The sequence below is a fragment of the Rhinatrema bivittatum genome, chromosome 3 (genome assembly GCF_901001135.1).
Source record: "Rhinatrema bivittatum chromosome 3, aRhiBiv1.1, whole genome shotgun sequence".
In the NCBI taxonomy this organism is placed as follows: domain Eukaryota; kingdom Metazoa; phylum Chordata; class Amphibia; order Gymnophiona; family Rhinatrematidae; genus Rhinatrema; species Rhinatrema bivittatum.
In genome coordinates, this window is record NC_042617.1 from 532,684,716 (window position 1) to 532,735,413 (window position 50,698).

Below are 50,698 nucleotides of genomic sequence, written 5' to 3' on the forward strand. Positions count from 1 at the left end.
TTGTTCACCCTGCCAACACATGCCACCTCCATACACCACCAGCTCCTGCAAACCTATCTCACCCACACCCTGCCATGCCTTCCCGACTGAGCTCCACTAACTTCCCATTTCTCCACCCCAACAGAGCAAGTACAACACACCCTCTCTATTATGCACACACGCAAATATAAATCATAGTTTTCGCTCTATTTTCCTTTTAAGAATTCAGTACCCATTTTCATGGCTAATTTGAATCCCTTTGCCAGGCTCACTTTCAGCAGTTAACACAAGGGCCAGCATTAGGTTTATTTTCTGGTTTCTTTATTGTAAATGTTGCACACCAGAACTTACTGTTAATATCTTTCCCCTCAGGGAAAGACACAGAATATACCAATGGATCATCTCCTCACTTGAAGACCAACAGGGCAAAATAAGGAAGCAATATATTATTTTAAGACTTTATAGCATTTTCTTCTGTATTTTCCACTTCATAGATAAAGGGACAAGGCTAAAAGCTGAAACATTCCAATAAAATTTCCTGTTTTCATTCCCCTCTGAAATGTCCAGAAAGAATCCTTGGGAATAAAGAGGCAGCTGCATCAGAATTTCAAATATCAGATATCCCAGATACTATCAGAGGGATGAGACATTGGAAAACTGAGGGAATATTAAAATTTTAAAAATTCTGCTTTTCTATAACTTTTGGGCTTTTCCAAAATGCTCTTGCTTTGCTGCTGCAATTTCAATTCTTTGCCAGGTTCATAGTATGTGTTTATTCAACTCCAGGGTAGACATGAAGACAGACCACCAACAGTAAGCAGGCAGGACAAGGATTAAGAGAACACCCGTGAAGGGGAGGTAACGTGCTTTAGGAAAGATGATACAGAAAACAAGAAATTGAAAAAAAAAAACAGGGAGAAAAAGAAGGATGTGCTATCATAGGCCGAACAATAACATGTAATCTAGCACCCCTCAGCAATGATTAGGTTTGTTTTCATTTATCCCTCACCTCCAGGTGATTTCTTAAAGCAGCAATTTCAACATCACTGACTCTAAACTGAAATGTACTTTTGTGGCCATGCATTCAGTGACTCGAGCAAAAATAAGCATAGGCCTCTTCTGAGGCAGCAGGTAACAAGGTTCAGTCCTGAGAGAACCAGAAGAATACCAAAGATAAGGCAACAAGTGTTATAGTGGAAAATACTAGAGAGCAGGCCCAGGTGCAAAAAAATAAAAAATAAAAAGCATAGCTCTCCTGCTTTCACCAGAAAAGGCAAGGCAAGAGTTAGAGAGTTGAACATTGAAGAACAGCAGCAGCAGATGTACACAGTATTAAAATAATTGATGTTTATCAAGATACCAAAAAGTCTTCTTTTGGCAACTTTTGCCAGAGTTTCACAAGAACAGTATAAATGGTACAATGTTTAAGATTTTGTCAATTTCTAGCTTCCCAGATGATTGAGTCATATCAAATAAGTAAACTAAGGAAGCTGTTGATATCATCTCCATGTGGGACCTATGTACAATATCTTCCAGTTGACTGAAGGAAGCATTCCCACAGGGATAGATCCAGTGTGCTATCTAGAGCCCAGGACAGATAGTACAGCAGGTCTTGAACAATGGAAATGAACTTGACGTACCCCACAGGAACTACTTTTTCATGAAATCACAAAACAGACTCCATTTTCCACGCTCCTCCAGCACAGCTGGACTAAAATTTCAGACAAAACTGAAAACGTAAAAACCACCCCACCCATAAGCTTCACAAATTCAGGCTCTGTTGAAATCCTCTTCTCATTTTCAAGTTGCAGTACTGCAGGATATACAAGGATTTCTCATGAAACTAGACAGGAATGTGAAACAGAGAAAACAGATGACGACGGGGAGAGACTGCATGGACCTAGAGTTCTGGTCTTGCCCCATAACTTCATTCTACCATTGTATCTTGTTGCAGTGACTGCCCAGTTCCTCTGGCTTTCTGTAGCCATTTGGATATCAGGGGTCAAAAGTGATGCTGCAAGCAAGAATCACGATGGGATTGTCCAGATTACCCCACTGCCTCCTGTGTGTCCTATAAGAATCCTGGGAAGCTGTACTGCAACAGCAGAATGACAGCGATGATCATCACGGCACACAGTAGTAAGAGCAGCCAAAATGGGAACATATCTAGGAACAAGAGAGAAAGATTCCCATTGGTTCTGTGAGACAACCTTGCACCATAAAAGCTGTATTTTTATCAAGCATTGAAGTCATTATATAAATTCCTATATTTTATTAGGTTACATTACTACCAAAGAATTCAAGAATTAGACCACCTACTGTATAACACATTTATGTAAAACAACCTGTTAAAGCTGTTTCAAGAACTTTTATCCTAATAGAAAGAAGGGAAAATTTCCAGTAGTGCAAATTAATAAGCACTGTGTCCTAAGCTTTATTCCCATAGACAGAAAACTAGCAAAACCATTTAGAATATCTGGTCCTAAAAAGCCTTAATTAACATTTTATGATGTCCTTGATTATAAACAAACAAGTGGGTGAAACATGGTGTTTGACAGGCATTACCAATATTTTAATCAGTATTGTGAGTCTTTACTTGGTTTATTTGGGTAGTCACTAAAAATAGTGTCCTCCATTTCCATTGCAAGCATACACACTAAATATAAAATCTATGCACCAAGATCACTTGTCTTATGACCAAAAATGTATGTTCCAATGACAATTATTCATTGCCAAAATTCACAATCATCGTAGACTTTGGAAGAAAATATGACAGCACTGGATCTTTAGGATTATCCTCAACTGCCAAAATTTCACCATAAAATTAAACTCCATTCTCTACATTCTTTGAAACAATATGCAGTGGCACCCATTCCTATCAGAAGGAAGCACCAATGCTGCTGATCTATACCATATTACATACCAAACTAATCAAAAAAAAAAAAGAATGCTATAGATAATGCACAGCTCTGAACCAGCTCTGTGCACCCCATGCCTTGCAAAGAACTTGAACTCAGTAAGCACATTCATATATTCTAAAGCAAATCTGTAAAATAATCTTGATACCCTAGCTAGAATTTGTGACCGAGCTTAGATTGACTACTTCAATGGAACATACATCGGTTGGGTATAAGATGCAGTTTGCAGCAACTGTCCACAGCCACACTGAGCAACGCAACCTCATTATCTCCCATGAGCTCTCTTCCACGGCGTGTTTCTGGCAGAAAAGCTACGTCTGTCACCACGATTCCATGGGCTTCCTTTACATAGTACATCTTCTGTGGAATGCAAGAAAAGAAAGCAATACTTTAGCTGAAACCACAGAGTACCCTTTCCCATCTACAATCCTTAAAATTCAGCTTTGGCTGAAGAAGTGTTTGTGAAACAGGAAAAGAAACAACACAAAAGGGGCAATCATGGGCACGAAAATGTCTCAAGTAAATTGATCCTAGTGTTATTCGCCACACTGATTTGAATTCAGCAAAGCAATAACACAAGAACTGTGAGAAACTCCAGCCAAAGGACTTTTACAGGCAAGGAAGATTCAGAAGGAAACCCTATACCTGGAGTGAAAAGGAGATGTAAATAGCAACTGATCCCGTCACTGTACCCAAACCAAGAAATGTTCCAGAGTCACTAAAAAGAATAAAGATACATATGTTGAAACAGCATGCCTTTCTTGCCACCATCACCAGTGAAAAGCAGTCATCATTCTCATCCAATATGCCATAGGGCAACTGCAGAGACAGGAATCCCTTCACAGAACAATTCAGTAGGATATCACTAACTCAGGTAGGGATAAATCAATTGCACATGCACATCATTATAGTAGTCCACCTTCAGGTGACCCCTCTCCTGCTACCATTAATGTCAAAATGAACTAAGATGACACTCATATTAATGACAAAATATTCCCAATCTAATCAATTCCTCAGGAGAAAAATTCCATTAATAGTGTCACATCTGAAGAAAGGTCCTATGTGCTCTTGAAGGTTCATGCACTACAAAATGTTTGGACTTATGTTGATCCAATCAAAAAAGGTATCACAACCTACAATGAATCCAGTTTTCTGCAGGATCAATGCAGCTGCTAGAACATTACTAGATTAGATTAACAAGAGTAACACGGATTGATTAGGTCAAGCATGACAGGATTCAAGCTTTCAGATACATGGATGCCCATCAACATATTTAAAAACCTTAAACTATGAAAGCCCTACCTCAAGGCTTTCCAAACCTGTCCTGTGGACCCTGCAGCCTGCCAGGGTTTTCAGGATATCCACAATGAATAGGCAGGAGATAAATTTACGTATCATGGAGTCTTGGTATACGTAAATTTATCTTCTGCATATTCATTGTGGACATCCTGAAAACCTGACTGGCTGCGGGGTCCCCAGGACAGGTTTGACAAGCCCCAACTTACCTAATTGGGATTGGAAGATCCTCACTGTACACACAGGTCACAAGAAGTGCTGGGATTCCAGCACATAAGCTCTGGCTTTCCCTCACAGGGCATCCAGTAATGCTGAGTCTTCCTGTGGCGTTTTCATGATTTAATGTCAAAGCCCCAAACTTAATCTTAAAATTCACTATATCAGGAAATTGGGCAGACTAAATGGATCTTATGATCCTTATCTGCTATCAAGTCTATGTTTCTACATATTGTTGGGCCGATTCAGTAAAGTCCGCGGGAGAGCAGGCGAACGCCCACTCGCCTGTGCACGCGATACAGTATTTAAATGAGGCCCGGCGGTAGAAACGGGCAAAAGGAGGCGCTAGGGACACTAGCGCGTCCCTAGCGCCTCCTTTTGGCCCGGAGCGACGGCTGTCAGCGGGGTTGACAGCTGACGCTCAATTTTGCCGGCGTGGGTTCTCGAGCCCGCTGACAGCCATGGGCTCAGAAACCGGACGCCAGCAAAATTGAGTGTCTGGTTTTCGACCCGACAGCCACCAGCCGACTTCAAATTTTTTTTTCTTACTTTTTTTTTTACTGTTCGGGACCTCCGACTTAATATCGCCATGATATTAAGTCGGAGGGTGCACAGAAAAGCAGTTTTTACTGCTTTTCTGTGCACTTTCCCGGTGTCGGCAGAAATAGGCGCAAATTTCTGAAAGTAAAATGTGCAGCTTGGCTACACATTTTACTTACTGAATCACGCGGGAATACCTAATAGGGCCATCAACATGCATTTGCATGTTGAGGGCGCTATTAGGTTCAGCGGGTGTTTTCCGCCCCTTACTGAATAAGGGGTAAGGGAAAACGCGCGTCCAATGGCAAGTTAACAGTGCGCTCCGCTGGAGTGCACTGTACTGTATCGGCCTCTGTGTTAGCTAACTGATGAGCGACAGATGAAGAAATTAAGCAGTAAGCTACTATGGCAGCCATCTTGCTTCAGGACTGTATACAGACAGTAGTCTTGTATAGTAAGGCTGAGATGAGCACTAAGAGAAAAAGAAAGTGGTGCGCTCTTAATTGTGATGTTTTTCCACTAGGTCCCAATTTCACACACATGACGTGCCATTTCTTCAGGAAAACTATCAAGCCTTATTCCACAAAGGCAGCAAGCAAACATATTTTGAGTTTATTGTAGTCCAAAAGATAAATGTTCAAAAAATACAAGTTACATCCCTTCTTCCCCTATTCCCCACCCAAAAAAAAAAGAAAAGTTACTGCCCTCCTGAGTAGTAGAAAGGAAATGAAAAAATGTTTATGATAAGCAAGTTTCACAACTTCACAGGAGGTTCCTTTTCTTTGCAATAAATTTTATTAGTGTGTTGATCTGGTGCTGATAGTATGGGCGTGGGGGGGGGGGGGGTGATCATTGTGGTTACCTTATATAGTAAGTGCTGATAGTATGGAGCCTTTCTGCACTAAATGGATATGAGGCCACAGAAATTCCAGTCCTCCCTTCCAAGTCTAGAAATTGAAAGCACCAGCACTAAAGGAATATTTACCCCTAATTGCCATCTTTTATGGTTCAAAACCAAGACCTAGTGGCACCCTCGTATAAGAGTGCAAAAAGCAGTAGCACAGCTAAGGGTCATTAAAATTCCACTAGAGGCAATTGTGTAAGCTGTAGGAAAAGAATTCTCCCCCACAGATCAGTAATACTACTGCTTTTAGTTGACAGATCAGGGATATAAGGAGCCATGACTGCAATCTGAGACTAAACCTGGCTGCAACAAAACATTACAACCAGAGCTTTCCAATCCTCCTAAAGGAGAAAGCAAAATAAGAGTAAAGTTATATTTTTTTCTTCCTTCTTCTGGAATCTCCCTCTCTTGTATTTCTCTTTGGACTTAAATGAGCTCAAAATTATTTTTTACAGAGTATCCCCATGGTATGAAATCACTCAACAATTGTTGGCTAAGATAAAGTCAGCCATTTAACATGCCCTCTGTGACACATCCCCTGCCACCATGTGGAAGTTAACAGATATATTATCCATAGGACTTCATTCACTAAGCTTTTCCTCCCATAGATATAGACCGGGAGAAAAGCCTCAGCGAATCAGGCCCTTAGTCTAGCTTTAAATACCTGACTGACAGACAGGAAATGACTTCACTGCCGCATGGCTGCGTGAGCAATGCCAAATAATTCTTGCCATCCCACTTGGTGATGTAGCAGGGAAGAGGCTTGCGTTCCCTTTGTAGGGAATTTGGACTGTATAGAGCCGAAGAGCATTCTTATTATCCTCCACCTTACCAAACCTACAGAAAACAAGCAAAAGCAAATCTCAGTTATCTTCTCTTTATATAATGCTAAGAGATCAACAGAAACGAAGGATAAAGATGCATAAAGAGATAATACTCTGTATCCCTATTATGTAATGAGGGTGGTAGTGGTTTAAGTTGCTTTATCTACTGATTTCAAAGTGAAAAGGAAATATGATCAGTCACAATAAGCCTAAAGAATACCACTCAAAAAGCTTGCAATATGCAAGTGTAGCTGCATCCACCACCCATGTGCCTCCAACTCCCTCTACCTTACCTGATTCACCATAGCAAAAGTGTGCAGGGCATTACTCCCAGGAAATGAACCAGTTGAAACCTTTCACTGAGTGCTGGAATAAAAGCAGGCACATGCATAGTCCTCGAAGAAGCCCCATTTCATCTAACATGTGCTTCCTTTTCAAACACAAAACCATAGGAGGAAGAAGAAATGGAGCTGCCACGGCAACTACGAGCGTTTGCTGTTTCCAGTACAGGTTTTATTTCTAAGAGAACATTTGCCAGTACTTCTTTTGGGTAACTGAGGCTTGATTTTTCATTTTAGTTTAGGTAGCACAAACTTATAAGACCCATAACTTCTACTTAATGCAGTGATGGAAGACATTTTCCATACAGGTGGCAACACACACCTATCTAGACTTGATGGGCTACTGAATGCCAGCTACACTGGAACTTCATCTTCAGTTCTGGACCACATCTTTTAAGCCCTGTGGAACTGCCATGTGTCACTTTAGCCACTCATACCATAGACTCACCGTCAGTGATATAATGGCTCTCAGGACCCACATACCTCCTACTTCTAGTGTCATAAGCTAGAAAAGTACAGATTCTTCTACTTGCTGTCCTAAAGGACTCAGGGTAACAACTTTTATTTCCCTTCCCATGAAATTAGGAATCAAGCATACTTCTTCTGTCTAATGTTCTACAAGGTCTGAGTTGAAGGCAGTGTATTTGAAAACCGTAAAAACATGTAATGCCTGTACTACTTGTGCAGATCAGTAGCCCTACAGCTACTGACCTGCATATAAACTCTCAGAGGTTTCTGAAACTAAGACTATTACCTGCAAGCTTGGTATCTGTATGCTTTGTCTGTGATTGCTGGAAGGTTCTCGTTCCATCGCAGGCCCATCACCAACTGATCTTTTTTCCATATACAGCACTGAAAATCATGTCCCGCTGTCACTATCTAGGAAGACAAAGGATCGATACAGGTGACAGGTTTATTGGATCCTGACCACATATGGCAAAGGACAAGAACTTGACCAAGCTTTCCTATACCTACAATCATTTTCCAATTACACATGATGGTACTATAAAGATGAAATGTTCTATAGTTTAAAAAAAAAAAAAAAAAGTCAAATACCTTTCTTCCAATCACTGGTGAAAATGAAACAGAATTTAGCTATTTTTCATATTTATAACTTGGCCCTCCCCAACAGCCCAAGGTAGGAGAACACAACATAAAATGTAATACACAATCCCCTTATACTTCTCTCTTAGGCCTTAAACCTACCCATGTGTCAGGTAGACGATGTTAGTTTGAAACCACAAGGTAATGTGCCATTTGGTGTGCAATAGATAGGACATTTCCAGGTTAATGCTAGGGAGAAGTCATAGTAAGGATTGCTGTTCTTAGTATAGTTCTATGCTAAGTACCAGACCTGCTAAATTCTGCATACCCATGCTCATTCTGTCCTGCAATCAAGGTCATGCAGTAGTAGAAAGCAGCAAGTAAGATATTATCCTGAAACACATTTTTAGGAAGTATAATCTCAACAGAAAGCAAACATTGCTTCAATTCTAAGTGGTCCCTTCAGCACAACAAATGAGGGGAAAGCAGAGTTGCTTACCTGTAACATGTGTTCTCTGAGGACAGGAGGATGTTAGTCCACACACAAGGGTGACATCATCAGATGGAGCCCCAATGCAGAAACTTATGTAAAGTTTCTAGAAACTATGACTAGGCACAATGAGCATGCCCAGCATGCTTTAAACCATGCATCAACGTGGGGTACCTCTTCAGTCTTGAATGGAGAAATTACTTACCTGATAAATTTTCCTTAGTGTAGACAGATGGACTCAGAACCAATGGTTATATACTCCACTGCTAGCAGATGGAGACAGAGTCAGGTTTCAAAGCTGACCTCACCTTAGATAGACCCCTGAAGTGACCTCAGTATCTCTCTCCGGCTCCTAGCAAATGTGGACGTGCTTTCCCTACACCAGCATTGGTGGTATAGTGGGATTGCAGTACTCGTTAGAAGAGGAAAATTTACCCGAATGGTCAAGAGCATGGATCTGGTGGCCCCTGCCTGAGACATGCTCTTGACCAGCCAATCGTCCAAATACAGGAAAACATGTACTCCCAGTCTGTGGAGATGCGCCACCACCACAGCTAGGCATTTCATGAAGACCCATGAGGTGGACACGAGTCCGAATGGCAGCACCCAGTACTGGAAGTGCTGTTTTCCCACCATGAATGAATGAGATATTTCCTGTGACCTGGGAAGAACTTGATATGGGTGTATGCATCCTTTAGGTCGAGGGAGCATAGCCAGTCCCCTTTTTGCAAAAGTGGGGATCAAGGTACCCAGGAAACCATCTTGGACTTTTCTTTTTTTAGAAATTTGTTTAAGGCCCTCAGGTCTAGGATGGGACGGAATCCTCCTGTTCTCTTTGGAATCAAGAAGTACCGGAGTAGGATCCCCGTTGGCTTTGTACTGATGGTAGGGGCTCGACCACTCTGGCCATTAAGAGAGAAGAGACTACATTCGTAGTACCTCCTGATGCACTATCAGCCCCCAAAACAGGTACGGAAGTCAATTTGGCAGGACACCCAATAAATTTAATTGGTAGTCCTGGCGGATGATGGATAAAACCCACTGGTCTGAGGTTATACTGGGCCACTGGTTCACAAAGAACTGCAGCATGCCCCTAACCGGAAGGACCATCATCCCAGGTACAGGCAACTGGCTATGGCCCAGTCAAAACCCCGTCCCCAAAGTTGACTGAGGAGCTGGCTAGGGCTTGGAAACTGCTGCCTCAGACAGCCACGGAACTCTAAAGGTTGGACGGGATCAAGGAGGTGGAGGAGGATAGCATTTCCTTTAACGAAAGAAAGACTTTCTGGCCCTGGCCTCCTGGAGGAGGAGGAGGACTAGTCCAGAGTACTGTCAGAGAGTTGGGACACAGCATCCCTCACCCTATGTCCAAAGAGATTCTCTCCAGTACACAGCACGTCTGTGAGTCTTTTCTGTACCTCTGCTCAGAGATCTGATGCCCGCAGCCATGCCATTCTGTGGATGCCGTTTCCTGCTGCAGAGACCCACGATGCCATCTTGAAAACATCATAGGTCGCATGGACCTCATGTTTCCCCACACTCCAGACCCTTGTGCACCTGCGACTTGAGGGTGTCTTGCTGCTGAGGCAGCTGCTCAGCACTTCCTGCACCTGCTTCCAGATGTCCTGCGAGTATTGGCTAATATAGAGCTGGTAGGCAGCGATAAGGACAATAAGCATGGTATCTTGGAACACCTTCCTCAAGAGCGTCCATCAATCTGTGGTCCTTCCTGGGAGCTCCGAGGAATGGGTCCGAAAGCATTTGGCCCTCGAGGGCAAATTCGATCACCACTGACTAGTAAGGCAGATGACGATTATCGAATCTGGCAGCCGTCTGGACTAGGTAAACCCCGTTCGCCTTCTTATTAATGGGAGACACTGTGAGGTGATGTTCCCAAATCCTCAGTAGCACCTCCTTAAGGATCACGTGTACTGGGACTGCCACGATCTCCTTAGGAGGCTCCACAAACTGAAGGATTCAGTTAAAAGCTGGAATGGGATGGCCTCCACCATCACCTCACAAAACCTGCAAAGGTTAGGTCCTAGTGCGGAGACCTCCTTCGCTCATCTGGAAGGGTCTGATGGGAGACCATCCAAGTCATTGGAGTAGGATTCCATTTGATCATCTCCCAAAGAGTCATAGGGACCCTCATCCTTACTGTATGCCAGTGAGGGGATAAGGTCCTAGGTGTTTTGCCTACATCCAGAGGTACAGACACAGATGGAATTGAATGGGGGACTATAGGTCTCTGCATCTCCACCAGCCTTGGTGGAGCTTCCTCTTCAGAGGAACCGGCGAAGACCACTGTATCAGTAGGGGGAGGCCTTGGTGCCCTGCCATGCACCGATGCCATCCCAGGAACAGACACCAGCTTGGTCAGTAATGCACTGATAACCATATTGAGCTTCTCCAGAAGCAGTACGAGGACAGGCGGTACCAGCTCCAGTGCCACCAGTCTGAAGCCCTGCAGCGCCTGCTCCACTGCTGCCTGGACTTGAAACTCCAGCTCCTCCTTGAACATTGCCGATGCCAACACCAACTGGGAGGAAGGAGGGGTGGACAGATCTTTCTTGGACCCGTGAGGGAGATAGTCAACTGGCACCAGAACTGATGAAGACCACCACAGATCCTGGGTATCAATGGATGATGGGCACTCCTCACCACAGGGTCGCCGCAGCAAAAGCCAGTACATCCCCGTGCATCGATGGGGACCGGGGCCAATGCTTCTTAGACTTCAATGCTCAACCTAGTCCTTACCAGATGCCAAACCCGGCATCCTCGGACCAGAAGAGATAGACAGCAGTCAGAATCCAGTGACCCTATCCAGCAGCGACCTCGACGGAACAGACTATCCCACTGATGTCAATGGCAAGATGTCCACTGGTTTGGCTCCAAAGTCCTTTGATGCCAATGCCAGTGGCTTGGACTTCTTTGACCTGAAGAACTCATTCATCCTGTTGAGTCGAAGATGACATCCCTTTGGGGTCATTTAGGCGCCTAAGTGGCAACCTGGATGTCATATGATGCCCCCAGGCAGAGGATGCAAACATCACGAGGATCAATGATCGCCATGGTACTCTGGCACTAGCGAAAACCAGATGTGGCCATGATGGGGCAAAATAAATGGAAAGAAGACCAAACGATTGTGGTGGGTGTCTATGGCTGGTGGGCACCAAGGCACCGCCACCACAGGGGGAACCGAGAACGAAAAGAAAACTTACCCGAAATGCAGAAATCCCTGGCTGGGGACACTATGGGGAGGCACCGAGAGGGACCCAGCGACAGATCTGAAGCAAATGAACGCAAAAAACCATGAAAAACAAAATTTTCCAAAAGGCAAGAGTCACGTTTTTTAGAGCTTAATCAAACTGCAAGGCTCACAATTTCGCAGAAAAAAGAGAGACTGAAAAGGGACCGCACGTGGACTGTGGTATAAGACATGCTGGGCATGCTCAGTGTGCTTAGTCAAAGTTGCTAGAAATTTTGACAAAAGTTTTCCACGTTGGGCTCCATCTGTGTGAGGACTACATTCCTGCTGTTCTGAGAAAATGTTAAAGTGTTGCAAACAAGGAGTATATTACAAGCAAAAAAAAAAAAAAAAAATCAACAAAGCAGAGGATTTATCGATGGTTTACAATATGTTCCATAAGACTGAGAGAATCTGGTATGGGCTACCCCCTCAATGTGTTCTTTTTAGTACTTTCACAAATTAATCTCTCTCTTTAACGGAGGTCAAAAAGCTTTCACAGGACACTGCTAACCTTCCAAGGCCTCCATTTCTTATCATCTACTACAGTGTGGGAATGATAATCTGTCAAACGGAATAAAGCCATGACCTCTTGCAATAAGGAACACAAGTAAGGGGTTGAGGGTAGAACGGAGAGATTCTCAGTGAAGGTATGCAGAAAAGTAAGAACAGTGGGAACATCACCATACAGAGGTTTGGGAGAAAAAATCAAGATAGATTATATTTTACAGATAACATATTTACACAACTCAAAGGACATTTATGAGAAAGGTTTACAACAAACAAAACATTTGAGTGATGTTACTCCCAAAATCAAGAGCCTGATTTACCAAGGTTATTATGCTATTCTGTCTCTATAGGGAAAAAAGCTTTATAAAATCAGCCCCTTGTGCAAGGTTAACAGTGCTGTACCTTGTTATCTGGGTCTACAGCGATATCTTCAATTTCTCCATCATGGGCTTTAAAATCCAAAGTCTTTTTCATATTGGGAAACTGAAACCAAGATTATCAGGTCAGAGAATTCATATAGAGATTACAGCATTGTATTCTCTTGTCAATGAGATGTCCTTTTAATTAAATATATTTTTGTAAAAATGTTGGCTTTTGTTTTAATTACCACATACGATTTGGCAATTTCTTTTTGCCTGTTATCATCCTTTGAATCCCAGGCATGCATCCCTATCAGAATTAGTATCAGTACCACATTGACAGGGGCATGTGGAGTTGTCATTAAGGGTCTGCGTTTGTAGCTTGCAAAGCACATTTTTCCCTTCTGTCATACTGTCTCCCCCAGCTACAATTTGTTTATTTATTTTATTTACCGTCATTCCATGTGAGAAATTACTAGCTCACAATGATGTTCTACTGTCTAATACTTTATGCCAGTTAGGGCATATTACTACTTAGAAACTACCACCTATACAGGCTATAAGAAAATTGGTTCTTACCTGATAATTTTTGCTCCTGTAGTACCACGGATCAGTCCAAACCATGGGTTATGCCTCCCTTCCAGCAGGTGGAGACAGAGAAAAACTTGAAAGTCACCCCTCACTTAACCTGGTGTGCCTCCTGCATCCCTTCAGTATATAGAGTATCAAAGCAGAAAAATACTAGCAATGAATCAAGCAAGAACAGAACTGTAATAACTAATGTATAAACATAACTTTCTTTCTTACTATGCTGCAATAACAGAACCAGAACACTCGCGTGCAGACTTTACAGATCCCCCTGCTACCCACCCGTAGTCGTTGGGCGGGTGTCGGGACTGATCCGTGGTACTACAGGAACGAAAATTATCAGGTAAGAACCAATTTTCTTTTCCCTGTAGGTACCCGGATCAGTCCAGACCATGTGACGTACCAAAGCTTCCCTAAATCAGGTGGGACCTCGCGAGTCCCGCGCGCAGCACACCACCGCCAAAATCACCAGGCGCCTGAACGTGCAAGCGGTAGTGACGAGCAAAGTGTGGAACGTCTTCCACGTAGCCGCTCTACAAATCTCTTGCGGCAATAGCAGCTGGCATTCAGCCCAAGAAGCTGCTTGAGAACGGATAGAATGGGCCTTCAGGCCCTCAGGAACCGGTCGTCCTTTACAAATGTATGCAGAAGACATTGCTTCTCTCAACCAGTGAGCAATCGTCTTTTAGAAACCTTGTGATCTTTCCTGGGACCACTCCAAAGGACAAAAATGATCTGAGAGTCGGAAAGAATTTGTGACTTCCAAATAGCGTAACAACGAGCGTCGCACATCTAGTCGACGAAGCTCCCGTGCTGTGGAACATCGTTCGATAAATTAGGAAAAGCCGGTAGCTCAACTGACTGACAAATGGAAAGACGTGACCACCTTCGGCAAAAAAGACTGAACAGTTCAAAGAGAAACTCCCGACTCTGAAATCTGCAAAAATGGTTCCCTACAAGAGAGCCTGTAACTCTGACACTCTAAGAGCTGAGCATATAGCCACTAAAAAGACTGTTTTTAGCGCAAGATTTTTCAACATCGTCGCCTTCATGAGCTCAAATGGTGGATCACATAATACGTGAAGTACCAAATTAAGACTCCACGAAGGACATACTGAACAGACAGGGGGCTTCAAATGCCTTACGCCTCTGAGGAAACGCACCACATCTGGATGGGACGCCACCGAGCCGCCAACCAGAGTCCCTAGAGCTGCTACCTGTACTCTGAGAGAGTTAAAAAGACAAGCACTTGGCTAAACCATTTTGCAAAAAGCTTAACATCTGAGCAATAGTAGCATGTCGGGGAAGAATTTCTCGCTCCCGACACCATGTCTCAAAAACTCTCCACACCCTAATATATGACAGAGCGGTAGACGTTTTTCTATAGCTTGCAGCAGTGTAGTGATAACTTCCTCAGGAGTACCCTTTCTTCCTCAATCTCCTCCTTTCAAAAGCCACACCGCTAGACAAAAGCTATCGGCCTGGTTGAAATATATAGGACCTTGGAGAAGAAGATGTGGAAGATGACAGTCGTAAAGGGCCGTCTACAGCTAGATTGATTAAATCTGTGAACCACGGATGTATGGGCCACTCGGGAGCTACTAGGATTACGGTCCCTGGGTGGACCTCTATCCTGTGAAGAACCTTGCCCACCAGAGGCCTCGGAGGAAACATGTAAAGGAGAATAGATGTTGGCCAGGGAAGTACTAGCGAATCGACTCCCTCTGCGCTGTGATCCCTTCTGTGACTGAAGAAATGAGGAGCCTCCCTTAATTGTCTCGCATCGCCATCAGGTCCATGTGGGGAGTCCCCCACCTGCGAGAAATGAGATCCATTGCACGGACCGAAAGCTCCCACTCTCCTGGATCTATGTGCCGGCGACTTAGATAGTCTGCTTGTATGTTGTCCTTCTCGGCGATGTGAGATGCAGCTAGCATAGCCAGATTTTCCTCCGCCCAAGTCATGAGTAGCTCCGCCTCATTGGCTACAGCTTGACTTCTGGTACCTCCTTGATGGTTGATGTAAGCCACCGTTGTCGCATTGTCAGATAGAATGCGAACTGCCTGATGGTGCAACCGGGGGAGAAAATATTGCAGGGCCAAGCGACCCGCCCTGGTCTCCAGGCGATTGATCGATCATCTGGACTCCTCCGGGGACCAGCTGCCCTGTACTGACAGATGCTGGTAAACAGCTCCCCAGCCGGCGAGACTGGCATCTGTAGTCACCACTATCCAGATCAGGACTTCCAAGTCCACCCCTCGAGACAGGTTGTATGGGCAAAGCCACCACCCAAGACTGGACCTGGCATGATCAGATAGTGAGAGAGGAAATTGGAAATTCTCCGACTTGGGATCCCACCGGGAAAGTAATGCTCGTTGTAATGGTTTCATATGCGCAAAAGCACAGGGAACCACCTCCCGAGTAGATGCCATCGAGCTGAGAACTTGAAAATAGTCCCAGGTCTTGGGCAGTGGAAGGGCCAACAAACGCCGAACTTGTCCCATCAGTTTGTGCATTCGGTCCATCGAGAGGAAAACTTTCCCGACCGTAGTGTTGAACTGAGCTCCCAGAAATTCCAACATCTGAGAAGGGACAAGGTTGCTCTTGGCCTGATTGAGTACCCAGCCGAGGGATTCCAAGAGAGCAGTCACCGTGTGGATCGCTTCCACACAACAATCTCTCGACTTCGCCCTGATGAGCCAATCGTCCAAGTAGGGATGCATGAGAAGGCCTCGTCTCCGTAGTGACGCTGCCACAACCACCATGACCTTGATGAACGTACAGGGGGCGGTCGTGAGACCAACCGGCAGAGCGCAAAATTGATAATGCATTCCCAGGACCATAAAGCGAAGGAACCTTTGGTCATCCTTGCGAATGGGAATGTGCAAATATGCCTCCATCTGATCCAGAGAGGCCAGGAATTCTCCCTTGCGTACTGCCGCGATGACAGAGCACAGAATCTCCATGCGAAAGTGCGGCACCTTGTTTACCTTTTTGAGATCCAAAGTTGGTCGAAAAGAACCCTCCTCCTTTGGGACCACAAAGTAAATGGAGTACCTCCCTGTCCTCCAGTGTTCTGGAGGAACTGGTCTTACCTCACCGAGAGCCAGGAGACGTTCGAGAGTCTGACGAATGATCTGCCGCTTGACCTGAGGACTGTATAGGGAAATTAAGTAGAAATCTCGGAGAGGTCGAGCAAATTCGAAAGCGTAGCCTCATTCTATTATGCTTAGCACCCACTGATCGGAAGTAATCCTGGCCCATGCCTCGTAAAACCGGGAGAGGCGACCCCCAACCCGAGGGATGGGCCGGCTCCATCTCATTCTGTAGTCTTGGAGGCGAGAGAGGAGGAAGAACCATCCTCCCAGGGGGTTCTGTGGCCTCGAAAGAACAAGGTCTAGGACTGGTTTCTGGCTAATGGCTGTTGCTGCCCGGCCGCAGGCGGCCTGTTCTGCCGGAACCTACATTGTCCTCAAAAACGAGAGCGGGAAGATGGAAATCCTCTGGAGGGTTTTGGCCTGTCCTCTGGTAACTTGTGAATTTTGTTCTCCCCCAGGGACTTTATAAACTGCTCCAAATCATCCCCGAATAAGAAACCACCTTTAAACGGAATAGCCTTAAGCTGAGCCTTGGAGGAGACATCTGCTGACCAGTTACGGAGCCACAAAAGTCACCTTGCCGACACTACCGAAGACATGGTGTAAGATGAAGTGCGGAGCAGGTCAGACAGCGCGTCTGCTCCATTTGCTACTGCCGCTTCTAATCATTCCGCCTGCTCTGACTCTCCTGGAGGAAGATCTCTAGACGTCAGCAATTGCTGGACCCAGCGCAGGCTCACCCACAGCATATAACTGCTACATACCACCGCCCGGATACCCAGGGCCGATACGTCAAAGATGCGCTTAAGCAGGACTTCCAGCTTGCGGTCCCGAAGATCCTTGAGAGCCGCCGACCCTGCGACCGGAATAGTGGTCTGCTTGACAACAGCCGAAACTGAAGCGTCCACCTTAGAGGACCACAGAAGCTCCAGAAATTCATCCAATAACGGATAAATCTTATCCATGGCCCTTCCAACCCGTAAACCAGCATCCCGAGCATCCCACTCCCTGGTCATCAGCTGCTGAAGCATGAGATGGAACTGAAAGGCCCGGGTCGGCATATGTAATCCCGCCAGGACTGGGTCCACAGAGTCCTGCAGCGGGGCGCTCCACTCTGAGCTCAGAACTGCAGGAATGAGGGGATTCTAATTCCTCTCGCTGGAGCAGACGGACCACCTTAGGGTCATCTCCATCCAGGTGGGGGTCTATTTCACCCCCCCACCCGCAGCCTTCCCCTCCAGGAAGGCAGCAGGAGCAAATACCAGCCCGGGAAAGCCACGTGGACGATTCTCCACATGCCACACACAAAGATGGCCGCGGCATCGTGGAGGGGGAAAAACAGCCCAAAACGCGGCGAAATTAGTCAAAAACTCAGCGATTCGGACGGGGAGGGTTTCTGGACTCGAATTTCATTTTCCCTCCAAACGCTGAGAATCACATGGGGTAAGAGAGGGACCGGACCACCTGTAATCTCTTCCCCAGCTCCTTACCTGGCTGGAGCCCTGCGGGGTTACCAACCCCAGCTCCAATAACCTGCCACCAGAGGGGATGACCCCACAGGATCTAGCAACCTCCTGGGAGGATTGGGAAACACTCCCTTCTGCAGAATAACTTTTTTTTTTTTTTAAACTTGCTTGATTCAAAACTTTATAGCTAGTGCACTCAATTATTTCAAGGGATAGCCTACACCCCAGAAACAGGGCAAGACTGTAGGGTTTGCACCACCTCCATCTGCTGGAGACAGAGAAATACTGAAGGGATGCAGGAGGCACACCAGGTTAAGTGAGGGTGCCTTTCAAGTTTTTCTCTGTCTCCACCTGCTGGAAGGGAGGCATAACCCATGGTTTGGACTGATCCGGGTACGTACAGGGAAGACTGGTATCCTCTGTAGTGTTACCAGTCCTAGCTACCTCAGGTATTGGATCCAAGAATGAACTAGCACTTTATGCTAAGAATGGGAAATACCTACCTCCCAAACTCTCACAAAACCATCTGCTCCACCTGTGATGAGAAGTGAATGATCCTTGTTGAAACAAACTGATTTCTGTAACAACTCTGAGCTGAAGTCTGTCTGCACCACTTGCAATTTCTCCACAGAAATCTCAGCTGTATCATTCTTGGTATCCCCACCTCCATCTTTCACAGCATTATTAGAAGATTTCCTCTTCCTAACGCCTCTTTCATTTCCTCCTACAAACATGAAAGAATTTTGATTCACTTATTTATACATTTCCAACTAGGAAGTTAAGAAGCCTGATAACTTCCTCACAATTAATGTACCCATGTCATTCCCTTTAGTAACTATGGCTGGTATAGACACTTCAGAGAGCATTACTACTTATGAATGTCAACTGAGAATTGCCTCATACTCTGTTTCCCCTGCAGCAGGTGCCCCCTACACCAAACTCCCAGCAACCCCTGCAGATGATCTTACTCTGCTCAGTATCATATTTCTTGCAAAATCAGGCTGCCAGCTCCTTCAAATCTAGCAGCTTTAGTAAGTCATCGATCCTAATCTTCCTAATACCATTCTGCTACAAAAGTGGTAAGTAAACGCCTAAGAGAGAAACAGAAATTTGCTACCCAATAATTCTTCTAGTATAGCTGTAAAGTATAAAAACTAGTATAATGATGGGGGCAAAACAGCAGATATGTATGTAGATCCGTGCCCCCCCCCCCCCCGAACACCCCACACACACACTTTCGCTGGACAATGTGCATATTTCTCACAGGGGGATACAAGCCTGCAGGGATGCTGGAAAACGTTCAGAAGCACAGTTTGCATGCATACACAAGTGTGCACCTGTGGAAAATGCATCGGAAATAAATATTGTATTTCTTCTTTAATTATGATTCCTAAGGGACAATTTTGAGTGGTATTAACACAAATACCCACTAGTGAAAAATCAATCACCTTGCTGGTGACTGGAAAGAATCAGTAAGTACTGCTTGGAGAAATTTTTAAAACTTAAAAGTATTGGGGAGAAGTAAACTATTGGGGTATATTATATAGTGTATTTTGTTTGAAATAGGTAGTCAGAAAGTCAGGCAACAAACAGAAGTTTGTGTTTGTATTTCCCAACCCTCCCACCCTTCACTCACCCAGCCCTAGCTCATCCTTTAATTTATAGGCAGGTATCACCTTCACACTTAATAAAAAAGTTAAAAATCGGCCTTTTAACTTCAACTCAGAAATGTCCCCTACCTTATCAAGAGAGTTTGATCATTAAATGTCACTACCAGATATATAATGAAATCACTAATACATTTATTTAAAGGACCCTAATCGTATGCAATCCTTCACCCATAGCAACCTAAAACATAACATGACCTGAACAAATTTAAGATGAAGGCAGCAGTCCAGCAGCAAGAGGGGGGCCTCCCAGTCTTTTGCATCGAGTGTCACATGTATGACTTTTTACCCGCCAGTGAGAAGTTGAACGTGTGCATGCGATGTAAAGAGCTGTTGTCTCTCAGAGAGACAACCTCTGGAGGCTAGAGGGGCAGACCTGGAGGAGCTGAGGCAGACAGAGAGGTATATAGATGAGACCTTCAGGGACATAGTAGCTGAGTTCCAACTCCAGTCTAGCATCCCTGGTGCTGCCTTGGAGGAGGAAGGTCTCATGATTGGAGAGCATCAACCTAGTGCAGCAAGAAGTGATCCTGTAACAAGGACCTGCTGTTGCACCCGGTCTCAGACAGCTGCGCCCTCTGTTGCTCACCTCTTTTTTCCCAGCTCCAGCAATTCTTGCCAAAATGGCCACCTCCGCCTCTGAACACCGACCTCCCTGGCGTCCCCGGGACGGTGTGGGTGATTGCGTTCGCCGTTTTGATCCTGGAGTTACCTAGGGCACGCACGCGCCAACCTCTCCTTTAAGCACATCATGGTGGGAAACTCGGGGGTGTGTTCCCTCCGCATGACGTCACCGCTTATGTGTATTTAAACCTAACAGTCTTTCCTTCCTACGAGTTAGCAAGGACTTCCTTCCTGCTGAATCCCTTCACTTGGCAGACGCCTATTTGTTCCAGTGTTCCTGCTCGAACGCCTTAGGTACCCGCTCCTTGGGGGCCTTGCCGCGTTCCAGTCACCTGCTCCTCGGAGGACCCTCTCTGTTCCAGCTTACTTCGCCTGTGTGAGTACTGCAGCTACCCTGCCTGACTCTCCTGCCTTGCTTGTCACTTACAGTGTGGATTCTCTGCGTACCCCGCTCTGCGGACCACTACCAGACCCACACTTCAACAAGCACTTGGAAAAGGCAGGGGCACCCCTCGCTACCAGATACCAGCTCTGGGTAACTCTACTCTGGACAATGCCATACTGCCCATCCCAAGAGCAATCTACCTTTGCAGTATAATAACGACTCTTTCTCTCTCTGTCCATTACTGCTGAGAGCTAGCTTATCGTGGCAAGCCCCCACACTGCTTCTCCCTGTGGGTGGAGTCAACTCTTGCCACGATCCACAGTTCACTATCAGACCGAATTATAACACCTGCTTTCCAGGTGGTGCATCATCCTTTCGTACCTAGGATGTCTCTCCCAAGGCTTCTGCCATGGAGAGAAGGGTTAGATCAGCCATCATAGTTGGTGATTCGATTATTAGGAATTAAGATAGCTGGGTGGCTGGTGGGCGTGAGGATCGCCTGGTAACATGCCTACCTGGTGCGAAGATGGCAGACCTCACGAGTCACCTACATAGGATTTTAGACAGTGCTGGGGAGGAGCTGGCTGTTGTAGTATATATGGGCACCAAGACATAGGAAAATGTGGGAGGGAGGTTCTAGAAGCCAAATTTAGGCTCTTAGATAGAAAGCTGAAATACAGAACCTCCAGGGTAGCATTCTCTGAAATACTCCCTGTTCTATACGCAGGTCCCCAGAGGCAGGCAGAGCTCTGGACTCTCAATGCATGGATGAGACGATGGTGCAGGGAAGAGGGATTCAGTTTTGTAAGGAACTGGGGAACCTTTTGGGCAAAGGAAAGTCTTTTCTGAAGAGATGGGCTCTACCTTAACCAGGGTGGAACCAGGCTGCTCATGCTAACCTTTAATAAGGAGATTGTTCTAGTTTAAAAGCTGCTCTAAGGGAAAGCTGACAGTCGATCAGCAGCACATGGTTCGGAGGGAGGTATCTTCAAAAGGATACTAATCAAGCACTAGAGTTAGGGCATCCCAACAGAGAGGTTCCAATAATAAGAAAAGTAGTCCAAGTGCCTACAATTAAAAACTCACCTGAGCTAAAAGATTCCAATTTATCCCTGTCAAATGAAAAGCAGAATGTAAATACAAACAAAAATCTCACTTTGAAATGTCTGTATGCTATGCCAAAAGTATAAGAAGTAAGGTGGAAGAAATTAGAGTGCATAGCAGTGAATGATGACAGGCTTAATTGACACCTCAGAGACATGGTGGAAAGAGGATAACCAATGGGATAATGTTTTACCGGGATCCAAATTATATCCCAATGACAAGAGAGGAGCATCTTGGTGGTGGGGTGACCCTTTATGTCCGGGATGGCATAGAGACCAACAGGATAAAGATCCTGCATGAGACTAATTATACAATCAAATCTTTACGGGTAGAAATCCCATGTGTGTTGGGGAAGAGAATAGTGATAGAAATATACTACCGTCCACCTGGCCAAAATGGTGAGGCAGACAAAATGCTAAGAGAAATAAGGGAAGCTAACCAAACTGGTAGTGCAGTAATAATGGGAGATTTCAATTAGCCCAATATTGACTGGGTAAGTGAAACATCATGGCATGCTAGACAGATAAAGTTCCTGGATGGAATAAAATGACAGTTTTATGGAGCAATTGGTTCAGGAACCGATGAGCGGGGAGCAATTTTAGATCTGATTCTCAGTGGAGCGCAGGATTTGGTGAGAGAGGCAACGGTGGTGGGGCCACTGGGCAAAAGTGATCATAATATGATCAAATTTGAATTAATGACTGGAAGGGGGACAGTATGTACATCCACAGCTCTAGCGCTAAACTTTCAAAAGGGAAATTGATAAAATGAGAAAAATAGTTAGAAAAAAATGAAAGGGGCAGCTACAAAGGAAAAAGTATGCAACAGGTATGGACATTGTTAAAAAATACCATCCTAGAAGCACAGACCAGATGGATTCCACATATTAAGAAAGGTGGAAGGAAGGCAAACAATTACAGGCATGGTTAAAAGGTGAGGTAAAAGAAACTATTCTAAAATCTTCATCAAAAACTGGAAGAAGTATCCATCAGAAGAAAACAGGATAAAGCATAAGCACTGGCAAGTTAAATGTAAGACACTGATAAGACAGGCCAAGAGAAAATTTGAAAAGAAGTTGACCACAGAGGCAAAAACTCACAATAAAAACATTTTTAAATATGTCCGAAGCAGAAAGCCTGCAAAGGAGTCAGTTGGACCACTGGATGATCAAGGGGTTAAAGGGGCACTTACAGAAGATAAAGCCATCACAGAAGGATTAAACAAGTTCTTTGCTGCAGTGTTTACTGAAGAGAATATTGGAGATACACCCGTTCTGGAGAAGGTTTTCATGGGTGATGATTCAGATCAACTGAACCAGATCACTGTGAACCTGGAAGATGTGGTAAAGCCTGATTGACAAACTGAAGAGTTGTAAATCATCTGGACTGGATGCTATACACCCCAGGGTTCTGAAAGAACTAAAAAAATGAAATTTCAGACCTATTTCAATTAATTGGTAATATATCATTAAAATCATCCAATGTACCTGAAACATAGGAAGATGGCCAATGTAACCCCGATATTTAGAAAGGGCTCCAGGGGTGATCTGGGAAACTATAAACCAGTGAGAGCCTGACTTCAGTGCTGGGAAAAATCATGGAAACTGTTATAAAGAATAAAATCACAAAACGACATAGGAAAATGTGGGAGGGAGGTTCTGGAAGCCAAATTTAGGCTCTTAGGTAGAAAGCTTAAATCCAGAACCTCCAGGGTAGCATTCTCTGAAATGCTCCCTGTTCCACACGCAGGTCCCCAGAGGCAGGCAGAGCTCCAGAGTCTCAATGCGTGGATGAGACGATGGTGCAAGGAAGAGGGATTCAGTTTTGTTAGGAACTGGGGAACCTTCTGGGGAAGGGGGAGTCTCTTTCGAAGGGATGAGCTCCACCTTAACCAAGGTGGAACCAGACTGCTGGCACTAACCTTTAAAAAAGGAGATAGAGCAGCTTTTAAACTAGAACAAAGGGGAAAGCCGACAGTCGCTCAGCAACGCATGGTTCAGAGAGAGAGAGAGAGAGATATCTTCAAAGGATACTAATGATGCATTAGAATTAAGGCATTCCGACAGTGAGGTTCCAATAATAAGAAAAGTAGTCCAAGTGCCTGTAACTAAAAACTTACCTGAGCTAAAAAATTCTAAACTTATCCCTATCAATTAAGAAACAGAATGAAAATACAAACAAAAAACAAACTTTGAAATGTTTGTAGGCTAATGCCAGAAGTCTAAGAAGTAAGATGGAAGAATTAGAATGTATAGCAGTGAATGAGGACATAGACTTAATTGGCATCTCAGAGACATGGTGGAAGGAGGATAACCAATGGGACAGTGCTATACCGGGGTACAAATTATATCGCAACAACAGAGAGGAGCACCCGGGAGGCGGTGTAGCGCTTTATGTCCGGGATGACATAGAGTCCAACAGGATAAACATCCTGCACGAGACTAAATGCACAATTGAATCTTTATGGGTAGAAATCCCTTGTGTGTTGAGGAAGACTATAGGAAAATTATGTCTTACCTTCGATAATTTCCGTTCCTGTAGTACCAAGCATCAGTCCAGACTGCTGGGTTATGCCTCCCCTCCAGCAGATGGAGTCAGAGATAAAACTGAAAAGCACCACCCATATAACCTGGGGCGCCACCTGCGATCCCTCAGTATTATTGATAACAAAGCAGAATGAAAAACCATTATCCTTCCAAAAAGGACTTGAGAAAGATAAAAAACTTAGAAACACTCTGCAACTAGTGACCAGATCAAGTTAAATCTAAACTAAACCTGCCCCAATGAAGGAGCAACTTGTTCCGTAACACGTAAAACATATGCTCTTCAAGATCAGCATTGATCTGCAAAAAATAACGACACACCGATTGGACTCTCCGGTACATGGGCGGGCGTCTGGACTGATCCTTGGTACTACAGGAACGGAAATTATCGAAGGTAAGACATAATTTTCCTTTCCCTGTATGTACCAGGATCAGTCCAGACTGCTGGGATGTACCCAAGCTGCCCTAAATGGGGTGGGACCTGGAGAGACCCGCGCAAAGCACCCTATCACCGAAGGAATCCACTCTGGGATCCCTCACATCCAATCGGTAATGCTTAGCAAATGTGTGTAAGGACTTCCATGTGGCTGCCCGACAAATCTCCTGCGGTGACACACACTGGCTTTCCGCCCAAGACGCCGCCTGAGACCTAAGAGAATGCGCCTTAAGACCCTCAGGTACCGGGCGCCCACCGCTTATGTAAGCAGAGGCAATAGCGGTCTTCAACCACCGGGCGATAGTAGTCTTAGAAGCCTGTGCCCCTTTCTTCGGACCACTCCACAGAACAAAAAGGTGATCCGACACTCGAAACGGATTGGTAACCTCCAAATATCGCAAAAGAACCCGACGGACGTCCAACCTCCGGAGGTCCTTGTCTGCCCCCGAGAAGGCTGGCAATTCGACGGATTGATTCACATGAAAGGCCGAAACAACCTTTGGCAAAAAGGAAGGTACTGTGTGAAGAGAAATACCCGAATCCGCAATACGCAGGAACGGTTCGCGACATGATAGAGCCTGAAGCTCGGAAACGTGCCTAGCTGAGCAAATGGCCACAAGAAACACCGCTTTAAGTGTCAAGTCTTTAAGCATTGCTCGCTTCAATGGTTCAAAAGGTGCGCCACACAGAGAACGGAGAACCAGGTTCAAACTCCAAGATGGACAAACCGCACGAACCGGCGGTTTCAAATGATTAGCCCCCTTCAAGAAACGCATCAAATCCGGATGAGCCGCTATGGAACGACCACCAATCTTGCCACAAAGATTGCCCAGGGCCGATACTTGCACCCGGAGCGAGCTGAAGGAGAGGCCCTTCTGTAACCCGGCCTATAAAAAAAGACAGGATGTCACCAATAGTAGCCCGGCGAGGTGACAAACTGAACTGCTGACACCAGGAGTCAAAGACTTTCCAGACTCTGACGTAATTAAGAGACATAGAGGTTTTCCAAGCTCGGAGCAGCGTAGAAATCACAGCCTCCGAGTATCCCTTTTTTCTTAAATGCCTCCTCTCATAAGCCAGGCCGCTAGACAGAATCGATGTGCCTGCTCTAAATATACTGGACCCTGACGCAACAGGCCGGGAAGGCGACCGAACCGTAACGGCCCGTCCACCGCTAGGTTGACCAGATCGGCAAACCATGGCCTCCGAGCCTACTCGGGAGAGACCAGGATCACCGGCCCCTGGTATGACTCTATGCGGCGCAACACCTTTCCTACGAGGGGCCATGGAGGAAACACGTACAGAAGAACGTGGGTTGGCCAGGGGAGAACCAGGGCATCCACCCCTTCGGACCCGTGGTCTCGTCTGCAACTGAAGAAGCGAGCTGCCTTTGCGTTTTGACGAGTCGCCATGAGGTCCAGGTGTGGGATTCCCCATTTCCGAATTATCATTCTCATGGCTTCCTCAGACAGCTCCCACTCTCCGGGATCCAACCGTTGCCGGCTGAGAAAGTCTGCTTGAACATTGTCGACCCCGGCTATGTGAGATGCCGCAATCCGATCGAGGTGACGCTCCGCCCATTTCATCAACAAATCGGCCTCGGACACGGCTCGGCTTCTGGTACCTCCCTGCCTGTTGATATAGGACACCATGGTCGCATTGTCGGAGAGAATCCGTACCGCCTTGCTGCATATCAGTGGTAAGAAATGCTGTAGGGCCAGCCGAACCGCTCTGGTCTCCAACTTGTTGATGGACCATTGCGCCTGCCAGGGGGACCAACGGCCCTGAGATGACTGCGACTGGCACACTGCCCCCCCAACTGGAGAGGCTGGCATCCGTTGTCACCACTATCCAATGGGGACTCTCGAGAAAGACTCCCCTCAGCAGGTGATCTGGATTGAGCCACCAGGACAGGCTGGACCGGGATGGTTCGACCAGAGGCAGGGGGACCTGATACTCCTCCGACTTTGGGTCCCAACGCGAGAGCAGCGCTCTCTGTAATGGTCGTAAATGAGCAAAAGCCCAAGGAACTAACTCCAGGGTAGATGCCATATATCCAAGAACCTGCAAATAGTCCCATACCACCGGAGAAGCAAGTGAAAGAAGACGCCGAACCTGGAACATCAACCGCTCCATGCGCTCGAGAGGTAGGGAAACCCTGCCCGCCGATGTATCGAAGCGCGCTCCTAGGAACTCTATCACCTGAGAGGGTGTCAACTGACTCTTGGCATAGTTGACAACCCAACCCAGAGACTGCAAGCAACTCACCACCGAATGGACCGCCACGAGACAGAGCTTTTCCGACTTCGCCCGAATGAGCCAATCGTCCAGGTATGGATGAACCAGAATTCCTTCCCGACGCAAGCTTGCCGCTACCACCACCAACACCTTGGTAAAAACGCGAGGAGCAGACGCCAGACCAAAAGGCAGAGCCCGAAACTGATAGTGCTGCCCTAGGACCATGAACCTGAGAAATCGCTGATGGTGCTCCTGAATTCCAATGTGAAGATACGCCTCCGTCAGATCCAAAGAAGCCAAAAATTCTCCCTTGTGCACTGCTGCAATCACCGACCGCAATGTTTCCATGCGAAAGCGAGGCACTCTTAACACTTTGTTGACCTGCTTTAGGTCCAAAATTGGGCGGAAGGACCCATCCTTCTTTGGGACCACAAAATAGAAATTTAAAAAGTTGCCTTATTTTTTTAAATCTCAGCCCGCAGGGACCGGCACGGGGGAAGGGAGCCCAGAGGAATGAAACGTCTCTGAGAGGGGGGGAGAGTGACTGGCCCACCGGTAAATCCTCCCCCTCTGCTCACCAGGCCAAGGAAACTCCGGGAAAACAATCAGGCAGGACACAGCCCTGCCGAGCCTGCCCACAGATGGCTGCAAAAACAAACAACTTGTTTTATTATTATTATTTTTTTTTTTAAATGATCCAGTCACAAGAGCAAAACTCTTCAAATTTATTGAGGGATATTCCCCTCTTTCTCTCTTTTTTTTTTCAAACCTGGAGGGGGCAAGGCCCCAAGTATACCCAGATCAGGACCGCAGGTTATGTCTCTCATCTGCTGGAGTCAGAGAAAATACTGAGGGGATCGCAGGTGGCCCCGGGTTATATGGGTGGTGCTTTTCAGTTTTTTCTCTGACTCCATCTGCTGGAGGGGAGGCATAACCCAGCAGTCTGGACTGATCCTGGTACGTACAGGGAAAGTGATAGGAGTATACTATAGTGATAGGAGCATACTACCATCCACCTGGTCAAGATGGTGAGATGGACAGTGAAATGCTAAGAGAAATTAGGGAAGCTAACCAAATTGGTAGTGCGGTAATAATGGGAGATTTCAATTAGCCCAGTATTGACTGGATAAATATATCATCGGGACATGCTAGAGAGATAAAGTTCCTGGATGGAATAAATGACAGTTTTATGAAGCAATTGGTTCAGGAACTGACACGAGAAGGAGCAACTTTAGATCAACTTCTTAGTGGCGCATAGGATTTGGTGAGAGAGGTAACGGTGGTGGGGCCGCTTGGCAACAGTGATCATAATATGATCAAATTTGAATTAATGACTGGAAGGGGGACAGTAAGCAAATCCACAGCTCTCGTGCTAAACTTTCAAAAGGGAAACTTTGATAAAATGAGAAAAATAGTTAGAAAAAAACTGAAAGGAGCAGCTACAAAGGTAAAAAGTATGCAAGAGGCATGGTCACTGTTAAAACATACCATCCTAGAAGCACAGTCCAGATGTATTCCACACATTAAGAAAGGTGGAAAGAAGGCAAAATGATTACCAGAAAGGTTAAAAGGGGAGGTGAAAGAAACTATTTTAGCCAAAAGATCTTCATTCCAAAATTGGAAGAAGGATCCAACACAAGAAAATAGGATAATGCATAAGTGTTGGCAAGTTAAATGTAAGACATTGATAAAACAGGCTAAGAGAGAATTTGAAAAGAAGTTGGCCGTAGAGGCAAAAACTCACAGTAAAACCTTTTTAAAATATATCTGAAGCAGAAAGCCTGTGAGGGAGTCAGTTAGACTGTTAGATGATCGTGGGGTTAAAGGGGCACTTAGAGAAGATAAGGCCATCGCGGAAAGATTAAATGATTTCTTTGCTTTGGTGTTTACTGAAGAGGATGTTGGGGAGGTACACATACTGGAGAAGGTTTTCATGGGTAATGATTCAGATGGACTGAATCAAATCACGGTGAACCTAGAAGATGTGGTAGGCCTGATTGACAAACTGAAGAGTAGTAAATCACCTGGACCGGATGGTATACACCCCAGGGTTCTGAAAGAACTAAAAACTGAAATGTCAGACCTATTGTAAAAATTTCAAACCTATCATTAAAATCAACCATTGTACCTGAAGACTGGAGGGTAGCTAATATAACCCCAATATTTAAAAAGGGCTCCAGGGATGATCTGGGAAACTACAGACCGGTTAGCCTGAATTCAGTGCCAAGAAAAATAGTGGAAAGTGTTCTAAACATCAAAATCACAGAACATATATAAGAAAGACATGGTTTAATGGAACAAAGTCAGCATGGCTTTACCCAAGGCAAGTCTTGCCTCACAAATCTGCTTCACTTTTTTGAAGGAATTAATAAACATGTGGATAAAGGTGAACTGGCAGATGTAGTGTACTTGGATTTTCAGAAGGCATTTGACAAAGTTCCTCATGAGAGGCTTCTAGGAAAGTAAAAGTCATGGAATAGGTAGCAATGTCCTTTCGTGGATTACAAACTGGCTAAAAGACAGGAAACAGAGTAGGATTAAATGGACAATTTTCTCAATGGGAGTGGGCAGTGGAGTACCTCATGGATCTGTATTGGGACCCTTACTTTTCAATATATTTATAAATGATATGGAAAGAAATAAGACGAGTGAGGTAATCAGATTTGCAGATGATACAAAACTGTTCAGAGTAGTTAAAACACAAGCAGATTGTGATAAATTGCAGGAAGACCTTGTGAGACTGGAAAATTGGGCATCAAATGGCAGATGAAAGTTAATGTGGATAAGTGCAAGGTGATGCATACAGGGAAAAATAACCCATGCTATAGTTACAAAACGTTAGGTTCCACATTAGGTGCTACCACCCAAGAAAGATCTAGGCGTCATAGTGGATAACACATTGAAATAGTCGGTTCAGTGTGCTGCGGCAGTCAAAAAGCAAACAGAATGTTGGGAATTATTAGAAAGGGAATGGTGAATAAAACGGAAATAGTCATAATGCCTCAGTATCGCTCCATGGTGAGACTGCACCTTGAATACTGTGTACAATTCTGGTCGCCGCATCTCAAAAAAGAAATAGTTGTGATGGAGAAGGTACACAGAAGGGTGACCAAAATGATAAGGGGAATGGAACAGCTCCCCTATGAGGAAAGACTAAAGAGGTTAGGACTTTTCAGCTTGGAATAGAGACGGTTGAGGGGGGATATGATAGAGGTGTTTAAAATCATGAGATGTCTAGAACAAGTAGATGTGGATCGGTTATTTACTCTTTCAGATAATAGAAAGACTAGGGGGCACTCCATGAAGTTAGCATTGGGCACATTTAAAACTAAATCGGAGAAAGTTCTTTTTCACTCAACGCACAATTAAACTCTGAAATTTGTTGCCAGAGGAAGTGGTTAGTGCAGTTAGTGTAGCTGTGATTAAAATAGGATTGGATAAGTTCTTTGAGGAGAAGTCCATTACTTGCTATTAATTAAGATGACTTAGAAAATAGCTACTGCTATTACTGGCATCAGTAGCATGGGATAGACTTGGTTACTTGCCAGGTTCTTGTGGCCTGGTTTGGCCTCTGTTGGAAACAGGATGCTGGGCTTGATGGAACCTTGGTCTGACCCCAGTATGGCATGTTCTTATGTTTCTTATGATATGGTTTGATGGGACACAGCCAGCATAAATTTACCCAAGGGAAGTCTTGCCTCACAAATCTCCTACATTTTTTTTTAACTCTTTATTTATAAACAGTTTTCCCAAATGATACAATATATGGCATCAAAAAAAGATAACTAACATGTCACAGGTAACACTGTGGTCATTACAGAAAAGAAAAGTAGCCACAGCGTGCAATATCCAAGTATTCCCCTGAGCAGCTCAATTACACCCCCTCCCTCCATTTCCAATATATCCCGCATACAGCTTGATATTTCTCTCGCTGGTTTTGCAAAGAGAGAGTTAATTTTTTCATAAGTGCAATGTCTAGTAACTTAGATTCCCAACAGGAGCTAGTGGGAGAACTCTTCCATTGATGGGCCACTGTTAGGCATGCAGCATATGTCCCACCAGCTTCCTGCAGCCCCTCATTTCCCATCGCATGGGCCATCGTCCCAACAAAAGGACAGCAGGGTCCATCCGCAATGTCTGACCACAAATAAGTGAAATAAGTTCTGCCACCCAACTCCAAAACCTTTGCACAACAGGGCACTCCCACCACAGATGGTAAAAAGTACCCGGGAAGCCACAGTCCCGCCAACAAGTATCATTAACATCACTGAACTTAGCATAGAAAACTGGGGGTACGATAGTGAACCTGTAGATGTGGTGTATTTGGATTTTCAGAAGGTGTCTGACAAAGTCCCGCATGAGAGGCTTCTAAGAAAACGAAAAAGTAATGGGATAGGAAGTGATGTCCTTTTGTGGATTGCAAGTTGGTTAAAAGACAGGAAATGGAGAGTAGGATTAAATGGTCAGTTTTCACAATGCAAGGAGGTAAACAGTGGAGTGCCTCAGGGATCTGTACTTGGACTGGTGCTTTTTAATATATTTATAAATGATCTGGAAAGCGTACCACGAATGAGATAATCAAATTTGCGGATGACACAAAATTATTCAGAGTATTAAATCTCAAGCAGATTGTGATGAATTGCAGGATGACCTTGCGAGATGGAAAGATTGGGCTTCCAAATGGCAGAAGAAATTTAATTTGGACAAGTGCAAAGTGATGCAATATAGAGAAAAATAACCCTTGCGAGAGTTACGCAATGTTAGGTTCCATCTTAGGAGTTACCACCCACGAAAGAGATCTATGCATCATAATGGATAATTCATTGAAATCTTCAGCCCAGTGATTCATTGAAATCTTCGGCCCAGTGTGCTGTGCGGATCAAAAAAGCAAAACAGAATGTTAGGAATTATTAAGAAGGAAATGGAAAATAAAATGGAAGATGTCATAATGCCTCTGTATCGCTCCATGGTGAGACCGCACCTTGAATACTGTGTGCAGTTCTGGTCACCACATCTCCAAAAGGATATAGCTACACTGGAGAAAGTGCAGAGAAGGGTGACCAAAATGATAAGGGGCATGAAACGGCTGTCCTATGAGGAAAGGCTAAAAAGTTAGGGCTGTTCAGTTTGGAGAAAAGACGACTGAGGGGGGATGTGATAGAAGTCTACAAATCATGAAAGGACTTGAACAAGTTAATGTAAATTGGTTATTTACTCTCTCAGATAATAGAAGGACCAGCGAGCACTCCATGAAGTTAGCAAGTAGCTCATTTAAGACAAATCGAAAATTATTTTTCACTCCGCGCATAGTTAAGCTCTGGAATTCATTGCCAGAGGATGTGGTTAGAGCAGTTAGTGTAACTGGGTTTAAAAAAAGGATTTGATAAGTTCCTAGAGGAAAAATCCATAAACTGCTATGACGGTAATTAATAAGCAATAGAAGCTTGTGATCTATCTAATGTTTGTTTACTTGCCAGATACTTGTGACTTGAATTGGCCACTATTGGAAACAGGATACTGGGCTTGATAGACCCTTGGTCTGACCCAGTATGGCATATCTTATATTCTTATGGACCAAGAAGGCAGGGCAAATATGTTTTTAAACATTACTGAGAGTGATCTAGCAAGTGTTACATGTACATACATATATAGCATGACTATTACATTAAATACACAAACGTTTCCAACAGTTAACACTGCTGAAATTCACAGATCAGCAGAAGACATTCTTACCTTGCTTTCCTTGGCTATTACCAGCTTTTTTCTCCCCCTGTTTTCCCAAATGGAACTTGAGAATGTGGCAATATGCATCTTGTCCTGTTGCAATCACATTGCCAGCCAGAGCTATGTTCATTGGGGCACGAGTTTCTGTGTCATGCGAGTGAAGCAGAGAGGCACTGAGCTGTTTGCTAATCCGTTCTAAACGCAAGAAGTGCTGTGGAGAAAAAAACAGCAATATCTCTTACAAGAAAGAGCAGCAAAAGTCAGAAATACTTGCAAGCAAGATGCCACACTAACAACTAGAAAATGAACTTCATTTACGCAGAGATAATACAAAACTAAAAGTCACAGAGCAAGCTTCCCTTCCACTGCTGTACTGTACTGTACCGCAACTCTGTCTTAGACAAAATCTGTTAGTGAATGGGATCAGTCTGAACTGCTGTACAACATCTGCTGAGATTACCAGGTAAAATGTCAAGGCTAAATTCAAACAAAGATGTACAGTTTAGTCCATCCCCTACTGAAAGATCCTACACAGATTCAGGAAAACATTCTGCCTCATCTCTATGATGGATAAAAAAGTGTCATGTACACCAATGCTTACATCCTACTAGTAGAGAGAGCAGTTTTCAGAAGCCATTACCACGTGGCAATTGGGTCTCTGAAAACTGCCTACCCTTTACCTGTAGTGAGGGGAGGTGTTTCCCGGGGACGGGTTGGGGGGGGGGGGGGGGAAGTTTGCACTCATATTTAGATGTTTACATTTCCAAATGTGTGTGTGTAAATTTACCTCGAAAAAGGACCCAAACAAATGGCAGGTGCAAAGTTGTGGAAGTACTTTTTCTTAAACTTTTTTTTCAAAATGGAAAGTTTTGCCTTTGAATATTGGTGTAAAGTCCACAGGTAAAAATACCTGTGGACTTTGCACTTATGCACCCAGTCTGAAAATTGCTCCAGTTATCACTTGTCATGTGGTTTTAGTGACATGGGTAGCAGCAAAGCACACTACTTGAAAGGCACACCTCAAACATGGAGATGCAGGGCTAATTCCCATCAATCTCTAGTAAACTGATTTATAAAATGTGTTAATCGCCTTCCAATTTTTACCATAAAAATTTCCAAAGCGATGTACATAGATGCATAGTAAATGATTCTATAGCGTGCTATTCACTAGGTTTTGCCATTTATGATTACTGTGCATATAGAAAGAACATCAATTCAACAGTCTGCATGACACAAGCAGCAAGCTGTCCCAACAAATGTACAACACCTTCTATCTTTCTCCTGCTGGAGTTAGAGATTAGCTTCTGTTAAATCTTAAAATCTTTTGCTATGTCCAGCCATCCAGTGATCGCATTCAACTCCAGCATGTCCACTCTATCACTTGTACTGAAGCACTTTTCCAAAGCACATGCACAGGATTATGGAAGGCAGGTAACAGCAGTGCTTTGTTAAAAAGTGATAGAGGAGACCTGTAGGAATCAGAGCAGAGGTAATATTGCAGAATTTGAGAAAAGATAATGCAAAGCTAAAGGATGAAGAGCACAGTAAAGTAGAAGCAGCTATGTTTCCTACAAAAACAATCCTACTGTATATACCCTGAGAAATTATATACCAGCATAATTTTGAGTATAGTTCATCAGGATATGATGACATTTAAACTTACCCATTAATTTCCTTTCCTTGAGTTCTGACAGACCAGTACAGATAAATGGGTTACACTTGCTATAGCAAGTGGAGGCTGAGAACTTCCATTCTGACATGGTCTGAGCATATATACTCTGGGATAGCAGGATAATTTGCCATTAGCCTCTTGGCCTAGCTTGCCCCTAAACAGCAAATTTTACTTTATCCCTTTCTATACAAGAACAAATAGGAGAGAGAGAAAAATCTATTTATGTACTCATCCTGTCTACAACAGGTTCTCCTGTTCCTCTCCAGGGCTCTCCAACTTATAGTTCAGAAAAGGACTAATTAACTGCATGTATTCTTCTCCTGTTTTGTTTTGTTTTTTGGATTAGCGAAGGAGAGCTGCCTATTTACAAGCTACTCATTCAAGGCCTTTTCTATTGCAGAGCCAATTGCTTGGAATGCTCTGCCTTCTGATATGGAAATGTCTATGCTCAATTTTGTAAAGAGCTGAAAACGTTATTGAGACTTTTGACTAAGTTATATTTTATTTATGTTTGTGAGTTAAAGTGCATTTGTCATGAGTTTTATGCTATTTGATTTATTACATATGTTTTTACATGAAATCCACTTAGCACATATTTATGTATATATGGAATATAAATATTATAAATAAATAAAATGTTCTTTCCTTTCTATGTATCTTTTAAATAAGTAACTCAGCTTTTCTTTCCTGGGAGGGTTCTGGACTGATCTGTCAGGTCTCAAGGAAAGGAAATTAATGGGTAAGTTTAAATTTCATCTTTCTCTTCGTCTCGTTAGACAATTCCAGACAAGTGGGAAATGCCCAAGCAGTAAACTACCCCGATTGGTATGAGGCTTTGATAGTGCCTAGGGCTCTCCTACAGAATTTTGACCAGTGTCTTGCATGTAGATCCAATATATAATGCTTTACAAATGAGTGGGGAAACCATCTTATACTCTGCCCAAGACGAGGCCTGGGCTCTAGTTGAATAAGTGTGCAGCTTGGGTGGCACTTTTCTGCCTGCTACAATGTTAGGCTGCCCCGTTTGTTTCCTTGCTCCATCTTGCTATAGACCAGGGGTGGCCAACTCCGGTCCTCAAGAGCCACAAACAAGTCTGATTTTCAGGATATCCACAATGAATATGCATAAGGTAGATTTGCTTCCATAAACTCCCTCCACTGTATGCAAATATATCTCAAGCATATTTATTATGGATATCCTGAAAACTGGACCCATTTGTTGGTCTTGAGAACTGGAGTTGGCCACCCCTGCCACAGATGCTTTGGACACTGCCCAACCCATCCTCTAGACCAGTGGTTCTCAATCTTTTTCCCATCGTGACACACCTGACAGGCCATGCTCACGTGTGACACACTGCTCATTACAATTCACGGCGGAAATAAAACGTAAAGGTCCGGTAATTATTTTTATTATTTAAAATGACACAAGGAAAAGAAACATATTCTGTCTGAACAGAAATTGCATAAATAGTAAACATCCCACACCAAAACAGCACCAATTTCCGGCACTTAAACAGTAATCACCTTACCTAAGAAAAGGCAACACTGAAATATTACACAGGCCTTAAGACACCAATACATCTCCTATTAGGAAAACGGACCAAGACAGACTGCTATAGAGCCCTACACAGAAACTACACGCCAGCAGAAAACCTCACCTAAATAACATGTGCTGACCCTCACCTAACAAAGAATAAAGAGATCAAAACGCATAACTAGAAGCATGCAGACAAAAACTTAAATGGAAACTGCAACAAGCCAGAATCTCTGTATGCAGTATAATAAAGGAAAAAAGAAACATCACCTATCCTTATAAAAAAAATCAAGAAATATAAAATCAGTAGCAGTAAAACCATACTAACAAAAAGAACAGATTACTTCGAAACAGCTGATGAGTGGAATATCCAATAATTAAAAGCTCATATAAAAAATTTCTAGATACCAATAAAATATTTCAAAATAGCAGACACAAAGACCCAGTAATGAAAAATAAGGATACAAAACTTTGTTTGCTCTGCATATCTGGAAACGTTTGATATCCAGGTGTCCTGAGATTGTTTTGAATTAGCAGGAGGAGGGGTGGTTTGCCTGGAACTTTCTCCTCTCTCAGTCAAATACCAGCGCTCTCTCTCACACTGGCTCTCAATTACACACCTATACACACATGCACTCAGTCACTCACATATACACATGCTTTTTCTCTCACTTATATAGGCTCTTACACATTTACACACATGCTGTCTATCTTTTCACGCTTACACACACAGGCTTTCAATCACACACATACATGCTGTCTTTCTCTCACACACAGACTCTCATTCACGTGCTTACAAACATGCTCTCTCTCTTTCTCTCATTTACACACAGGCTCTCAATCACATACTCACATGCTCCCTTACCTAAACCAGCTCTCAATCACACACAGACACACATGCTGTCTCTCTCTTACTTTTACACAAAGGATCTCAATCATACACACACACTATCTCTCTCACACACAAAGGATCTCAATCATACACACACACTATCTCTCTCACATACAAAGGATCTCAATCATACACACACACACACACACTATCTCTCTCACACACAAAGGATCTCAACCATACACACACACACTATCTCTCTCACACACAAAGGATCTCAACCATACACACACACTCTTTCACACAAACAGGTTTTCAATCACAAACTTATACATACAGGTTCCCAATCGTAAACTTACATTCATGCTCTCTCACAGGTAGGCTCTCAATCACACACATACATGCTATCTCACTCACACACACAGGATCTCAGACACACATACTTGCTTGCTCATTCACTCGCTCTCCCTCCCTGGAACTAGCGGCAGCAGCAGCCTCCTCCCAACCCTAACCTCCTTCATTTCAGCCCTCGCGGAGGAGGAGTCCCATTGGCCGCGGGGGTTGACGCTCTTCTTCATTTTCCTCCGAGCCACGCTGCACATTCTTCAGACCGCGCCTCTCTTCTGTTCTTCGGGCCGATTCTGACCGCACTAGCACGGTCTCTTCTTCCCGCGCACGCACCCGATGCTCACCACTTCCTCTTCCGGGTCGCGGGGGGGGGGGGGGGGGGGGGAGTGGCAGGAAGACGAGACCATGCCGATGCGCTGAATCCAGCTATCCTGCTGCGTTCCGCCCGGGTTGACAGCATTTTAAGCCCGGGCGGAGGAGGACCGGGGAGCAGCTGGGTCAGCGGGGGACTGGGAAGTGTCGCGACACACCGGTTGAGAACCACTGCTCTAGACCCTGAACAATACAAACATTCCATTCGACTTCCTGAATTCATTTGTGACCTTGAGGTATCTTAGTAAAACCCTCCTGACATCCAATAAAGGAAAGTTTTTGGCAACACCAGCAGAGATGAACTCACTAATACACCAGACAACCAGAGACTGAGTTTTATTATAAATTCAAGTTAAGAATATAAGGCTTGCCATACTGGGTCAGACCAAAGGTCCATCAAGCCCAGTATCCCATGTTCCTCCAGGAACATGTCCAAACCTTTTTTAAATGGCTTTCACCACATCCTCTGGCAACAAATTCCAGAGCTTAATTATGGGTTGAGTAAAAAACAATAATTTTCTCTAATTAGTTTTAAATGTATTACCTAGTAACTTCATTGTGTCCGTCCCCCCCGGTCTTTGTACTTTTCAAAAGAGTAAACAACGGATTGTTTACTGGTTCCATTTCACTCATTTTATAGTCCTCTATCATATCTCCCCTTCAGCCTTCTCTTCTCCAAGCTGAAGAGTCCTAACCTCTTTAGCCTTTCTTCACAGGGGAAGTGTTCATCCCCTTTATCATTTAGGTTGCTCTTCTCTGTACCTTTTCTAATTCTACTGTATCTTTTTTAAGATGTGGTGACCAGAACTGCGAACAATACGCAGGATGATGTTGCATCATGGTGCTATATAGAGGAATTATGATATTCTCGATTTTATTCTCCATTCCTTTTCTAATAATCTCTAGCATTCTTTTTGCTTTCTTGGCTGCTGCTACGCACTGAGCAGAAGATTAACATATTTTCAACAATAACACCTGGATCCTTTTCCTGAGTGGCGACTCCTAATGTGGAACCTTGCCTTGTGTAGCCATAATTTGGGTTATTCTTCCCTAAATGCATCACTTTGCACTTGTCTACATTACATTTCATTTGCATGACCAGTCTCCCAGTTCTGCGATGTCCTCTTGCAATTTCTCACAATCCACTTGTGATTTAACAACTTTGAATAATTTTGTGTCATCGGCAAATTTGATCATCTCATTTGCTGTTCCCATTTCCAGGTCATTTATAAATATAATAAAAAGCAGTGGTCCCAGAACAGATCCCTGGGGTTCTCCACTATTCACCTTTCTTCATTGGGAAAATTTACCATGTAGCTCTACTCTGTTTTCTTTTAATCAGTTGGCAATCCACAATAGGACACTGCCCCCTATCCCTTGACTTGTTAATTTCCTAAGAGGTCTCTCAGAGGAACTTTGACAAATGTCTTCTGGAAATCCAGATACACTATATCAACTGGTTCACCTTTATCCACATGTTTATTTATGCCTTCAAAAAGGTAACAAATTTGCAAGGAAAGTTGCTAATGTCCCTCTTTCCTCTAATCAAGTCTTGATCACCGTAATACCCAAGTCTGGGAAGGATCCTGAGTTGTACTGTCCTATTTCTTTGCTTTGGTCAATCAAGATGGGATTGTGTGCTCCAGGCTCTCCATTATGAATATGTGCATGTTTCTGGCGGGAATGGAGATGTCATTGCGGCATAAGATTCCCTCATTAGCAATTAGTTTTGATGCTGAAAAAGCATTTGACCAGGTGGAGTGGAATTATCTATTTTTATATTAGCACCGCAATTTTTTTTTTTTTTTTTTTTAAACAGTACGGTTATTTTATGCAGAACCAAAAGAGGAGGTCACCGTCAATAGTAAGTTTTCTGAGGAGTTTCCTCTAGCTAGAGGGTCATGATAAGGGTGTCCTTTATTGCCCTTGTTTGTTCTCTCTAGAGCCCTTGCTAAGATATATTAAGATAATGGTAGCAGGGGCTCTCTTTTATTACTCTGAATAAAATCTCTCTTTTGCTGTCTTGGATTGCTTGATTATTTTTAAAGAAATGCTGTATAAATCTCTCTGCTGCTGCTGCTTTGTCCCTCTCACTGGGGCTGATGCACTATCATGCACGCAAAACACGTGCATCCAACCTGGACGCACGTTTTTCTGAATGCGCACGCATCCCCTCTCGGGTGCTCGCTAATACTTAAATGAGCTGGCATGCTTAAAGGGATGCAGAATGGATAAATTGTGCATCCATGGCATTGAGCGCCGAGGAAAAGTGGCTGTGCGCAGGTAAAGAAAACGGACACTCAATTTTCCGAGCATTTGTTTTCCTAACCTGTGCAGAGTCGCAAGTTAGGAAAATTAATGCTCATAAATTGAGCTTCCCTTTTCCTAACCTATTGTCAAGATTTTTTTTTTCATGTTGCAGCTTTCTGTGGTTCTCTTCCTGCTTAGTACTGCAACAATATTAAGTAGGAGGAACCACAGAAAAGCTGTATTTTTTGCTTTTCTGAGCATTGCTTAGAGTGCTTCAAAACTTAACACCAGCTCTGGGCTGGTGTAATTTTTGAGGGTTAAAATGTGTACGTCAAGTGCACATTTTTTTTTTTACATCGTGGTACTAGCTATTAGCCTCATTAGCATGACATTTGCATATAAGTGCTATTAGCTAGGCGCTGGTATGGACACACGTTTTGGATGCACTAATCCCGACTGCATTGGGTGTATACCTAGCACATCCAAAACGCACGTCCAACGATGCATTTAGTGGCACGTTGAGCTCAGCACCTGATATTGCATTGGCTCCATTATGTCATGGGGTGTTATTGAAACTACCTGAATTGCTCACATCTCAATGCTTTGGGCTGTATTTTATCGATATGCTCCAAGGGGCCACCTAGTCCCCCTGTTGCAGACAAAAGCTTGTTATGTGACCCTGACACAAAAATGTTTGCCCCCTCCTGTTTTACATTTAAAACTGTTTATTGAATAAAGAAAAGCAAAATGCCTGATATATTGGTCTCTTATGCCACAGTCTAATTCTATAGAAAATCTGGCTTTTAAAACTTTTTAAATATAAAAATCAATCCATTTTCAAATACCTTCCCAGGAACCCTGTTTATACTGGGAATACCAAGACCAAAAGCAAATCATGTTTAAGTAACATTGGGGTGACCAGCAAGGAGTAGCAGTTGCTACCATATGAAATTTGAACCATTTTATCGTTTTCTGTCATTGTTACTATGTTATAAACTAGCAATCTATATCAAACAACAAATGAGAACAGACTTTCCTGGAGTAATCAGAATATTCTGTTGCAACCATAACATAAAAGAGTTACTAGTTGCAGAAACGATATCTTCACCATTGATAAGATTCAAAACTCTGCTTATCATCTTGTACACTGTGGCCCAAGTACTAACCACGCTGTATATGTCCAGAAAATCTCCCTGTCTTCTAAATTGGGCACATATTCCCAAACTTAACTGGGTCTTTGCATTCTCAAACTGTGATCAATAGCACAATGATTGTAAATCCTCTGGGGACAGGGAAATTACCATACCTGAAAGTAATCTTCTTTGAAGTGTCACGAAAGCCGAATATAAATAAAAAATTAGTTGTGTATTAATGAGTGCAGGCAGAAAAAAAATGACTGGTAGCCTGCTCCATTGGGGGGGGGGCGCTAAAAAAATGAACAAACCCGTTCCAGACGAACCAGAAAAATGTATGAATGCCAACAATACCTCATAGATACACATAAAACATTTTGTTTCCAGGTCAAATAAGGACTTTGTACTGTACGCTGCAAGGTTCCCGATTTAAGAAATGCTTTCTTACATTCTGCCTATGGGGAAAACTTGTGAAAAATCAGGCCCTAGGCATCGCCGGAAGCATAAACCGCCGCTTCCACTTTACGTATTGAAAAGCGGCAGCTCCGACCGTGTATGATCGGGGTATCGTTCCTCCCTCCCTCCCTCGTTATCACTCAGCCCGTGTGCATGCTCTCACCACGCCATTCTTGATGCCCGTCTGAGCGGCTCCTCCGCCGCCTGCCGTGATGAGCAGCCCGCTCTCGCGGTGGACCTGCAGGGTATACAGGGGGAAGGGGGCCCGGTACAGCTCGGGGTGCTTGCGACGGCCCATCCCGCTCTCTGCGCGCTCACAGAACCGAGGCCGGCCCCGGAGGCCAGAGGGAAACTTTTCTTCCACGCTCCAGAAAGGCGATTAGGGGGAGGTGGGGGGGGGGGGGGGGGGGGAGCGGTGACTCCTGAGGGAAGGAGACTTGAGGGGAGAAGCGCTGACTCCTGCAGGGAGGGCGAGCAGCGGCGGCTGGCAGAGCTAAAGCTCCCGCGTCGCTCTGTCACCGGGACCCCGGTGCGCCCACTTCGCGAGTGCCCGGTGCGGCGAGCATCCCCGCCCGCCAGGCCACAACCGGCTCTGCACAAACTAGGATACCAGCGGACAGTGACTTACTCCCGTACTGCGCAGGCGCACCAGGGAAGGGACCACGTCAGCTCCCGACAAACACCCTCCCCTCTCACCCAAAACAAACACGTCGAAAACCGGTTGGAGATTTCCCGACCCTGTTCCTCGAGCTGTCGCTATGGGGATGGGCTCCGTTTGCGTAGCGTCAGTGTGGAGCCATTTTTGTGAGGGGCGCTGGGAAATCTTTAAAGGAGCCTCATATTGCTGGTTTAGGAGCTGCTGGTGCTGACGCTGGCTGGAAGGGGCAGGAAGAGGTGGGGCGGTGAGAGGAAAGTTAGGGGCCGACGTCATAAGCTGCGCAGAAACGACCGCCTGCTTTGGTGCGCTGAACATACCTAATAAGCTGATAGAGGTTTGCACAAACCCGCTCAGAACAAAAACCCAACAAAACAAAACAGTGGCATGTTTAGGGCAAGTGCAGGAGGAGATTTATCTATTTACGGGCGAGGCAGGGAGTCGCTCTGGAATTGATAGCAGTTAGTGCAGCTTTTTTAGTGCTTGGGTCAGGGTGGGAGTAAAGTGAAAACGACATTTTTTTCTATTGCAGGCATTAGTGTGGTTGTATGTCAGTGTAGCTCTAGTGTAATCGTGGATTTTGTTAGACCTTTCGTAATGATCTGGCACGTTTTGCTAGTCAGCCCAAGAAAGTAGGGGGTAGAGGCCTGGCAGGAGAGGTCAGAGAGGGAAACAAGCTGAGAGAAGGCACTTTCTGAATGATGAAGAGAGGAGGGCTGGAAGGAGCAGGTTGCCCAGGCTCCTGCTGCTTGAGCAATGGATATTTCATCTGAGGCCCATGCTGCTGGGGATGCTGGAGACTGATGATGTGCATTCCTATAGACTGAGTGTTGGGTTATTACCAGTCTATGAGGAAATTAGATTACATTGATCCTGTAACAGAACGTGGAGGTGCCATCCCGGGCCTGGTCAAGCTTCTCGGAGCTTTGCATTTTCTTACCACTGGCTCATTTCAGAATTTATTTATTTATTTACGGATTTTTATATACCGCGGTTCGTTAGCAAACATACAGTGGCTGTGGTGGCTGGTATGGACCAGTCAACATTATATATAGAAACAGAAATGGCGGCATAAGAAGACCAAATGGTCCTTCCAGTCTGCCCAGCAAGCTTTCACACTTTTTTTTTTCATACTTTTCTGTTACTCTTGTCCCTTTTAAATAACTTTTTTGGTTCTATTTCCCTTCAACCCCCGCCATGGTAGATAGCAGTGCTGGAGCTGCATCTGAGTGAAGTATCCAGCTAATTGGTTTGGGGTAGTACCCGCTGTAATAAGCCAGCTTCTCCCACGCTTGTTTATACAGCCTGTTAATTCAGTCTTTGTTGGTTGTTTGAATATAAATCCTTTCATTCCCCCTGCCGTTGAAGCAGTGGGCTGCGCTGGAAATGAATTCTAAGTGAAGTATCAGGCTTGATTTGGGGTAGTAACCGCCGTAACAAGCAAGCTACACCCATGCTTATTTGTTCTACCCAGACTATGTAATTCAGTCCTTGTTGGTAGATGTCTGAATATAAAACATCTTTTCTTCATCCCCCCGCCATTGAAGCAGAGAGCTATGCTGGATGTGCACTGAAAGTGAAGTATCTGGTATTTTTGGTTTGGGGTAGTAACCGCCGTAACAAGCAAGCTACTCCCCTGCTTTTATGTGGATGCAAGTCCTTTTTTCCACATTTCCTCTTGCTGTTGAAGCATAGAGCAATGTTGGAGTCACATTAACCATGTGTATGTTTATTGAATAAGGATATTCATCTCCAGGTAGTAGCCATCATTCCCGCAAGCCATTCAGGTAGTAGCCATCATTCCCGCTGCCTCTTCTCTTCATTCACATCCTCTGTGTATTTTAGCCTGATACTGATGGCAATGATGAAACAGGTCAGGCAGTACATAAAGTACCCAGAGCAGCATGCAGAGTGACAGGAGATGAAGCGTGCTTTCTATGAAATTGCTGAAATGCTGAATGTAATGGGTACAACCCTCCCCCGCCCCCTGGCACCCTGAAGACAAAACATAACATCCCCCTACTCCAGCCCCCCCCCCGATGTAACAACATAATATCCCCCACCCTTCTGCCCCCCCCACATCACAACATACCATCCCCCCCCTCCCACAGCTTCCCTGACATCAAAACATAATATCCCATGAGAGACTTCTGAGAAAATTAAAAAGTTATGGGATAGGAAGCAATGTCCTGTTTTAGTTCGCGAACTGGTTAAACGATACAAAACAGAGAATAGAACTAAATGGTCAGTTTTCTCAGTGGAGTGCTTCAGGGATCTGTACTGGGACTGGTACTTTTTAATATATTTATTAATGTTCTGGAAAGAGGAATGATGAGTGAAGTAATCACATTTTCAGATGACACAAAATTATTCCAAATTGTTAAATTACAAGCAGATTGTGAAAAATTGCAAGATGACTTTGCGAGACTGGGAGATTGGGCATCCAAATGGCAGATTAAATTTAATGTGGACAAATGCAAAGTGATACTCATAGGGAAAAGTAACCTACACTGTAGTTACACAATGTTAGATTCCATATTAGGAGTTACCACCCAGGAAAAGGATCTGGGAGTAATTGTGCATAATGCTTTGAAATCCTCTACTTAGTGTGTGATGGCGGTCAAAAAACCAAACAGAACGTTAGGAATTTTTAATAAAGGAATGGAAAATAAACATAGAATGTTGTCATATCTCTGTTCTGCTGCATGGTGAGACTGCATCTAGAGTACTGTGTGCAATTCTGGTTGCTGCAGCTCAAAAAAGATATAGTTGGGGGGAAGGTTGTTGATTGTTAGAGATGTGCATTCGTTTTTCCCGAATTAGGCAATTTCAATGAAATTGCCTAATTTGGTATGGTTCAGAGGAACCGAAAAACGAATTAAACTTTTCTGAATTTTCGGAAGAATTCATTTTTCGGGTTAGCACACACTAACGGGAGTTAGTGCGTGCTAACCTTGACCCAGTAGTGCGCACTATAATAACTAGAGATGTGCATTGTTTTTGTTTATCGTTTCAGGCTTCGTTTTGGGCCCCCCACGTGAAATTTTGTTTTTCCCGCAGTTCGGGGGTTTTTTTTTCGGGGGCCCTGATTTTTGGGTTAGTGCGCGCTAACTCTCGATAGTGCTCACTTACCCGAAAATTGGGGCCCACCGAACAAAAAAACCCCGAACCACGGGGAAAACTAAATTTCCCGCGGGTGGTCCTGAAACGATAAACAAAAACGATGCACATCTCTGTGAGAAGGAGGAGTGTCGGTGAGGTCTTGGAAGTGTTGGGTACCCTTTCCCCCCTCTTCATCAAGGAGAATGGAGAGACCATGTCATGTGCCTGCGACTTCGGGGCCTCTAAGACCTGAGCAGCTATGGCACCACCTGGAGTCACTGACTGTGAGAAGGAGGAGTGTTGGTGAGGTCTTGGAAATGTTGAGTGCCCTTTCATTCCCTTCATCGAGGAGTATGAGAGACAGTGTCATGTGCCTGTGACTTGGGGCCTATAAGAGCTGTGTGGCTACAGTGTACAGCTGTTGGCGTCTCACCAAAGCCACGTGCCTCTTATACCCAATTTCTCTTCAGTTGTGAAATCCAAACGGGCAAGAAAAGAAAGGGCAAGACTCCTGGTTTTTCTCCAGCTTTAATCAGAGGTCCAATAGTCTAACATGTACACCAGCAAACTGATAATACCAATATAGACAGAGGGAAGAGTTATCAACATCTGGAACCTCCCTAAGTCTTGGTATGAGTTTACCCCCTCCACAGCTAGTTTTAGATCTTGCTGCACTTTCTGTTACTAGAATTTCGGGAGAAGTAAATGCTCCTAAACTATCAAGTGCTGTCAAGGTTCGCTTAGATGTGAATTCAGCCCCTTTACGTAAAGACTCTGTGTTTGAATCAGGTGGGACTCTGAGTAATACATCTGTCAAGGAAGTTTTGTCTGTTAGTTATCCAGAAATTAACAGTGTTACTGTGAGGGCACCATTATCATCTACTTTTCCTCCATTACAGATTTAAGGGATACTGATGAACCATTTAATATTTCCATGATTGACATTTGGAGTGTAGTATTAAGGGTTGATGAAAAATTATTTGATGTTATTTTTAAAGCCATGATTAACATTAACTCTCAGTTTCTCTTCAAGTTGCTGAGAGGGCTCATATTAAAGATAGTTTAGTTATCCATACTCAAGTGGAAAAATATTGAAAATGATATGGGGGTGGAAAAATTTGTGATTTCTTAATTTTCTGATGACCAGGTTAATGTCTGCTTTTAAATGGTTTAAACAAATATTACAAAGATATTGTTTATCCTTTCAGCTACATGTCCTGTGCTCTCAAAAATTTATTGTCTTCCTAAATGTAGAAGAGTGAAATTCTCTCTGTGGAAAATCCTTCCATTTCTGGATTCCTTGAAGCATCCATTGATGTCATACCTTTAAGTGCCACCTTTCGTGATACCTTTTCTTTTGAGCAGGACAAGGATTTAATTTTTCAAAAGTTTTGTAAAAATAAAGGAATGTTGTTTTGTCGTCAACAGATTTATGTGTTTCCTGTTGTGAAAGTGGACCCCAGGCAAGGGAGACCTGGGCTGACGACTGAAGACAATCTGAAAAGGGGATGCCCCCGTAGAGGTACCAGCATGCAAATTGTGAGAGAACTCAGCCCAGGAAAGAAGTGACGCCCAATCATCTTGTTGAGAGTTGACATACAGACGTAGAAATTGTTTCAACGTGCGATTTGTACGTTCCGCCTGACCATTAGCCTGAGGATGGAATGTCGTAGTAAAGTCCAGCGAAATCCGGAATTTCTTGCAGAGGTTGAGCCAGTATTGAGCTGTGAACTGAGGACCCTGGTCAGAGGTGATGTGTTGAGGCAGTCCGTGAAGGCGAAAAATGTGAAGCATGAACAACTGAGCCAGTCGTGGAGCAGATGGAAGGGAGGGGAGTGGGATGAAATGAGCCATTTTTGAAAAGCGATCTACCACTACCCATATTACAGTGTTGCCTTCAGATGGTGGAAGTTCCACTATAAAGTCTGTGGAGATGTGTGTCCATGGTCTAGTGGGAATGGGTAACGGTTGTAGCAGACCCCAAGTTTTACCCGGGAGGACTTTATGTTGCGCACAGACCGGGCATGAGTCTACATAGGCTTGTATATCCTTGCGCATCTCGGGCCACCAGTAGTATTGTTGGAGGAGTGTTTGTGTACGTATTCGTCCGGGGTGGCCCGCTAACTGGGAATCGTGGCCCCAAGCCAAAACTTTATTACGAAGTCTTTTAGGCACCACTGTCTTTCCCGGTGGCACCGTGAAGGTAGCAGACAGAATGATGCAGGTCAATGATCCTCGGTGGAGAATGATCGAGATAACGTGTCAGCCTTAATGTTCTTGTTGGCTGGTCAGTAGCATAATTCAAAATCAAAACGAGTGAAAAAGAGAGCCCAACGCGCCTGATGGGGGTTCAGACGTTGGGCTTGTTGAAGGTATGTCAAGTTTTTATGATCAGTGAAGATGGTTATGCGGTGTTGCGCTCCCTCTAACCACTGCCGCCACTCTTCCAGTGCCAACTTAATGGCGAGAAGCTCCTTATCCCCAATGGAGTAATTGCGTTCTGCCGAAGAAAATTTCTTGGAGAAGTACGAACACGGATGGGAAGTTCCAGAGGTACTGATCTGACTTAGGACGGCTCCAACTCGATTTGTAGGAAGATAAACAAATGCACATCTCTAATGCCAATTATAACTGAAAGGACACACAGATTGGGAGCTAACAAGGCAGATGAAAAACGCTCGAGGCTGGTGATTGGATGACTGCTTAACTTTGCTCAGAAGCAACAAGTATGGTAAGCCTATCGTAAAAAGCAGTCTGTGCAGTTTGGCAATTGAGCTAATATAATCTTTCAAGATTATTTGCTTGCGATTTCAACTAAAAGGAGGGAATTCATCCCAATTTGCTCGACACTGGTGGTGAAGAAAATCCATTTTGCTTTGCAATTTCCAGTATCATCTGGCATGATAGAAAGCAACATGTCTTTGAGAAAGCTGATGCAGCTATGTGGTTTGTAGATTCCCTCAACACGCGAAGCCGTTGAAACTGTATAAAGGCTTTATACTATCCAATTTCAAATCAGCATTTTCAGTGCTGAAATTGTTAGTTATGGACTCTAGCTTAACCCAAAAGCTAGTGGATTGGCTTGATATTTATTTATTTATTTATTTAATTGCACAGATGATTAACACTGCAGATTTTCTACTGTAGACAAGTTTTGTACATGTCTAACTTTTTATTTTGTTTCATGCAGTGTCAGTTCATTTATTTCACAGGAACAATGCGGTGGGATGGCACCCATTCTAGAAACTGTGATCCTTACACTCTCTAGGTGAAGAGAGCATACATAAATTGGTGGTTTGTGGGGTGGGAGATGATTTAAGATGGAGTTTTGAATCTGTTTTTGCTCTAATGGGAATGAGGAGATGGGGTTGGTTTTGGGTGGGTTGGATCCTTGAGCTGCTATGCGGTGTAGACATAATTTCTAGGGGTCATTTGTGGGAAGGTAACGCTGGGACAATCTCTAGCCCATTGGGCTCTCTCTTTTAGTATTTTGGCATGAGTGAAATGACTTCTTATATTGTCATCTGGTACATAATGTTTCTGTTTTGGGATAATCGGTTGGGAGACAATATTGGGTTCATCTTTTGGGCATGGGATATTTTCTTTTATTCTATTTATTGTACAGGGGTCCCATATAATTTGTTTTAGCTGTAGCGAATGGCAGTGGCTATATTTTTATCTAGATTATGTGCAAAATGGCTAAAACAATAATGTGTGTCTTAGGAATGTAGCTGACTTGGGTTCTCCCATTAAGAGGGAAAAAGTAGTATCTCATATTAACAGATTGAAGTGTAGTGTGTCATTACTGCAAGAAACACATTTAACAGATATTGAACACCAAAACCTGAGAAAGGGAGGGTATAACCAAGTTTTTTTCTCCTCTGGGTCATCTAAGCTAAATGGGGTGGCCATTCTAACTCACAGAAAAGTCTCTTTTATCTTAGAAATTTCATATTGGGATGATGAGGGGAGATACATTATCATAAAGGGGAAACTTCTTGGTAAGCAGTTGATAATTGCATCAATATATGCCCCAAATTTCTATTCTCACTCCTTTTTTACTGACTTGATTACCCATATATCCGAATTTGGCCCTGTGCCAATGATGCTGGGCGGGAATTTCAACTGCATAGGAGACAGTCAATTGGATAAATGAACCTCAGCTATAATCCCTAAATTGTCACAAGGTAAAGGTATTCCATTCTTGTGTGATACTCTAAATCTGTTGGGCATTTGGAGGGTTCTTCACCCAGGAGAAAAGGATTTTATTCATTATGCTAGAGCTCACAACTCTAAGTCACGAATCAATTATATCCTATTGTCTCCTAGTTTGTTTGATCAAGTCTTTTGACTAACATAGAGGCCTTAGTTATCTAAGATCACTGTCCAGTAATATGCAAGCTGGGCTCCATTAATTATACTGGTTCTTTTGGGAATTGGCATATGCCAGGGTGGTTGAACAATGATCCGGAGCTTAAAGAATTCCTGACCAGCAAATGGCAACAATTTGCATCTCATAATGTCCAGCATGCAAATGAGCCAGTCCTATTCTGGGAAACAGCTAAGGCAGTAGTCAGAGGGGAAATATGAGTTATATGGCCACTAAGAAAAAGAAAAGGAACAGGAATATTCTAGATTTGTAAAAAGATTATCTTACTTAATAAAACTCAAATGAATCAGGCTCAAAATTGTTATGACCGTTGGCCACGGCCGTCCGCGGTCAACCCAACTCACGTCATGTCATGCCTGGCTTTCCACTCCTGGTGAACTCGCAGCTGTGGCCAGCTGCTATCGCCACATTCCTCCTGGCTCTCCGTGCCCCACATGGCGGCTGGGATACCGCCAACCAACGCTCCGACTCCGGGCCTCCTTAGGTGCGTGCGCCATCTATCCTCCCTTTAAAGGCCCAATAGCGGGAACTCCAGGGTTGTCCCTGGCTGATGACATCACAGCCTGAGATACATAAGCACCTCCTTTGGTCTATGCTAACCGACTTGGCAACGAGTTCCCTGAGCTCCTCTGGTGCTCTTCAGTTCCTACCTTGGATCTCTGCTCTCTGATTGTGGACTCTTGCTCTGGGTACCCGCTCCTCGGGGGCCTGCTCTGCGCTTACATTCCTGGAACTCCATCTCCGCGCTTCCCCGCTCCTTGGGGTAGCCACTGCGCTACTTCACCAGAGATCCTGCCTCTATGCTTCCCCACTCCTCAGGGTAGCCTCAGCGTTAATACGCCAGAGATCCTATCTCTATGCTTCCCCGCTCCTCCGGGTAGCCTCAGCGTTACTACACCAGAGATCCTGTCTTTATGCTTCCCCGCTCCTCAGAGTAGTCTCAGCATCTTTATACCAGAGACCCTGTCTCTACACTTCCCTGCTCATCGGGGTAGCTTCAGCATTACCACCTCAGGGGTCCTGTCTCCGCACTTACCGTTCCTTGGGGCCTGCCCTGTGCGCTTCTGCATTAGAGATCCTTCCTCTGGTTATCCTTTCTCCAGACCTGCCCAGCACTGCGATATCATTGAACTGACTCTGTCCCCGCTCCTCGGGGCACCCTGCAGTACTGCTGCTGTGCAGGTGCCTGCGATCACATGGCTGTGACATAGACAATTCTTCTACACCTCCTTTCTCCTGGGCCACAGCCATGGTCCTGTTGCCTTTGTTTCCAGCCAACCTCGCCTCCTGACGGTGGGGACCTGTGGGGCCCAACCCCTCAGGTAGTGTCAACTCCCACCTCGGGCAAGGGTCCACGAAACCTACAAAACCTTACAAAAATAAAAAATGGCAAAGTCAATTTAGACACACTCAG

The 50,698-nt window shown here is 44.4% G+C and overlaps 1 protein-coding gene across 1 annotated transcript; it reads right to left on the bottom strand.

Moving 5' to 3' along the window:
* Positions 1 to 278: 278 nt before the first annotated feature.
* Positions 279 to 42,036, bottom strand: PREB (prolactin regulatory element binding). The gene is given in 10 exon segments (XM_029596319.1): positions 279 to 2,145; positions 3,098 to 3,257; positions 3,543 to 3,615; positions 6,518 to 6,623; positions 6,626 to 6,690; positions 7,773 to 7,897; positions 12,712 to 12,792; positions 18,324 to 18,544; positions 32,550 to 32,751; positions 41,301 to 42,036. Coding segments are annotated over 10 exon segments (1,263 nt in total). The 5' UTR covers positions 41,436 to 42,036; the 3' UTR covers positions 279 to 2,050.
* Between the last annotated feature and the right edge of the window lie 8,662 nt (positions 42,037 to 50,698).